The sequence below is a fragment of the Alnus glutinosa genome, chromosome 5, assembly GCF_958979055.1.
Source record: "Alnus glutinosa chromosome 5, dhAlnGlut1.1, whole genome shotgun sequence".
Taxonomy (NCBI): Eukaryota; Viridiplantae; Streptophyta; class Magnoliopsida; order Fagales; family Betulaceae; genus Alnus; species Alnus glutinosa.
Window position 1 is genome coordinate 25157360 of NC_084890.1, and position 71034 is coordinate 25228393.

Consider the following 71034-nt stretch of genomic DNA (forward strand, 5'->3'; position numbering starts at 1 on the left):
TTAAAATTTATCGAGTCGGCCCTGTAAGCTACGTTTTTTAGAGTTATGTTTTGTTTTTGTTTTTGTTTGAAAAAATATTTTGATGTGATATAAAGATGAAAATTGTTTTTGTGCCCAGTCTCCTCCTCCCCTCCATCTTTCTCTTCCCTTTAACTTGGCCTTGTTTGAAAACGCCAAGGACGGAACAGAGTAGTGGACATTACTGTTCACCTTTTTTAAAAAATAAAAATAAAAATAAAAATAAAAATTTATTTTTACATTTTCCAATAATAATTAACATTAAAACATTCTTACTTTTTTTACTTTCTATATCACATCAATAATTTTTTTTATTACTATTCAAAAAAAAAATTCACTACAATATAAAACTTTTTCACTTTTTTATAAAACATTTTTTTACTTTATATCACATCATCACTTTTTAATAATTTCAAAATTAACAACCCACTACTCTGTTCTATACGTACATTTGCCAAACAACACCCTTATTTTTGTCTCCAACTTGGAAGTCAGATCTACCGTACATCTACTTCCTCCTCAACAAACGCGCCACCCACCATCTTCATTGACCTTTTCTCCATCTGCCGCTGTCGTCCTTCACCGCAAGCGCAACCCACGTTTTTTGGTCCCCCATGACAATATCTTGGCTCCCCTGCTCTCTCTCTCTCTCTTCTGCATCTCCATAGTTGATACCCTACTTTTGTCTATGGAGACCTTTAGATTCAGTTGCAGATTTAGATACGCCTTCATTGGTAGTGCTTCCCTCCCTATTGTGGTTCTTGTTGCTGCAGTTGGTGTTATTTAAGGTAGATTCGCCTCTGTACTGCACTTTCAAACAGTTGATTTAGACTGCCCCTTTCTTGGCCCAGAATCAAATGGATTTGGCTCATTCCCAATACATCTTAGGACTGTTTTGCATTGTACAGAGGGCACTGGGTCTTTGTTGGGTTGTCTCACCCATCTTTTTTGCTTTTTCTCCCCCCTTTCCTTATTTTTGCTTAGGAAAAAACAAACAAACAAACAAACATGTTATCACTGTTGAATAGGCTTTGAAAAGCATACCAATAATGGAGGAGGCTCTTGGTATGGAAACAAAAAAAGAGCTAAAAAAAATAAAGGTCATATCCGTTATATTATCCTCTTTGATCTCGGTTGTGGGGCTTCAATTCCAGGTAATGGTAGCCACTCAGCTTAGAATCATTGTCCGATAAAGGAAGAAGAAACTTAAATCTATCTATTTTGCTTTTATGAAGTGAGACTGAGAATAAAAATATTGAAACATATGGATATAAGCAATTCGAAATCAAGGACACCCAGCATGCCAGCTAAAACTCATCATCTTTTAATAAAGCTAACTGGCTAAGAAATTGCATAACAGAATAATCTGTAAAATGTTCCATGAAAAAGGGGGAAATCTCACCGGTCATGAAGATAAAAAAGCTGCCAATCTTTTATCTGAAAACATGAAGATAACAAAGAATGGAATAATCTCAATCTCAACAGTAAGCAACAGATGACAACCTTGGACCCTGTTACTAGAGACATATGATATTGTCCAAAATCACATGCACTGCCTATTAAACTGTCTGCGTACACAGTACCTAATAAGAAACTCCACACTAGTGATTCAAATTAACATAAACATAATATACATTACAGACAATCAACGCTATGACTCCCAGTGCTCTACTTATGTCAACAAACATGCCAAGTTCCATAAAAGTTATCTTAAACAGGAGTAAACCAACATAAATATCGTGGAATACACACAAATGTACATCAAACAAATGATCCTGATCTCGAAACTTGTTGTGATAAAGCATCTTCAAACTGATCATCATCACTCTTCTCAGATCTCAAGCTTGGTGGGATATAGGATCTAAAAATTTGGTCCATGTTAGGAATTTCCTTCAACTCATGGCTAGCAACTTCCAGAGCCGTGTCATGGAAAAAGCGGTAGAATTTCTTACTGCAGACATATCCAAAGAGCAAGGACAGTATGGGGAGCGGAATTAGGAGTGGTGCATAGAAGAATTTCTTTGCCCCAAAGTAACCAAACATAGTAACTTGGTATAAAATTAGAGCCGCTAGGATGCGTGTATGCATGTGAGGCCACATCCTTCCATAGCTTTCATAGGCCGGAACATAAACTTTGAGTGCCTATTGTACGAAACAAGAAAGAAACATGATTACAATCAATCCTAGACGGTAATTATCCTATAGGAAATATAAATCTTATATGGAACATAAACTTCGAGTGCCTGTTGGATAAAAAACATCATAAAGAAACTATATCGACATGAGAAAACTAGAAAAACAAATATTCGAGCCAGATAAAGCTCAGATTTCTCAACACAAATTTTAGAGTTTATGCATGTAATATATTTGCACATTTAATAAGAATGAACCATGAGGATTTTTTTTTTTTTTTTTTTTTTTGTCCGACATGCTGTCACCCTGGCAAGGTAAAAGACATATCAGAGTAATGAAAAAAGCCTATATATTCCTCAATTTTCTTCCAAGATAGGAAAGAGCCTGGTCAAATAAGAATCAGTAATTCAACAAAAATCAATAAACATTACCTGATTTCTAAGAATTAGCCATCCAAGGCCAAAGTAAACCACGCCAAACGGGATAATAAGAGGAGCTATAACAGAGTAGCAAAGGACAATTGTGACAACCAGCATATCACCAGGAAACCTAGTTCCATATCCAAGATCTCCAGGACACCAAGCTTCTTTCAACTCAGCCTCAGTCTTACACAGATACTTCCTCTTTAAATGGTATATGATTAAAGGAACTATTCTAGACAGTTCAAGACCATAGCCAACAAAGAACCTGGGAATCATAGAATTGTTGTATTGAATGAGAAGTGTAAGATTGTAAAGCTTAATGCACAAATTATTATGATAATTAGTAAGGTATAGATATGAAATGCAAAATCATTATCTTACTTTAAAGCCACATAGGTCAGGAAGAACGTTGCATTTCCTGGCAGACCAGTCGCTAGTAAGTCAATTGTAGAGTTAGGATTCTTCTCAATGGTCTTCAATGTAGTGAACAAGGTTCCGCCCACTGTCACTCCAATGAAAACATTTAACACAGTGAAATAGAAATATTTACCAGAAGCAGCTCTTACTGCATGGCTTAAAGAGGGAATTCCCTCAGCCTTAGAGAGAAAGAAAAGTAACTTGGGCAACAGAGCCAAAAAGACGATGAGTGCAATCTGAGGTAGGTAAGCTTCCAGCACTGTCTTGAGTGCTTTCACATTCACAACTGGCTTTATAAATGGGATAAGTTTCTTCAAATTGTCCAGTGTTGTGAGAGCAGAAATAAACCCAATTGGAATCATGTAGAAAAGTATGGCCAAGGCCACAATAACATACACGACATATTGCCGTACTTGCCTCTGAAAAAACTTGATTTTAAGATTAGTCCATATCACTTGACGTGGTTCAGGAGCATCTACAACTGTCCATTTGTCAACCATTTGGGCATGTAGACTCTGAGCTGCAGAAGCTGCAGTCACCCTGTTCGTGAAAAAGACCAGAGCAGCATCAAGCTGCTTCTCTCTGAGAGTGACTTTTTGTTCCTCTTCTAGTTTTGGGATTAGTTCATTAATCTTTCCATTGTAGTACTCAATGGAATCTACTTTTTCACCACAAAGACCAAGGAAGCCAATTTTGTTAGTGGGTCTTGCTCCTTCTGGTTTGCCAGTTGCCTTTGACTGTGCATATATTGCTTCAGCACGTGCAAGCTTCTTCTTGTACCCTTCTAACTCTTTCCAAATTTTGTTCACCTAAGAGAACCAATCAATGTAAATAATCATAAAGCCTATGGGACTTTTCTAATGCATCTAGAATGCTCATTTCTAACTTTGGACCTGCGACTATGAAAATCCACGTATTATATAAAGGCAATAATTTATATGAAATGATCGATTTGATACCGGAGCATACCACGAGGATCTTTAAGAAATTTTTTGTACGCTAAGGATCAATTTGATACAAGTCCAAATCTTAGGAATCAATTCAATAATTTAGCCTTCTATAAATATTATAGTATTACAAAAAGTGGAGAAATTGTTATAGAGTGAATAGAAAACAGGAGTATATCACAGTGCAATGGAAATAAAGAACCCTACAAGTGCTGTGCAGTCTTGAAAAGTCAAGTAAAAGCAAGAAAAGAAAACAATACATAGCAAATCAATGCCTTACCTCTTTGTTGTCTGTTACCACCATTGACCTGTAAAACTTCTCAGGATAGATAGTTTTAAAATATGAATCGACGTGTTCTTTTTTTGTTTGACCTTTAAGGACTGGAGGTACGTCTCTGACGAGAATGGCAAATTGTTCAGGCTTCAATTCAGGAGTCATAAGAGCGTCTGCTCTCAATCCAGAGACATGCTTATATGCTTTCCATAAGAGATAATATGTAACAAATGAAACCCAGTAAACGGCTAGCAGATTTCCCCACAACCGAGGACTCTTCTCCTGTACATGCAAACAAACACAGAAACTGCATTCAGAAGAAATATGGGGCACATATAATTCATTAACAAACAAAATCACATATTTAGAAAAGACATTAATCAGAGATAGCATAACACGCAAATCACATATTTAGCATCACTAGCTCCGCAAGATGTACCTCTAGTTATAGAAAAAGTATTGAGATTTTATTAGGATAAGACAAATTCCTAAATTCAATTTCACAAATTTAATAAATATCAAATAGCCACCTCCATCATTTGATAACCCATTGCTCTGAGTGAATAAAAAAAAAAGAGAATTAAACATTCAGTTCATGAAAAGTTGAGTAGCATACTGGGATATTTCCCATAGATAACTTGTCAAGCTCGCTAAAGGTTCCATTGCTTGTGGTGGCCGAAGTACTCTTCCCACTAGTAGCAGAAACTGGTAGAAGAACTGGCAGCAGCACTATGCCGGATAAGACCAAGATTCCCAAAACTGCAGATTAATTGGCAAAAAGATAGTATAAGAAATTGTTTTCTTTTAACCCTCACTTTTTTTTTTTAAAAAAAAAAAAAAAAGATCTAACTTTTCACTAAAAATGTTAAATCAAAGTTCATACCAACCAACCCAATATCATTATTAGGCAGCTAAGATTTACCTTAAGAACACAATAATTCTACAAAAAAAATTCACACAAATTCCCCCAAAAAAAGAGGAAATCCCAGTACACACTAGTCATAGAAGTTAACCAAAATAAATACAAGAAGAAAGCGACAGAGAACCAGAGACAAACCGGTGCCCAGGAACACAAAGTACACGGCAGTGTCGAACCCGGACATGGAGATCACGTCCTGTTCCGAGGCGGACATAGCCTCATGGATCCACGCGAACGGGTTACGGGTCCTGGAGCCGCCTTCCACGGGATCCAAACCCTTCAAGATCCGGTTCGGGTAGTACACCACGGCGTTCCCTGGCTTCTTCGACAACCACGCGAAAAGCAGCATCAGAACCACGAATATCAGAAAGGACGTCCCTAGGGACGTCAAGAAGGAATTGAAATCCATCTGGGTCTCACTCTAAAACTCAAACGATCGAACTCTCTCCCCGTCTCTCTTCTTCTTCTATCTTGATCTCTCTCAGTCTCAGAGTACGCGTATGAAGCAGGTTTATTACGACTACTGGAAACTTCCCATTTAAAAAGGAAAATGAAAAGTAACCGTTGGTAAGGGGATATAAAGAGGGTGGCGGAAGAGGAAAACGTCTAGCAAGATATTGATTGGATGGTGTGGTGACGTTACGATTGTGAAGAAGGCAGTGCCATTTGTTTGAAGGAAATAAGGAGCACAAAAAAGAGAGAAAATATCTGGGGTTGATTAGCTGGCTGTGGGGTTGCCTAACGTGGCTTTGCATTTTCATTCTTTCAATGCAGAGAGAGAGAGAGAGAGAGAGAGAGAGTGAAACTGTAGAAGCGGATTTGATCGAAGAAAGATGGACAATACAGGCGGGACAGGGAGAGAGTTGTGCTTTGGGCAGTGTTAAAAGGACCAAATTGGCCTCCATCCATATCTGAATGAGAATAATGCTGCTATTACCAGAATACCCACCACCAATTCATAATATTAGCCCTTTCTTGGCCCAAGGTGGTTCCTTTCTATGAGTGGAGTGCCACTTTAAACAACATTTATTTTTTTTAAAGTAGCACTTTGAATGAGGAAAAATAATTGGTCTCGACCATGGTTTGGCCACCCCTCTGCCCTTTCTGTTGGCGGTCAACCACTTTCCAATAGTTAGTTATGGCCATCCCTAGAACTATTTCATAATTTAGGGTGGTTTGGTGACCTTTAACGATCAATTTTGAGGTGATCGAACTATCATCAAAGGCTTTTGAAGTAGGGTTAGCTCTTCAATTTAACAAATTAGGCAGTCACCTAAGGTCTTAGGACAATAAGGCCCTTGAATAGTAATAATATAGTTAAGACCCCAATTATGATAAAAAGAAAATTTAATTAATTCTCTCTAATTAAGGCCTCAATTATGGTAAAAGAATTGTTACCAATTGAAACATGGAAAAATAAAAATTTAATGCCCAAGATAATAATACTTTGAGGAAAAATAAAAATAAGAAAGGAAAGTCACATTCATGGCACGCTTAAAATATGAAAATAACCCACCACACGGTCCACACCATTTCGCACCTTAATGCAACTATTGTAATCATGCATATAAACGCTAGTATTTATTTCCACAAAATCTGCCTACTTTTATAAAAAAAAAAAAAAACTGTCTACTATAGAATCTCTATTTTGAAATTGATGGGGTTTGAGTTGGTAACAATAATCTGCGCGGGGGGGGGGGGTATTTGCACCAAATGGTATGAATATTATGGTAGGCAATTTTTTACATTAATACGACACAAAATTATAGGATTTGAGTTAAAGTTAAACGAGTTGACCCGTTTATGACACGTTTATAAACAGATCAAATGGGTCAACCCATTTATGACCCTTATAAACATGTCGTAATTGGGTTTCGTGCCTCAACTTGTTTAGCTAACTGTGTCGGATTTGGGTTTGCCTAAACGAATTGGCAGGTCAACCAAGTTGACCTGAACCCATCACACGGTAACTCGTTTTGCCAACCCTAAATTAAATACCTACTTTCGATTTAAAAGAAGTCATCAATTCATTTGGACTAGAAAAATGAATTTTCAAGTTAATTTAAAAATTACAATAGATGTGAAGTCAATTTTTAAATGTCTATTTTATGTAGAATTGGGTATATAATTCAAGTAACATATATTGTTTGGCTTCTTTTTTTTTTTTTTTTCGTTTTTTAGGAATGGCTATTTCTTAAATGATAAATAGTTATTCCTCCCAAAAATGAGAAAATGAGAGGAATAATACATTGATTACGGCCTAGAAGCGGGCGGTTATTAGGCGCCCACTTATCACGTATAATCGCTTATTGGTAACTGCCTATCCGCTTTTAAAAACGGTTAAAAATAACTGCTAAGCGGTTAGCGGTTTTTGGGTAAAGCGGCTAACCACCTTTATATATATATATATATATATATATAAATTTTTTTAATATTTTTTTATATATAAAACAATGTCATTTTACTTCTAGAGTTGAAATCACCTACAACACTTATGTATTCGACTTCTCACTAGCTAAAGGGAAAGAAAAAAACATTGTAATGCTCCTAGTCTAAAGGGAGCCAAAAAGCACCCAAAATAGGCCTAAAGACCCCATCTTTTATAAAGCGGTTACTAGTATGGTTAGTGGATGCGGTTATCCATTTTTAATGACGGCTTAGGTGGATGTGGTTAGCAGTTTTTGTCAATAAAACCAATAACTGCGAACCGCAATCACCTTTTCAACCCTGACATTGATTCATCTTCCCATTAATACCCTCTACTTGTTTTTACATAGAATGACCCACAATAGAGAAAACGTCCCTCCCGTCAACTCTTCCAGACCTCCGGCTTTCAAAACCTCTCTCTAGTCAAGTAATCATGCTTATACAAAACTCTTCTCACTTTAATTTGTCGTCTTAAGTCTCAAATTCTATTGAGTCGGCCCTACTTGGAGGTGGTTCAACTACTCCCTTCTGCCCGATTTTGTGAGTGGTTAATGGTTCGTTTGGGAATTGAATTTTTAGGAATTAGAATTGAATTCTAATTCATTGCACGAATTTCGAAGTTTGACTTTGTAAGATAAAATTTGAAAAAGTTGAATAAACCATCCCCAAGTCATTCGCTGGAGGGGAGGGGGAGGGAGAGGAAGGTTTAGACTTTAGCTACCTTTATTGGGCAATTGTTGGGGTAGGCGACCACCTTTAAAAATCACTCCATTGCTTGAAGTGGTGCTACCCCCCATCAATTGCTTCTAGAAGTAGTTGAACCACCCCATAACTTTGAAGTTGGCTAACATTTCCAGAACTAGCCTTGTGGGAGTGGTTTTGCCACCCCTTTGACGAGGCCAAACAATCACTCAAGGCAATGGGGTTGTTCTCCCACTCCCAGAAGTTGCTTCTGGGGGAGGCCGAACCACCTCCCAAAAGAGCCTTGGGGGTGATCGATCATGCTTATAATGGGCTAGAGGGGTTGGCAATGTATAAAATTTCATGTAAAGATGGTTATAGTTTAACATTACTCTAATTGAATATTTATATATTAAAAAAAAGGTTGAGAACAATTGTTTTACATGTGATTTAGTTGGAGCTTAATTTGTGAACTTATAGTTAAAAAAGTTGTACATTACGCATCTTAGGTCTAAATATATTTGTTTTTTTTTTTACAAGTTTAATGCCAAATAATAATATTATGGTTTTTACATGGGCTATATTTAGATTGTATATAATATTCAAATTTTAATTATTTGGAATTGAAAAACACGAAAAAGTAGGTAAGATAACTTTTTGAATCACATGGTGACAAATTAACGTATGATTGTTTAAATATAATCAACCCATAAAATAATGATTACAATGATTATGATGAGTTGCTTAAATTTGACACATACTTTCAATCATTTAATTTGATAAATGAAAAAAAAGTGTCACATGGTATGTTTAACATAAGGACAGACCATAGGGGTTTTGCCGTTTGAGTTGTCAACGTTTTTGTGGGAGCAATTAGAGAGTTCACACTGGAATTCCATTTTGTTTCGATGAAAATTGTTTTTATTTTATTTTATTTTTTTTTGAAAAATACTTTCGGTGTTTGGTCCGTATAAAAAATTAGTGATGTTGGACAATGGCCAGTGACTTTCAACAGTAGCAAAAAATGGCCGGTGACTTTCGGCAAAGGATTCTGTCGAACTCCGGCAAGCTCCAGAGACCATGTGGCAAATTCTAGGGGCAGCGAATAATGAACTTCGAGAGAGTGTACAAGAATGAAAAGCTCAAATTCTTTAATTTGTTTACAGTTTTAAAAAGGGATAATTGCACCGTTGGTCCCTGTGGTATACCATAATTATTTTTCACTCCCTATGGTTTAAAAAGTTCATGGGAGGTCCTCGTGATATGCAATAATTACAAATTGATCCCTGGCGTCAAATTCTGTTAAAATTTTTAACAAATTCCGTCAAATGCCACGTCAGCGCCACGTGTCGCCAATAAGATGGCGACACGTGTCTATCGTAATAAAAAAATATAAATTTATTAAAAAATATATAAAAATACTTATTTTTTTATAAAAAAAATTCAAAAAAAAAAAAAAGCTGAAGGGGTTGCCCAGCCGCCCCCAGCCACTGGGGGTGGCCGCGCGCCACCCCCAGTGGCTGCAGGGGGTGGCGCGCGGCCACCCCCAAGGCCCAGGGGGTGGCCTTCGGGCCACCCCTAGATCTACTAAGGGTGGCCCGATGGCCACCCTCGGCCACTGGGGTGGCCGCGCGCCACCCCAGGTGGCCTCTGGGGGTGGCGCACGGCCACCCCCATGGGCTGGGGGTGGCCAGGCCACCCCCTTTCCCCATTTTTTTTTTTTAAAAAAATAAGTATTTTTTATTTATTTTTTAATAAATTTATATTATTTTATTAAAATTAGACATGTCAGCGCCACGTGTCACCAATAAGATGACGACACATGGCGCTGACGTGGCATTTGACGGAATCTGTTAAAAATTTTAACAGAATTTGACGCCAGGGATCGATTTGTAATTATTGCATATCACGAGGACCTCCCATGAACTTTTTAAACCATAGGGAGTGAAAAATAATTATGGTATACCACAGGGACCAACGGTGCAATTATCCCTTTTAAAAAAGGGAAACCATTTCATGAAAAAATTAAAGAAGCTTTTCTTGATCAACCAAAAATGTGTTCTGTTTGACCAGAATTTTTGGTAATACCAAATATTGAAAAATAGGGAAAACATTTTTCAAAAAATATTTTACGTCAAAACAAACAAAGCCTAAAAGAGAAATGTTAAATGTGCTTCCAAGGAATTATTCTCTGGCAGTGAAAATGACCTTTGATAAATCATATACAGATTAAAAAAAATATTTGACTTCGAAACAAACAGAACCTAAAAGAGAAAAGCTATATGTACCTTAAAGAGATTATTCTCTTAAAATAAGAACCACTATTAATATATTATATAAAAATTAATCCGTTTAAAATGTACTAATAATTTTTACTATCATTTAGGGTGGGTTTGAGATTGCAATTTTATAGATAATAAGTGCAATTTTAAACCAAATCTCAGAACATAAATCATTTGGAAACTGCGGTTTTAAAAATTGTAATTTGAAAACGTAAAAAATTTACTTTTTCAAATTGTAGATAAGATGATACTTTTTTTAAAACGTAAAATTTTAAAGGTTAATTTACGATTTTAAAAGCTAAAATGAGATTTTGCCAAACTCTTAACTAATTTACGATTTCACAAATTTAAACGGACCTAATTTAAAAAAAGGAAAAAAAAAAAGTGGTTGAAAGAAAATACATGAAAGTTTCTTTAGGTCGTAGATACCTTTCAAACCAAAAAAAAAAAAACAAGACATTGACAAATATACCCTTGTTAAACAAAGTATTCTTTGTTATTTAATTTGTCTTTCTATTTTTTATTTTTTTAAGGCTGTTATTTGTCCAAGTCCCAAAACTGAAAGGTTACTTTTGTCACTCGGAAGGAAAAAGAAAGGGTGTGACTGTGAAACTGGCCAGCTCAGTCTACTTATTAATGTCCATTCCGCTCCCATCCCAATCATGATTCTACGTAAATCGTACACAATTCCTACTTGCGACTATAAAACGACACGCTGTACAATCAATGACGTGGCTCAGACTATCAGCGAGTATCACCCTTCACCTACTTCAGCGACGTGGGGTTTTGTTCCTCCCTTTGAGGAAACGCGGCTCCAAAAGATTCTCAGTGTTGTTGTTCCTTTGGACAGGGACACGTGTCGGTCACCTGCGCTGCCGACACCGAATAGCGTTTTTACCGTTAAGCGCTCGAGGATCGCTACGGGCTGACACCGATGGTGTGACCCACAAGATTCGTTTCAGTGTTCCTTTGGATAGGACACGTGTCGGTCACCCGCGCTGCCGACACGGAATAGCGTTTTTAAGTTTTAACCGTCAATCGCCGGAGATCGCTCCGCTTTGACCCCACCGGTGTGACCCACAAGATTTGTTCGGTACGTTGTCGTTTCCCAAGCCGGTAAGCCCAGGGTTTCTTTCTGAGTGCTCCTCCTTTATCTTTTGTTTTCTCTTTTTCTCCTTTTTATGTATATATTAATATTATATTATCTGGAACGAGTGGTTGTTTTTGCAACACGCCTGGGACGCGATATGAAATACGTGTGGCGTGGGCCATCGCACGTGCTCGTATGGTTGGAGTTAGAATGGCCGTTGGTGAAAAGGAAAGGACAGAACGAGGGACCCATGTCAATGAAATTTGAATCTTTAACTTTTAGAATTTAATTATTTAATTATTTCTATTATAGCACGTAAAGTGTCTTTTTTTTAAAAAAAAGTTTAAAATTTTAAAAATTAATTGGCATTTTAAAAGTCAAACTTTAATTTTATCAAACGCTTACCTTTATTTTTTATTTTTCTAAATCACATATTTTAAAATGCCAACTTAAACGTACACGTAGGCTACAATGGCCAATGTCTCCACCTATATAAGCCCAAGATTATTCTTCAACTTAATTAAGCCAACTCAAAAATTTATATACGTGTATTGCTTTTACAATCAGGAGCAACTTGTGATGGAGCGAATACTAAGGCCTTGACTCTTTGCGTCTCCCAACCACTTTACTGAATTTTCACCAACTCTCATTATAGCTTCATTCCTTATCAATGTTATCCTTTTGTTTTACATGGGTTATATATCATCTATATATCTTTTTCTCGTCTTTTTACTTTTCAAAATTAGAAATGATATTTAGTCATCCCTTGACATAATTATTGACTGTTTTTGCCATTTTTTATTAAAAAAATAAAAATAAAAAATGCAAACATTATCAATAGTTTCTTTTTTTTCTTTTTTTTTTCTTTTTTTTTTTTTAACAAAACCGGAACTACCATGCATTAATTTGAAGAGGTCCGAAGGCAAATATAGTGAATAGAAGCACATCGACACCCTACACACTAAGTCAGAAAAATCTGACTTGGGTGCTACCTACAAATAAATAAATATTACAATGACAGTTGTTTGAGCCACTCTTTAACAATAAAGCACCCCTAACAAAGAAAATATAGCTGATCTAGCTAACAAGTCATAAAAAGTTCAGTAAAATTTGCAAATTTAACAGACAGACTTTCAAAAACTACTCTTAAAAAATAGAGAAAAAAAGAACTATAGAAAGCACCCAACACAAGCCGACATCGAAAGAGAAACTGCGCGTGTCTTGCAAGAACCGGTGGAAAAACATAGATATGGCCTCAAAAGTAGATGTAGAAAAAGAAAGCTTAGCCAAACTTTAGCCGGCGACACGGATGGAGAGGCCACTTCCTTACGAAACGTTTTGTGTTAGCCTTTCTGCATGAAGAAACTAAAAACAAGAAAAAACACAAAGCTCCAAAGCTCTAGAATGACTAGGAGACCCAAAACTCCATAGCCCTAAAAAGTTTAGGAGAACAAAAGCTCCATAGCCCTAGAAGGACTAGGAGAACAGAAGCTCCACTAGATCTAAACCAAGGGAAAAACAAAAACCTCCATAACCTTAGAAGGACTAGGAGGGAAGTACCCATGCCTCCCTCGTCCTCAAGCACCTCTCTTCTTTCTTCTTTCTTCTTTTTCTCTCTAACATTGTCAATAGTTGTGTCGTGTTAGTGGTCAAATATCATTTCTCTTTGAAGGGACTCACATGGACCCCACAACTCCAATAATAATTTTCAAAAGTAAAAAAAAAAAATGGAGGAAATGAATAATTTCTCCTTTTTTTTTTTGTTAAAAAAAAAACATTTTCCTTAATCTATCTTTTTATTTCCATAAAAAAATAGCAACATAACAAAATTGTTTTTGATATTTTAGGTGGAACTCCTAGTAGCCGGAGTAGCCAGAACCATCATTTAGTCAAAAACCCATTATCAAATCTAAATTTAACAGAAACTTGAGCCTAAAAGAAAATTTTCTATCTATTGACTAAAGATTTACCATCTCTAGTGCTGGCCGCAAATTCACCCACTTCTCAAAACACCAGCAAGTCATAATCTTAAAAATGGTTAAAATATAAATTAAATAATTAAATTAATTATTTTCTATTAACTTAAGTTTTTAAGACAAATGATAATTTAATATAGAATCAAATTTAAAAAAAGACTAACGTCTGCTCTCTTATTATTATTATTATTATTATTATTATTATTATTATTATTATTATTATTATTATTATTATTATTATTCAAATGGTTGAATTCACCACCTCTTCCAACTCGAGCTCCAACTCACAATCTAACAACCAATCCACTCCTGTCTTTTCTGTCCCCAACATGAATCATTCTCCTTCCATCAAACTTAACAAAGAAAACTACACATCCTTGTAGTTTTAGATACTTGCTTACCTTCAGCAGCAAGATGCATACGGTTTTGTTTCTGGCACAATTCTTCCTCTAGTCCAACGAAAATCGCAATCCTACTCCTATTACTAGAGACCTTGCAACGATTATTAACCTTGCTTTCTTCACATGGTATCAAAACAAAGGTATTAAGTTCGAATTTTGTATCTGTCATTCACCCTCCATTCCAATTAAATATTTCATGTTTTGAGTTCACTAATTAAGTGGGAGTTTGAGCCCACACGTAAAGGGGAGTATTAGAATATAAATTAAATGATTAAAATAACTATTTTCTATTACTTTAAGCTGTTGGGACAAATAGTGATTTAATAAAAATCACCTACTGCTTCATACTTTGGATCTCCTTATTAACGAAATGCAGTAATTTTTGTCAACATAAAGTTTAGACTTCAATCTCCTCACCTAGTTGACTGACACTCAAATGGATACTGTCACACCAAGGAAGGTAACTTCTATTCTTGACACAAAATCATGTTGACAATTGTACTTTGTGCTCCCTTAACAACAACTCAAAATTTTCTTTGCCTAGACTTAACTTTCATGTTAGTCTACTACATGTACTGAAATACGCATTTTTTAGTAATGGAGAGAGATGATGAGTTTGACTCTCTAGGGTTCCACCCTTCTGAGTAAACATAGAGTTGTCGGGATTGTCTCCTTTTGGCTATCGATGTAGGAGTTTGATCAATCATGTTTTATCCCATCATCACCATCCTTTATTCCGAAGCAAGGGTGAGCATGGTAGAGGATAGTGGGGAAAGGTACGGGAACTTCTCGTTAACAAAGGGTGAGCAAAAGGGCATGTCGATTAGTAACGATGAAACAGAGGAACTGAGGGCCAAGGGATCAAAGTGTTTGGTGGGAAGGCTAGAGATAGTGAGGAAAATCAATAAGAAGGCCTTTAAAACCCTACTTTATTTGGCGAACTATGGGTAGGGTTTTCTTCAAAGAGCTCCAAGAGAACCTCTGGTTATTCGAGTTCATTAAGGATAGTGACAAAAGACGAGTTTTGGAGGGATGGTTGTGGTCTTACGATCGAACGCTTCTGATTCTGAACGAGTTCGATGGCAAGACACCTCCATCTCAAATGGAATTTACCCATACCCCAATATGGGTTCAGGTGCATGACATGCCGTTGGGGTGTATGAACTGTGGGGTGGGTCTAAAGATCTCGGAGCTTCGATGGGCACATTCGAGGACGTAGCTGTGACCGAGGACAATGTCGGCTGGGGACGGTGTGTGAGAATAAGGGTGGCTATTAATCTGTACCAACCTTTGGATTGTGGTCGCGCCCTATTCTTAACTGGAAAATCTTGTTGGGTCTCCTTCAAATATGAGAAGTTGCCTGTTTTCTGTTTCAAGTGCAGAAGGATTCTCCATGATCATATGGGATGCCAGGTCAAAGTACCCAAAAAACAGAGTCACACGGAAGGAGCGTCGGCATGGGGATCTTGGATCAGAGCGAAAGATTACTCTAGAGCACCAAACTTCTTTGATGGTCAACATGCAGGTAGATCGCTTACCTTTGGTTTCTCAAGCCATGCGACGGCGGACGACAACCAAAAAGGGAAGGAGACCATGAATAAGGAAAGTCCCTGCCCCATAGGAAATTTGCCCAAAAATGTGCCGTCAAATCTGGAGATCTCGGATGCTAGCTCAATTCCCCCTCAAAATGTCAAAACAAGCAAGACCCATTTTCGGCAAGAGGATGGGTATGGCAATTGCAAAACAGGAAAGAAAGAAACAAACATGGCATGGGAAACCTAGAAGAGACAGACCGTTACACACAAGATTTCGGTGCCTATAATAGAAGATAGCTTGCCAAAGGCTTGGGAGTTTAAAAATTATTTTGTGGGCTCATCACAAGAAGAGGGGGGGTTGGGGGGGGGGGGGGGGAGAGAAAAAGGACCGTCTCTAGGCCCAAACCAGGGGAGCTTATAATAGATCTTAACAAACGGGCTAGTGGAACTCAACCTGGCTCACAAGAAAAGATCGGGACCCATGCATAAACGCATTCTGAAGCTTTTCTAGAAAGGCCGAAGTCCCATAACTTTTTTTCTCAGTTTGAGTTTCAAAAACCAAAAGAGACTTTGTATGAAGGGCAATCGGGGGAGAGACAAGCTGTTATCACTTCAAAAGGTCTCAAAAATGAAAGAAGCGAGGGGGTGGACTCAGGTAGTGGAAGAAAACAGCAAGGGGGAATTTTCTGGGTAGAAAACACCAGACTCGGCTACACGGTTTCTACCAGAGAAGTGGGGCCTTAAAGAGCTAGACAAGGAAGACTTGGCTACACGTCAAACAAAGAAGGAAAAGAGGTATGCACCTAATACCCAAGAACTTTCTGGTTTAATGGCGGAGGCTATTGGAAAGCCCCGCCAACAACCATGAATATCCTTAGTTGGAACTATCGAGGGCTTGGGAACCCTCGATCAGTTCATGATCATCACCAGATAGTGAAGGAAAAGAAGCCCAACCTTTTGTTTCTTATGGAAACAAAAGTGAAGAAGGAAAAAATGCAGTTGTTAAGAACCAAGCTCGGATTTGAAGGTTTGTTGGCAGTGGACCCTGTTGGGAGAAGTGGAGGTTTAGCCATCCTGTGGAAGGATGATAGGGAGTTGGGAATTCAAAATTACTCTTTGAGACATATCAGTGCTACTTTAACCTTGGCCGGGTCAAATTTCTATTGGAAACTCACTGGTTTCTACGGTCATCCCAATAAAGTCTATCGTGAGGCATCTTGGTAGCTAATGTCCTGCCTAAGCCAGTTCAACCGCATGAGTGGATCTGTTTGGGTGACTTTAATGAGATAGTGGCAAATTTTGAGAAGTATGGAGGAGCCATTCGAAATGAACCTCATATGGAGAGCTTCAGATCAACTATTGTTCGCTGTAACTTGGGAGACCTAGGATACATGGGATCAAAGTTCACATGGAGTAATCAGCAAAGACTTGGAGAATTTATCAAGGAAAGATTAGACCGAGCCTTAGCAACATCTGGTTGGTGTGGTCATTTTCCAGAAGTGGCAGTCGAAGTCCTTGCAACAAGGAGTTCTAATCACAAACCTTTGTGGGTTCAATTTCTTTCATCCCCTGACAAAGGCTTTGTACCTCGACAATTCAAATTTGAAGCAAGCTGGAACTTAGATGAGGAGTATGTTGGAGTGATTAAAACTGAATGGGAAAAGGAGGTGGAAGATGACAACTCTTTGACAACAAAAAAATCAAAGTTTGAAAGATGTAAAAAAGCACTAACAGATTGGAGCTCGGCTAAGTATGGCGGGGTAGGCAAAACTCTCAAGTTTTTAACAAAACGTTTAGAGAGATTGCAGAAGAATGAATTTGCAGAAAGCTGGGACACTATCAAACACTTACAAGGTCAGATCAATCATTTGCTGGAAATGGAAGACAGTCGTTGGAGGCAAAGGGCTAAGAGGAATTGGTACATGCATGGAGATCGCAACACTCAATATTTTCATGCATGGGCCAGCTAACGATGGAGGACCAATCACATTGGAAAAATCAAGGATTCAAAAGACAACAACTGGACAAAACCTGAGGATATTGGAGGGCCTTTCACCCGATATTTGCATCATCTATTTACCTCAAAAGGACCAGTGGGGGTGGCTGCATGCACTACTACGGCAAATACAAGGGTAACTCCATAAATGAACCAGTTGTTGCTAAAAGTCTATACCCTAGAAGAAGTCAACCATGCTCTATCTCAAATGCATCATCTGAAGGCCCCGGGTCCAAATGGTTATGGTGTGTGTTTTTATCACAAACATTGGAACACAATTGGAGCAGAGGTTCAACAAGCTGTCCTGAATTTCCTTAATAATGGTATTTTTGACCCCTCGATCAATTATACTTATGTAGCTTTGATTCCCAAAACATCATCTTCCTCTAGTGTTTGTGATTATCGTCCTATTAGCCTTTGCAATGTCTTATATAAAATCATTGCAAAGATACTTGCCAATAGGCTTAAACAGGTGTTGCCCTCGATCATATCTCAGCACCAAAGTGCCTTCCTACCATGTAGACTGATAATTGACAATATCCTAGTTGCTTACGAAGCATTCCACATTATGGACTCTAGGTTGCAGGGGAAGAAAGGTTTTATGGCCATAAAACTTGACATGAGTAAGGTATACAACAAAGTTGAGTGGTTATTTCTTGAAGAAATCATGTGCAAATTGGGCTTTGTAGAGCAATGGATTGAATTGCTCATCATTTGTGTTAGATCACCAACCTACTCAATCCTTATTAATGGGAACCCTCTTGGGTTGCAGGAGAAGAAAGGTTTTATGGCCATAAAACTCGACATGAGCAAGGCATACGACAAAGTTGAGTGGTTATTTCTTGAAGAAATCATGCGCAAACTGGGCTTCGCAAAGCAATGAATTGAATTGCTCATCATTTGTGTCAGATCGCCGACCTACACAGTCCTTATTAATGGGAACTCTCTAGGTCTTATTTCTCCAACTAGAGGACTAAGGCAAGTGGATTCTTTGTCCCCTTACTTATTCCTTCTGTGTGCGGAGGGCTTGAGTTCCCTTTTGTTGCAGGCAGTATTACAAGGGTGCCTATTTTCGCGAGAGATTTCTAGCTGAGCCACTTGTTTTTTGCCGACAACAACCTTCTCTTTTGTCGTGCTAACATTGTAGAATGGGGAAAGATACAACAATTGCAGCATATCTATGAACTAGCTACGGGGCAGAAGTTGAACACTGCAAAAACCTCCATTTTTTTTTTTAGTCGAAATACTAGGAGGGAATTTAGAGATCATATCAGCTCCATAGTAGGGATTTCAGCTATGGCTAGTCATGAGAAATACTTGGGACTTCCAGCTTTAGTGGGGATGTTCCAAAAACTAAACCTTTGCGGGCATATAGGGGTGAGTTTGCCAAAAATTGGATGGTTGGAAGGAAAAATTCCTTTCCCAAGCAGACAAGGAAATTCTCATAAAAGCTGTCATCCAAGCCATCTCCACGTATGGTATGAGTGTCTTCCGTTTGCCGAAGACATTGTTCAACAATCTAAATTCTTTGATGAACAAATTCTGGTGGGGTTCACATCAAAATGCTAAAAAGAATTTAATGGATGAGTTGGGCAAAGATGGGATGACTAAAGCATAGTGGAGGGATGGGGTTCCGGGATTTGGAAGTTTTTAATTTTGCACTTCTTGCCAAACAAGGATGGCGGATCATCCAATTTCCCGATTCTTTGGTGGCAAAGATAATCCAAATGGAACTTTTTTGTGTGCTCAAGTGGGAAGGTGGCCTTCATATGCATGGAGGAGCATTTGTAAAGCCCGGAAGGTATTAGAGGAGGGTCTTGTTTGGAGAGTGGGGAACGGAGAGCAGATTCATATATATATATGAGCAGATTCAATCTCCGGTTAGAGTTTTGGCCTCTAATGCAAGAGTCTCGGCCCTCATTGACTCCAACATAGGTTGGTGGAATTTCCAGCTTATTCGATCTATCTTCAACCCGGTTGAAGCCGAAAACATATGCAGTATGGTGCTTAGCCCACACAGACAACCGGACAAAATGGTATGGATGGGCTCTACTAATGGCTTATTCTTGGTCAAAAGTGCCTATCGCATGGAGAAGACAAGAAGGGAACAACAGGCTGGCGAGTGCACAACTGCCCTGGACCTACGTGACACTTGGAAGGCTTTATGGCACATACCGGTTCCAGCAGTGGTAACAAACTTCACTTGGAAGGTTTGTCACAACCTGCTCCCTACCAAAGATAATCTTTACAAAAAGAATATCGTCCAAGACCCCTTATATATGTTCTTTATGTCAAGGTGTCTCCGAGTCCATTGATCACATATTGTGGAGCTGTCCCTCTTCGATGGCTGTTTGGCAGGAGGGCAGTAGACGGGTCCAGAAACTGGCTATCATGGTGAGTGATGCAGCAGTTGATGGAAAAGCTAGATGAAGAGGAATTTATACTGGCGATCACAGTGGCTCCGCTGCTTTGGTTACGACGGAACACTCATGTTTTTGGGGGAGACTTCACTGCCCCTTCTCATTTGGTCAGTCGGTAGACAACTTCAAGCTAGCCAACCAGTTCAGTGAAAGAATGACAGGGGGACTGGTGCCACAAGGCCAAAGGTGCACGAAGCCTCCTACTGGGATAATGAAACTAAACTGGGATGCAGCTTTGGATAGGAAAAATAACAAGATGGGAGTGGAAGCGATCGTGCAGGACAGTTCAGGAGAAGTCCTAGCAGCTTTATCCACGGTATAGTCCCTTTTATTAATGATTCTGATGTTGCAGAGGCTGTGGCTGCATGGAAGGCTATGACATTTTGCTGTGAAATGGGATTTCAGCTTATGATTTTTGAAGGAGACTCTTTGAATATGGTCAATGCGCTGCGACAGGAAGCTCCTTACTGGAATATGTTTGGCCAGTTAATTAAAGATACTAAGATAAGGATACATAGTTTGCAGACATATGAAGTAAGACACTCGGCGGGATGCTAACAAAGCAGCCCACCGACTAGCCAAGTTAGCTATGTTGCAATTTTTAGATCAAGTTTGGTTGAAAGAATGTCCTTCCTTCATCTATAATCCACAAAATATATAGTTTTAAAGGGATTTGGTGGGCAGTGAAACATGATTACGATATTCCGCAAGTGCCCACATCGGGAAAGTATTCCTAAAAAGTGCATAGTGCAACATGCAATTCTTCAGAACGGCTCCGACGAGTTCCTGCCACAAATAAGCAGTAAAAAAAATTGATTATGTATTAAATATTTTTCACATTTTTTAATGTTTGATGCATTTAAAAATTAAATATTCGTCAATAGAAACTATTTAAAAAGACAATGGAAAATAAAAGGTTTAAGGCGAAAAATACACCCCGCCCCTCTTTTTAATTTTTTTATGACCACGGCTTTTTCCCAAAAACATCTAAAATGCAAGCCGTTTATATATGTGGGTGTATGTGTGCACGATGGTGTTGCTATCTTTTAAGTAAATTAGCAAAACACGAAATCTTTGTTTATAAGCATTAATACATGATAATTTTTTTTATTATTATTTTCTTCATAAAAAATTAATCTATTCAGTCAATAAATTGATTTTTAGTTTTTCTCTGTTTTAGTGAAATAAAATTACTAATTATATGGGTTATATGAAAATATTATGATTTTTAGTGCGAATCAAACAACAGAATATTTTTAAGGATCACTTTCTAAGCATTAACCAAATACCCAGAAAATTGGTAGCTTTTGCAGAGAGCATTTTTCTATTAGAAAACACTTTACGTCGAAACAAACACAGCCTAAGGATACTGCAGTTTGTATTACTAAAAGTCTAAAAGAGCGTTTTCCATCATATACTTTTCCTCTTCCAATTTGTATTTTTAAAAGAAATACAGAATGGTACGGTACCTGTTGAGGGAAATCACCATTCTCCATTTGAGAATTGATCAACAGCTTTGCCGCACGATGAAGAGGAGTAGGGTCTCTCTCTGCCTATTATGACATAAAATTTAAATTTTAAATATTTTTGAAAAACATAAATGGAAAATTAGAATGATTTGGGAATGAGTTAACTACAAAGTGCTTAAATTATGGAGTCACCTGCTGAGCATGAATTAGCCCCATCAAAGCCATCGCAGTTTGCACCAAATTTGTTCCTTCTAGAGGGATATATTCCTGTGAACCACGGACAAAAAAATATATTTATATTTTTGTTTTTGGAGAGGATAAAAGATTCAAATATGAGGATCCGTTTAAGTTTGCGATTTCAAAAAGTGCGATTTAAAATAACGATTTTAAAATGTGCGATTTGAAAAAGCAGATTTTCAACGTTTTCAAATCGCAATTTTTAAAAAAGCAGTTCCCAAATGATCTATGCTCTGCGATTTGGTTTAAAATCGCACTTATTGTCTATAAAATCGCAATCCCAAACGCACCCTGAGTCAAACATTACAACATTGCAAATTTTCCTACAAGAAAAAATACAAGAGGCTTCTTTCAGCATTCAAGACCTCTTTGTAATTGCACCAACTAAATTTAGGGAAAACAAGTGCATAAGAAAGATTATTAGGACATGAAATTTAGGGGAAAATTTACTTACCTCTAAAGTATCGCGGGTTTTGCAATCATAATCTCGAATGATCAAAATTCTCATGTTTCAGCATTTTTTAATTTCAGCCATTTCGTTAGGATTTAAGGTTAAATCACATGGTAAATAGGTGAAATGTCTCTTGTACTCTTGTAAACTTCATAAAATTACAAAGTTACCCTTAATTAAAAAAATTAGAAAGAAAAAACAAACCTAAATATGAAAATTTGAGATTATGATTGTAAAACCATACTTCGGGAGGATAAGTGAAGTTTGTTAAAGTATTGATTAAGTGATTAAATTTTCTCCTACCTATTAGCTTAAACTTTTAGGATAATTGGTGATTTAATATAGTATCAGAGCCAAAGGCCTTGAGTTCAAACCTTGACTCTATCATTTACCCCTCATTTTTCTATGGACAGAAATTTTCTACAAACTAGTTGGTAGAAACTCATGCAAACCAACATTTAAAAGCGACATGTGTCCTTTAAGCTATTAAAAACACATGTGAGAAGCACATGCAATTAAAAAAAACTTGTACTTCTTACATGCAATGGACACATGTAACTATTATAAGTTGATTCATTCATCAAAAAAATTTAAGTTGATTTGTAGGAAATTTATGTACTTTTTCAATTATTTCACATGTTGAGCCTCACATATTAAAAAGGTAATTTGAGCTCACACGTGAGAGAGAGTATTAAAGTATTAATTAAGTAATTAAATTTACCTCTTTCTATCAGCTTAAACTTTTGGGGTAAGTGGTAATTTAACAAAGTTTTCCCTAAAATTTATTTAAGAAAAATAAATTTACCTTGTTTGGGCATGAAAGATAGCTCTCCCCCCAACCGCCATCTTCATTTTGTGTTTTGAGTAGAAATTGTACGCCTTTGCGCATAGCAAGAGAGTTATGATAAGTCTTGCCAGCAGCTTCTACCCCTTCGAGTGCAAACCAAGTTCCATATATGAAGCAAATTCCCCAATTTCCATACCTGCAAATTAGTGCTTTTTTCATGCTTCCTTGTGAAAAAATAGGGAAATGATTCAAACGAATTGAATCTAATAATTAGCCCAACAAATAAACATACCATGAACCATTAGGCATTTGTGTATCTTCAAGGTACTGTACAGCATTTGAGATGAAAATTTCGGTCTCTTTTTTCCTGTGCCCTGGATATAATTTCTTGAACAAAACTATTGCCTGTATTGCTGATGAAGTGCACTCAACATACCTAAATCACCAACTTTTCAGTCCTTAAGAAACTTACAACATAAAGAATTGTTAGAAAGAAAAGGTGCAAAGTCTTACTCATGCTTCCATCAAGAAGCATCTCAGAGAATATATTGCTGGCTAAGGAATTAATAAGAAATTATCATAAGAAATGTCAGCTAACCTAGATGCACTCTCAAAGTTTACCTTATGAGGGCATATGATTTGGTAAATTGGGATTTTTTGACTCATCTTCTATCTTGCTTTGGTTTTCCTGCTAAATTCATCAACTGGACTAGAGAATGTATCACCTCTTCTAGATTTTTCATTGCATTAAATGAATCCTTAGCAGGGTATTGCGAAGGGAGGAAGGGGTTGCGTCAAGGAGATTCTTTGTCTCCATATTTGTTTGTTCTTGCTATGGAGGTTTTTTCAAAGCAGATGGAAGAATATGTTGTTAAGAGAGCAGATTTCAAATTTCATTATAGATGTTCAAAGATGAGACTAACCCACTTGTACTTTGCAGATGATTTGTTAATCTTCTAGGAAGCAAGCTTAATATCTGTTAATGTCATTAAACAAGTGCTAAGTGAATTTGAAGATTTGACGAGGCTTAAAGCCAACCCAGATAAAAGTGTTAAATCACCACTTATTTAAAAAACTTAGCCTGATAGGAAGAGGTAAATTTAATCATTTAATTAATACTTTAACACTCTCCCTCACGTGTGGGCTCAAACTCTCTTTTAATAGGTGAGGCACAACACGTGAAATATTTTAATTAAAATGGGGGTGAATTGACGAAGACAGAGTTCGAACTCAGGATCTTTACTCTGATACTATGTTAAATCATCACTTATCTCAAAAGCTTAAGCTTATAAGAAGAGGTAGATTTAATCATTTAATCAATACTTTAACAAAAAAAACACCTTATTTTGTGCTAGGGCTTCGGACATGGTAAAGACTTAGATGCTGACTAGTTTGTAGATGAAGCAAGGTCGCTTTCCAGTCCGATATCTAGGAGTTCCCTTGATTTCCACTAGACTCGGTGCTGCTAATTGTTCAGTTTTGTAGGAAAAAATCATGGGGAGAATTAATTCCTGGATTTCTAAGAAACTCTCTTTTGCGGGTAGGCTACAGTTGCTGAATTCCATCCTTTACAATATCCAAGTGTATTGGACTGGGATATTTATCTTACCTAAGAAGATAATTAAAGCAATTGAACAAAAGTTTAACAGGTTTCTTTGGAATGAGAAGGATTAAGGGGCAGCTAAAGCTAAGTTGGCTTCGAATTCCTTGTGCTTTCCGAAGAGAGAAGGGGGTTTGGGGTTAAAGAAGATAGAAGAATGGAATCATGCTTCAATTATGCGGCACATTTGGAATATTTTTACTAAGGCAGGATCTATATGGGTTGCTTGGATAAAGGAGTATATTTTAAGAGGGAAGAGCTTTTGGAAGATTGGAATCCCCCCAAAATAGCACTTGGAGTTGGAGGGAAATTTTAAAATTGAGGGATAGTGCTAGAAACTTTATAAAGTTTAAAGTAGGGATGAGAATGATATTCTCATGTGATTAGACTGGTGGCATCCTGCAGGTATTCTCTTTGAGAAGTATGGATTTCGTGAGATTGTTTGACTACAGGAGACAGATTGGTTAAATGGGGATATAAAGGAGAACCTATCTGTGTTTTCTGTAGAAATGGTATTGAAAGCAAAGAAAATTTGTTTTTCAAATGTAGTTTCTGTGCAAGAATTTGGTGGGAAGGTATGAATAGATGTAATGTTCTTGATCCTCCAGATGATTGGGATGAGCTGGTAAAGCTAGGAAAGTAGAAATGAAAAAAGAAATCTCAACATGCTAACATATGTAGACTGGTGCTGAGTGCTACAGTGTACAATATATGGAGGAACCGAAATGAATTCAAGTGTGGCAATCACCCTAAAACAGAGGAGCAAGCGTTGCAGAAAATTTGTTGGGAAGTTCAAACTCAAATGCTGAGGGAAGGCAGATTTAAGAACACGGAGAATGTTGTAATCTGCAGAAATTGGAGTACAAATGAAGAGGTTCGGGTTTGAATGGTGTAGATGTTGAAGAGCTTCATTGTTTTTCTGCAGAATAGTAGGAAAATTATGCAGTAGGTTGTGAAGGTTTCTTTTGGCCGATTGGTTGCTATAGCTTGTGGCGATATAGCTGGTCCTGCTGCTGTATGTTGAAGCACTGGTAGTTTTAAGTAATGTCGGTGACGTGGTTTCTGTAGTTTGTTGAATCTCTGTAGCTGTTTCGCATAGAGCGCTGTTGCTGTATGTTTTATTACTGGTAAATGGTTGTATAGGGGGTTTTGGGGATATTAGTTTAGTTTGGCTTTGCTACTATGTGTAGTCTCTTTGTATGGTTTAGCTGTTTTGCTGAATTTGTTGTAATTGTTTGGTTGTTATGTATATTCAAAAAAAAAAAAGAAGAAGAAGAAGAAGAAGAAAAGAAAAAAGTCTTACTCATGCTCAGTGACAATGTCCTCAACAAATTCTGCAGGATTAACCAGCTGAAAAAAGAAAAAAAAGAAAAAAAAAAAAGAGAAGAACAAAGTAACAAAGAAAGAGAACACATTTGGTCAATCATTGCTAAAGATGCTGTCAAAAGAATAATATTGTAAAATATTTACACTAGGACTCTATGTGATGAAAGCATCTATCAAAGCTAAAATGGAAATTAAAGCAGGAGGGAAAAGGAAATATGGATACTTTCAGAGTCCTCGAGATGCAGTGAAAAAGAAAAAGAAAAAGAAAGAAGCTTTTAGAGCTCGTGGAATGATTATGTGTTGGTTTGAATGATTATTGCTCTTATCCTTCACAAATTTTGAATGCTCATAGTGAGATTTTGCAGAGTAAGCATTGCATTATCAGACTGTGTGGTGTAGATGGCTTCCACTGGCTCTAACAATATATTGAAGCATTTACCTCTAACCACGATGCCCCACCTGCTGGCTCCCAGCCTGTCACGCCACCGTTTTTACTCTGCAATAATTCATGAGATGGAGCCTCTAACAATAATATACTTCAAGAAGAAAGCAAACAAAAGTCTATCACCTTCCCAAATGGAATTAACGATCATGTAGATAGAAAATATTTAATCATGTGGATGGCCGTCGCACCGTCGTGCATGGGTTTTGGTTCTTTTGCATCATGGGGTGTAGATCTACTGTGTTTGGGTTCCTACCAGTGCAGGTGCTTCACCAGAGGCCTCGCCGTCGAATTCCGGCGTTCCCCGACATTAGCGCTGCTGCAGGTAGCCATCACGCGCCGTCCCGGCGCGCGTGACTGAGGGAGTTTTTTTGAAGATTGGGAGTAAGATCTACGATGTTGGAAACCTCTTCACCGCACACGCGCCTCTCCGGAACCCCTTCTGGCTGGTTCCGCGCCGTCCGACGGGTTTTCCGGCAGATTCAGAGTCTTGCCGGAGCGATGGCATCACGCACCGCCGCACGTGGTTCAATGCGCCTGTGCGCGTGGCGGCACGAGCCACCGCCTATAGTTTTTTTTTTTCCTTGTAACTGTTGCTTTTCTTTTGTATTTCGGGTTTGTTTTATATTTTGGGTTTGTTTTTCAGTTGTATTTTGGGTTTGTTTTGTATTTAGGTTGTTTTTCTACTGTTTTTTGGTTTTGTGGGAGGGCTATTCGGTTTCCTCGTGGGTTTTGAGGGTTTGTTCGGTTAGGGTGCTTTTGGGCAGCTTTGGCTGTTCCTTGTGGGCAAATTTGGGTGTTCCTTGTGGGTTATAGGGTTAGGTAGGTTGTGGCTGCTTCTTGTGGGTTTAAGGATTGGTCTTTGTGTTTAGAGTTTCATTGTATTACGGGGGGTTACTTTGTTTCTTGAGTTTTATTGTATTATGGGGGATTCTATTGTATCTTGGGTGTTTGATGGGGGGTTACTATATTGTATCTTGGGTTTTATTGTATTATGAGGGTTACTTTGTATCTTGGGTGTTTGATGGGAGGTTTCTATTGTTTCTTAGGTGTTTGTTGGGGGCTTTTTTGGTATTTTGAGTTTCATGTGGGTTTTGGGTGATGTGGGTATGTAGTTTCTTGTGGGTTTTCTTGAGTTTTTCTTATGAGCTAGCTGAGTTGCTCTTGTGTATACTTCATGTATACTTAGGGGCGCCTTACGCTTTTTTAATGAAATTTTCGTACTTATCAAAAATATATATATATATATATATATATTAAATCATGTGTGTGTGCAAACTCCTTAATTAGGGAGGCCTAAATTAGAGGTGTCAATTCGGGTTCGCGTGTCGGGTTCAGGTCATGGCAAAATATAAATATAAGACTAGATAGGCCAACCTTACCCCGTCCCATTTAATTAAACGAGTAAAACCCCTCAACCTTAACCTTCTAATTTTGCATTGGGTTTGTGGGTTATGTCAACAATTATCTGTCATTATGTCACTTGTCAAAATAACCTCAAATACTCAGTCGCAATGCAGTCAAATTCTTACTTGCAGAGAAAGTATGACATTGACCGAATCGTAGAACCGGTCAGGATCCATTTTCTCACCAACAATTTCTGATGGAAGCATAGATAGCAACAAACAACACTGAAATAAAAGAGAGTTCAATAAGCAATGCCTTTAAATGTGGATGAGGTTCAAGTCTTAAACAAATTCTAGTAGAACATAATTAGTTACCTTTAAACCTTCTGCAGTGCAATCACAAACTTGCCAACCTTGATCTTGTTCAGAGAAAGTCCATGCCCCTTTAGAAATGTGACGAAACATGCTTTTGAAGTCGCCAGAAGGATTATCCTTGACCTTACCAAATTTAAGGTGGATTAACAATCAAGGTAAATTGGAAATAAAAAGGACCTATGTTAAATCACTATTTATCCTAAAAGCTTAAGCGGATAATAATATGTAAATTTATTCATTTAATCAATACTTTAGCACTCCCCCTCACGTGTGAGTTCAAACTCCCTTTTAATTGGTGAGGCCCAACACGTAAAATATTTAATTAAAATGGGAGGTGAATAACAAAGATATGGTTCGAATTCAAGACCTCTGTTCTGATACCATGTTAAATCACCAGTTATCCCAAAAGTTTAAGCAGATAGGAAGAGGTAAATTTAATCATTTAATCAATACTTTAATAATCAAGTAAAAGCAAACTTGATGGTTAAAGTGAAGATCAGACGTTTAGGCATATAGATACATATGTATGTATTTAAATGATTATGTGAAAAACCTGGGATTTCTTTAAGAAGTCGTGTCCTTTCATTAGTGTTTGTCCAATTTCATCACTGAGATCAATAGCAAGCAAAGCTTGGATGGAAAAACTAGCATCCCAAACCTGGCCAGCAGTATTCTGCATATGTACAAACAGGAAGCAAGAAACTTTGGAACGCAACTCATTATTTAGTAAACTATTATATAATTGTTATACAATTGGGATGATGAGACAATGAAAATCAATCATTAGGGCTTTTTTTTTTCTTTTTTTTTTTTCTTTTTTTGTTTAAAAATAAAAAAATAAAAAAAAAATAAAAACTGTAATTTCACAAGATTCTATGATAGTTGTGAATAATATACACTAACCATCTTCATTCCATCTTCTGCAATCCATAAGAAATCATGTATCCTAGCAAGATGCTTCTTAAAGTAATCCCCATGTGGATCTTCAACCCAACAAGCGAGCATACATAATGGCTGTTCCAATGAAGTGCTATAAGAGTCTCAAAGTTATATATAACTGGATCAAATATCCTTCATAACTCCATCTTCCTTTTATATAAAAATAGTGTTTGTTACCTTTGCCCCCCCTGAAATGGCAAGATACCGACAATTCTCATCTTCGTAATGAATGTGTTGCATCGCTACTTGAAGAGCCTTATTTCTCAACTTGTTAAAAGGCCAACAAGTAAAAACAGGCTCAATGAGTATGTAAAGACTATCCCAAACTAAATCTTTCATCCAACTATGAGAATAATAGCGATCCTCCTACATACATAAACAATTTCACAATCATTTTCTTGTAGATAATTAAGTTTTTAAAGATAATGAATATGTTCTATAATGGTATGCAAAGCTTTCCTAACGAGCAAGAAAAATCAAGATGTTACAATCCTAAGTGCCCCACATCAATTATGTACAATCTTAACAACGTGTATATAAGCTCTTGAGCACTTTCTCCTTACAAGCCGGTTTTCAAGGGTGAGTTCTACTAAAGGATCGTAACAGAAGATGAACTCACCTTCGCACATAAGTGGCGTGCTCTCCACCAATTAATATTGTCGTAAGGTTGAATGTAGAGCTCTTCTCTCAATTGTAAAATGAGAGGTGTTATAGGGCCAACAAACCTCTTCCCGTACAAGTATGACATAGGAAAATAAGGTATCCGAAGAAGGCAGCACAATTTTGCTGCATATATGGGATATGAAATAAGAAATTAAGTGAATGCTAACAATCGGAAAGGCTATTTTAGTATGAGCCAATTTCCAATACCAAAATGGGGAAAGTAAAAGCTTGCCAGTTCTTGGTGCATTTTGATATTAGTAATGTTTGATTAAATGGGGTAATTTTTTATATTTAATTATTATCAATTTAACCAACACTAATGCAAAAAATCTCTCTCTCTCTCTCTCTCTCTCTCTCTCTCTCTATTTTTTAGAGAGAGAAGCTCTCCACCCTTTTTTCAAAATCTTCTGCTTCCCCCCTCTTTCTCCTCCTTCTGTGGCTGTTCCAGGGGAGGAGGGAAGAGCTTTGTCTCTTCCCCTCTTCCCTCCTCCCTTCCTCTTCTCTTCTTTTCTCACGTCTTCTTCTTTTTCCCTCTGCCTCTCTCGGTTCTTAGGGTTTATCTATTTCTTGGGTGTAGTTCTCGATGGTTGGGTCTTCTCCAGCTCGTTCCGGTCTCTTTTGTCGACGCAGTTTCCGTGGTTGGCCGCTGCGCTGTCGTGCGTGGGTTTTGGTTCTTTTGCATCATAGGTTGTAGATCTACTGTGTTTGGGTCCTCCTACCAGTTCACGTGCTTCATCGGTGGTTTCACTGTCATGGTCCGGCTTTCCCTGTCGTTGGCGTTGCTACAGGTGGACGCCACGCGCCATCCCGGCACATGTGGCCGAGGGAGTTTTTTGAAGTTTTTTGGGGACCTCTTTGCCGCGCATGCGCCCCTCCGGAGGCTTTTCCAGCAGATTCCGTGATGTCCGACAATTTTTCCAGCTGGTTTAGTGCCGCACTAGCGACAGTAGCGCCACCTGCCAGCGCACGTGATGTCACGCTCCACCGACTGTAGTTTTTTTCTTTTTTCTTGGCTGTACCTGTGGCTTTTCTTTTGTATTTGGGGTTTGATTTGTATTTTGGGTTTGCTTTTCAGATGTAATTCGGGCTTTTTTGTATTTTTGGGTTTGTTTTTCTGTTGGGATTGGGTGCTTTTGGGCAGATTTGGGTGAATATTGGGGGGCTTTTTTGGTTTTTTGGGCTTTGGGTTTCTTGCTGTTTTGGGTGTTGTGGGCATGCAGGTTTTAGGGTTGGTCCTTATGGGTTTGTTTGGGTTTTTCTTTTTATGGGTCAGCTTTGGTTGTTCCTGTGTATACTTTTGGTATACTTAGGGGTGTCTTATGCTTATATATAAAGTTTTCTTACTTATCAAAAAAAAAAAGAAAAAAAATAAAATTAACCAACACTAGTAGTAACAAATGTGTCAAAGAAAGGTAGGCACCCAATTTCATGTAAATGTTTGAAAGTTTTAATTTATCTTTAACCAACTTCTTCAGCTTGTTAGCCTATTAATGAAATAGATATGATGCTAGGAACTAAGAAATCCGGAAAGAAAAGGAAACGGTGCAAACCAGGATCAATTGGAAGAAATGGATGAAATATCCAAAACTCTGGGGGAATCGGATTGCATCCATACCATTCGTAGACACCAAGTATCTGCAGCAAAATGAATTGCCATTATGAGCCAATACTACTAATTAACTGCTTGACTCAGGAAAACATTAAAAAAAAAAAAAAAAAAAAGAGTTTTAGATACAAGAAATGCTACATGTTCTTCCAAACGCTTAATGTGGCAGTGGAAATCATGATTAGATTTTAGACAGATGAATGTGTATATGATATATCACTATTGATTTCTAGTGCCACATTAAAAAGTAAGAACTCTGAAATACATGTAGCATTTCTCGAACAGAAATTGTATTGTACCGAAAGCCAAATCTTTCCCCAAGATGGTATAAGGGTTACACCACCATGGTCGAGAATCCACTTCCGCGCCCTTGCACAAGCATCACCATCAACTTCTTCTCCAAGAATACGCATACAAACGTAGTGGAAAGTTGTGCAATACATATTGCTGTGACTCTCTATGTGTAGTCCCCACCCACCATCTTCGTTCTGTAACTTAGAAAATCAATTAGCAAGCCTTTAATTAAATAATTCATCTTAAAAATCATATAAGAATATAATGTATGTACCTGATGATTGTATATATATCGAAGGACTTCTTTACGATGTTCTGCAGTGAATGTAGTAGTAAGATGCCCTGTAATGTATAGACACATGATCTGCATTTTTTGTTTTTTTACCAAAAGATTGACAGCAGTTAGAAATTGCATCAACTAGATAAACGCCATGTCAATTGCAGTCTAAAATATTTACGACTTATCCAATTGAATGTTTTGGTTGGAATAAATGAACCTAGTTTTGTTTTTTTGGCGAAGAGGAAGGGTTTGTTTGGATTTGCAATTTTAAAATAGTGATTTTAAAATGTGCGATTTGAAAATATGATTTTTAAAAATGCACCTTAGTGTTTGGCAAAATCACAGTATGACCTTCAAAATTATAGTTTAGTCTTTAAAATTGTGTATTTTCAAAAAAAGTAGAGAGAGAGAGAGAGAGAGAGTTCTCCAATGTCCAATTAAGAGATGTTGATCAATGCTGAATAACAGAGATGAAGAGAACTCACAAAGGGAGGAAGGGCAAATAATACGCCAGAAATTTCAGCAGGCCAATGGCCGTCGCTGGCCTGCAAAGCTGAAAAGAAGTGGGCTGCCCTCCTCAACGTGGTTGTGGCAGTTTCATATGTAATTTCCTCACCCTCCTTAACCTTCACTTGGGGAATTGTTTGTTTGAAATTTTTCTCTCTTAAAATCTGCATTAAATCATAGAAAATGAATCAAAAAGGACATATTTTGAGGAACAAATTTAGAATAGTGACTTTTGTTTCATTTATTCCTAATTATAGAAACATGGTGGTCAAGAATCAACCAAAATACTCTTTCTTTCCTTGAACAATCTGGCAAGGAATCGATTAGGAGTTGTAACTACTAACTAGCACAAAAATCATAAGTTCAATTGAGTTACAAGTTTCAAAAAGAGCTTCTAGCTAGTATAATGTCTCTTGGCACAGCATTTTCTACAAGCAATTATTGAAGGATGTGTAAGACAATAGAGGTGTAGACAATGAATGTCATAAAATTATTGAAGGAATTATAAGCGCTTTTTTTTTTTTTTTTAAACACTTTACCCCCTGGGGGCATTTTGGAGACTTCATCCCCTAAAAACCCATGTGTGTGAGTGTGTCACACGTAAAAGGGGTCCAACTTTGGAAGGGGTAAAGTGTATTTTCCCCATCATTTAATTTGAAAAGAATGGTTGAGATTTTAAGAATTCGACAAGATAAAGTGCCCTAAGAACTCTAGAAGATCCTAATCCAACTTGATATCAATATACTTGATGAGAACAAATGAAGATGAAGGGAAAAAGAATTGCTAACGTTAAATATTACATCCACAGCAGGAGAGAGACGTCATTATTGTGTTGGTTTATTGAACAGTAGTGTTTGATTTATTGATGACTTGGAATATAAACATTTGAGGTTTGAATTCATCCAGTATTAAATATAATAAAAGTTGACGAGAATAGGGAAAAGATTCAAACACTTAAACAAAAGGTCAAATAAAAAATAAAAACAAAGAAAAAAAATCTAAAAATAAAAAAAAATTGCCAAATAAGGGTGGTCGAAACCACCCCCATTCGGTAAAGGGGGTGGCCCGAGCCACCACCATTCGGCCGGAAACCACCCCCAAAGGTTTTGGGGGTGGCTAAGCCACCTCCATTTGGCCTGTCTGTGGGTGGCTGACCACCCCTAATTGGCCAAAAAGGGTGGCTCGACCCCCCACCCCACACTTCTTTCTTTTTTCTTTTTTTCCTCAGGGGACCTTTTTTTAAGTTTAGGTCTAAAAAAGTCACATGCGACATATGTGACTAGCTTTCTTTCCAAAGAAACAAAAAAAAATTGATAGAGAGTCGTGGGGGGAGGTTGCCACTTTTAAACATTGGAGTCAAGATCAAAAAGTAGGTCTAACTTCCCGGGCGAGGGAGAGGTAAAGTGTATTTTCCTCTTAAATTATTAATATTTTGTAACCCTATGATGTGAACCAATTAGTACAAAACACAGGAAAAGATAATTGGTTGTTTCGAATGAGCTTGGAACTCCCAAATACATAGAACTGTATTATACTTAATAATATTCAACATACTTTATTCATCAACAAACGTCTTTAAGTAATACAACTGGTAGGAAGCATTGAAAAGTAATTAGATATCTAGCAAGGATAGAATTCTATCACTTGAATAGATCACTATCCTTCTACTACTACGTCTCTCAACCGAGAGTAATATTAACCTACAGTACTACTTCTCTCAAAAGAAACCAATATGAATCAACTTCTATTAGCAAACTCATCCTCTAGACAGAGGACTCTTATTCCCTACGTCTATCATAATCTAAAGCTATCTAGATAAGTTTCTCAACCATCGGGAACACATCATTCCTCCCCGCTAACTTTTTCCTTGTCCTCAAGGGAAAGAGAAGGAAACCTACTCCGAATGGACTCCTAATTCTCCCAAGTTGCTTCAGATGGGGACAGCCCATGCCAATGTACCAGCAACCCGATATTCTTCTTCCTTGTCCGCGTCTCTGGCACAGCTTGAGGTGTAGGTGAGATCTATGCATTCTCATCCATCTCTGGCAGTTGAGCTAACATTACACTCTCCCCTCCTACCTTCTTCTTAAGCAGACTGACATGAAAAACTAGGTGAATCCAAGATTCTTTAGGCAACTCGAGTTCATAAGCAATCAGACTAATCTTCTTAACAATTTTAAAAGGACCACAAAAGCGGGCTAAAAGCTTAGCATTCTTGCGCAGGTATACCAAAATCTGTCGATACAGCCACCCAATCCCCTTCCTCAAACTCTTCCTCTCAGTGTCGAGTGTCATACGTTCGTTTCATCATCCTTGAGTCAACTTGATGTTTTCCTTCAATTCCATCAGCACTTCATCCCTTGCCCTGGGCTGGTTGTCCACTGCATCAACCTTAGCTCTTCCAGGAATATACGTGAGCATTGAAGGGGTTTCGCGTCCATATACCACAGCAAAATGAGTGGTTTTTATGCTAGAGTGTCGGCTGGTGTTGTAGCTGTATTCTGCCCATGCCAATCATTTTCCCCATTCCTTAGGTTGAGCACTAGTGAAACACCTCAAATACATCTCCAAGGTGCAGTTTACTATTTCAGTTTGCCCATCTGTTTGAGGATGGTAGGCATAACTGAAATTGAAGCTTGTTCCATGGAGTTGGAAAAGTTCGGTCCAAAATTGGCTAGTGAAGGTTGGGTCTCTATCACACACAATAGATTTTGGCATGCCGTGGAGCTTGAAAATGTTCTCAAAGAAAATGTTAGCCACACTTACCACGGTGTAGGGGTGACTAATCGCCACGAAGTGCGTTGCGCGCATACTTGGATAATCGGTCCACTACAACGAAGATGGAAGTCTTTCCCTTTGAGCTTGGCAACCCATCAATAAAATCTATCGAAATATCCTCCCAAACTTTTTCCGGAATGGGTAGTGGTTGTAGTAGCCCCTTAGGGGTTAGGTTGTCCACTTTATGGCGCTAACATACTTCACACTCCTTGATGAAGTCTTTGATTCGTTGCTGCATACTTCTCCAATAAAAATTTTCCCGGATTCATTGAAAGGTCTTATGATACCCTTCATGAAAACCTCCATGTGTTTGTTCTATAATGGCCGGAATAAGGGTGGAATTCTCGGGGAGGAATATTCGGTCCTTGTAGAACAAGACCCCTTCTTTAAACTGCCAAGGTCCCAAAGCTTCACCCTCCTTAACCTTTTGGACCAGTTCCTGTAGGTCCCTGTTGTGCTCCACCTCAGCTTTAATTACCTCCAACCAATTAGGAATAGGGTTGGACAAAGCCATGAGTGTTACCCCTGCAGGACACCTCAAATCAGCTTCGGCTGCCTTCTCTTTCAGGATTTTTTCGTCTCTCCTTCACAAGGCATCTGCCACTATATTTTCTCAGCCCTTCTTATATTCGATGGAAAAATCGAATCCCATGAGTTTGTATAGCCATTTTTGTTGAGCCGTGGTTGAGATTTTCTAAGACCAAAGGTGCTTCAAACTGTGTTGGTCAGATCTTACCACAAAATGCCGCCCTAGGAGATACGGGCGCCATTTTTGTACAGACATGACTAGTGCCAACATTTCCTTCTCATATGTGGATAAGAGAAGTTTATTTCCCTGCGATGCTTTGCTCAAGAAAGCTATCGGCCGCCCTTGATGTAGAGCAGCACCAACACCCACCCCGCAGGCATCACATTCTACCACAAACTCCTTGGTAAAATCAGGTAAGGCTAGAACTAGAGCTTGAACCATGGCCTGTTTCAGATTTTTGAAAGCTGCACATTCGAATGAGCAGGGCCGTGATCTTCCCATAATTTTGGATGAAACGCCTACAATACCCCGTGAGCCCCAAGAATCCACGCAGGGCCTTGGGAGTTTCTGGTTTGGGCCATTGTTACATCACTTCCACTTTCTTGGGTCAACTCCTACCCCTACAGTAGATATGGTGTGGCCCAAGTATTGGACTTCTTGTTTTCCAAAGATGCACTTACTCTTTTCAACATAGAGTTGCTGTCGCTCCAAGATTTCAAGAACTGAACCTACATGTTTCATGTGTTGTGCCCAATCTTGGCTATATACCAAGATATCATTAAAAAAAAAAAAACTAGCACGTGCTTGCAAAGGAAATCATGGAATACCTCGTTCATAAGGGATTGGATTGTTGAAGGAGCATTTGTCAATCCAAATGGTATGACGAGAAATTCGTAATGCCTGAGGTGAGTGCGAAATGTCGTCTTCTCAATATCCTTTTTTGTGACAAGCACTTGGTGATACCTAGATCGTAGATCCAACTTGGTAAAAAACCTTGCTCCATGCAATTCGTCTAGTAACTCATCTATCACAGGTATGGGAACTTATCCTTAACAATGATCTTATTAAGTTCGCGATAGTCAACGCACATCCTCCATGTGCCATCGCTTTTCTTGACTAAGAGAATGGGAGACGAATATGGACTATTGGAGGGACGTATGATTCCTCTCCCAAGCATATATTTCACTTGCTCTTCAATCTCTTTCTTCTAGTAAAAGGGGCATCGATAAGGTTTAACACTTACTGGACTAGTGCCAAACTGCAAGAGGATATTGTGCTTGTGGTTTCGTTGAGGGGTCAGCTCCCTGGGGTCCACGAAAATGGACATGTGCTACGCCAGTAACTCCTCCAACTCTTCTTCCTTTATCCCCTTCGTGTTCCTTTTTCCTTCCATTTGGGAAATAATAATAATAAAATATTCATCCAAGGTTTGGCCTTTGGGGTGGTCACTGGTCGAACCACCCCCATCGGCAATGAAGGTGGTTTGTATTAAATCACTACTTATTCCAAAAGTATAAGCTTATAGGAAGAGGTAAATTTAATCATTTAATCAATACTTTAACACTCTCCCTCACGTGTTGGCTCAAATTCCCTTTTAATAGATGAGGCCCAACACATTGAATATTTAATTGAAAACGGGAGGGTAAATAACTGAGATAAAGTTTGAATTTAGGACCTTTGGCTCTGATACCATGTTGAACCACTACTTATTCCAAAAGTTAAAATTTATAGGAAGAGATAAATTTAATCATTTAATTAATACTTTAACAGTTTAGCCACCCCCGACCGGCCATAAGGGAGGCCAAAACCACCCAGGCAAACTAGGTATGGGGATCTCTTCGGCCCGATAAGAAATACATGCTTACATTCCATACATTTTCTCTCCTCTGAAAGCTCAACTCATTGCTGACTTAAGCATCAGAATTATCTCCCACCGGCTCACACCAGCAAGCTCTTTTGCTTACACCCTTTCGTATTGCAGGTTATTTCACCATCTCAATGTTCGCCAACCGGAAACTTCTTCAACAGGAAGCTAGGACGAGTTCAAGTCCCGTCCCTTGCAGTATTTGTCTTTAATCCAGCAGAGCAGTAAATCTGTGCCCAGGATTTACTGCTGTGCCATATGTGTTGAATTTAGTACACAAATTTTGTATCCTAGGATTTATTGCTGTGCCATACGTAATAAAAGGAGCTGTTTTGATTGTGTTTAGTTTTCCACGATTCTACGCCTAAGCAGATAATTGAAAAGAGTGAGAAGAGGATGGCAGTACCTGCATCCGCCATAGGAGATCGCTGCAGGGCTTGATCTTACGGCGGTTCTTGTAATAATTTAGACGGGCCTCTTCAACCTCGGCTCGCTCTTCAGGTGTACCGGCATTTGCGTCAAACTCCCATGTTTGTCTCCCCACGAAGTCGTTTGTGCTGAAGGCAAAAGAGTCATTTCCACGCTCTCCAACCTTCAGCCTCCACATTCTTCTTCGTACACACTACAAGGCTTCTTTAATTGATAGGGATGAAGTTAGGATTTGATTTGGATCGGTAGTAGTTGACTTCAATTTGGATTTAATTAGTTAATTAATCAGGATTATATTATTTAAGATTAGGATTAGAGTTTATTCTAATATTTTAATTATTATCGCTTTAGGTGTTACCTAATCTAATTGTATTCTATTTAAAGAGTGTCTTGTGATTATTAATAAAGGAATAATTGCATCGTTAGCCTCTGTGATATGCCATAATTATTTTTTACTTCCTATGGTTTAAAAAGTGCATGGGAGGTCCCTGTGATATGCAATAATTACAAATCGATCCCTACAGTCAAATTCCGTTAAAAATTTTAACAGATTCTGTCAAATGCCACGTCAGCGCCATGTGTCGCCATCTTATTGGCAACATACGGCGCTGACATGTCCATCTTAATAAAATAATATAAATTTATTAAAAAATAAATAAAAATACTTATTTTTTTGAAAAAAAAAATCAAATTCAAATTCAAAAAATAAAAACAAAAACAAAAAAAAGGCAAAAGGTGGCAAGGGGGATGGGGGTGGCCGCGTGCCACCCCTTGCTGCCAGTTCACTTTCTTTCTTTTTTCTTCTTTTTTTTTTGTTTTTTTTTTTAAAAAAAAAAATTATTTATTTATTAATAAATTTATATTTTTTATGAAGATGGACACGTGTCGCCATCTTATTAGGGACACGTGGCGCTGACGTATAGGGTTAACAGATTCTGTCAAAATGGTGGACGGAAAATCGACCCAGGGAGTAAAACGTAATTATTGCATATCACAGGGACCTCCCATGCACTTTTTAAACCATAGAGAGTGAAAAATAATTATGGCATACCACAGGGACTAACTGTGCAATTATCCCATTAATAAAAGCAATAGAGAAAATATTTTACAAATTGTGGTATATATTCTCCCGTTCTGAGTGAAATTTTGTTGTCTTTTCTACTTGAAAATAGGGAATAGGATCATCTAATGAAACGGATATTATTCATTTAAATGAAATGTTAGAATTTGAAGTTTGTGCTTCAAAAAGTGTATATAAAGTCAATGTTGGCACGTCTTTTAAAATTTAAAATAATGTGAAATCATGTACACCATTAGATACATTAACTTTAAATCCTGACCATAAAATGAATAACATTCATTTCATTTGAAATTGAGAGAATCCGATTCCTGAAAAGTAGCTATTGTGGTATGGCATACTCGAATGGAGCTATCATTTTTTTGCTCAAATAATCCTTTAGAGCACTCACAATGGACTTTTCATATTTAATTTTTCTCTACATTTTTAACAAAAACTACAAAAATGGCCAAAAAACATACTCTTTAGCAAATGTTAAACTTAACATTTGTTAGATTTTCTCTTTAAATATAAAGAGCAAAAAATACAACGTTATAATTTCTTTTAATAATATTTTTTGCAAACCGTGCGAATGTTCTCCATTTTTTTCTAATAAATAAAAACTGCTTTATATGACTATATTATTATGAATGATTAAAAAATAGTATTTATTTAAAGTAGAGAAACATTTATAGCTAGTTTGTTGTTTGATGGTTTAAAAAAGGAATAATGATTGTTGTACACAATCACTCCCCAAAAACCCTTAAAGTAGATTTTGAGAGTTAAATTTAAAAAAATTATGAAGAGATCATTGTGAATGCTCTTAACCAAGTGGCTCTATATCTTACGACACTGCTAAGGCAAATCGCAAACGAATCGCCTATCCTAATTATATGCTTTATTTTTGCATAACTAAGATTAATGAGATTTTTTGGTATTATTTTATTGTACATCTTTTTGGTAAATTTATCATTGAACTTGTGAAAATTAGATGTGATCTCATAGATTTAACGATAAATTTGTACATTTTTTATACAAAAATAAAAGAATAAAATCAAATATTTCTCCAACTGTGAAAATCAAAATGCAATAGTTAGATGAGCGACTACTAAATTTTTTTATACAAAATCAAGCAGACGTAGAAGCAATGTGAAACAGCTTCGGGAACATCAGGCGTGCATAATTTTTTTTTTTTTTTTTTTCTCTCTATTTTTGGGTTGTTCTTGATACAGTCATTATGTATAATATTTTATTAAGCCTTGAACTTCAAAATTATATGAAGCAAGTATATTATAATATTGAGCTAATATAATAATAAAGAGAGATGATTGTTGTATAACTTTTATACTTCTTCTTATGCTTCTATTGATGAGATGTGTTTGATGTTATTCTCTTACAAGCAATGCTAGAATTCATATACTGTCTCTTTTGTGTCACTCCAAAACTTAAAATCACCATTGAATTTATTATAGATCATTATTAAATTTTGATCTAATAGTGATTTTAAAAGTTACATCAATTTTAGAGGGACACAATAAAGACATGGATGGGTATGACATCTAGAATTTCTCATTCTCTTACGGATCTCTTTTAAAAAATCATCATTGAATCTGTGGAACCCACTTATGATTCCATATGTAAATTGGCATCTCTTATAAAAAAAAAAATAGAGAAATGATGTGTAAGAAAATGAAACTAAACATATCTCGAATGACCACAATTTTGTTTGATTAAGATCAAATAATACAAGGAAGCATTACAAAAAACATGTCCTTTTACTTGGACTATGAGATGTGTTCGAGTCAACCCAAACTTGACCATTTCATCCTCTCCCATCATGTCCATTAACAGATAAATGTTTAGTTTCATGCTCTTGCTTGTTTCTGTACAAAAGATGTGTAAATCTAATATTAAGTTTATGGAACCACATATGAGTTCCATAAATTTAGTGGTAGATTTGCAAAAAAAAAATGTGTAAGAGAATGAGTATAAAAGGTGCCGTAAAATTGAAATTGTTTTTATACTTTTGGACAAGTCGATGCAACCTTTTTTGAATTATTTATTTCATTAATTATATTCTTAATGTTTTTAATTAATTTTTATTCAGAACCGAAATCCCGTCTCCCCTACTAGATATAGGGGTGGCTTGAAGGGGTAACTAGCTAAAAGCAAGTGCCTGAGCCCCAAAATACAAGATCTCCCAAAAAAAAAAAAAAAGGCATTAAAAGTCCCTAACAAAGAAAATTCCTCAAAAAAAAAAAAAGCATTAAAAGGTTGTTTGAGAGAAATAAAGACCTCGCAAAAATAGCATTTTTTTAATTAATAATAAATAAATAAAAATTAATTACCTTAAATGTCTTTTGCTACTTTTCTCTTAAGAAAGAGGCACAACAACGACAATGTAATTTAGGGGGAAAAAGGTAATGGAAGTAAATGAAGGCCAATAAAAGTATCCATAGACGGTCAAACATATGGCACTAAAATAAAGGGTTAAATACGATTGACTCATACGTGGTTTAACGACTTTATTTTTTATCACATGTGATTTATTTCGTATCATAAATAGTACTTTGTTTATGGCTAAAAATGAAGATAGTACATCCGTTCAACTTCCGTCCAAAAATTAACACAAGTCCACATCAACACCTCTAACAAACGGTCACATGAATATATTTTAAAAGCTATGGACTGATTTTTGAATAAGCAAATTAAAAGTCATAGACTCGTTGGCCATAATTTGATTCTCCTAATGAATATCTTTTAAAAGCATGAATAGTCATGTTGCATCCCTCTAGGTTCTTTATTCATTTTATAGCAAATTGGTCTTTGTTTATATATATATATATATATATATATAAAATGGATCGAGTCAGACGGGTCGTGTCAACCTAGCATGACCCGTTAGCTAATAGGGTCAATTGTGTCATGTCGGGTTACCCAGCTCATAAACGTGTAGTGTTTAGGTTTAGAGTGCCAACCTGTTTAGCTAATTGTGTCGGTTTCGGGTTGACCCTAACAAATTGACGAGTCAACTAGGTTGACTTGAACCCAACACGCCAATCTGTTTTGCCACCCCTAATGAGTATGTGGATAACTTGTGGGAGAGAGAACTGAAGATGTAGAAGCACGATCAAACACCTTAGGCTGCTTAGCGATAGGAGTTTTCTCTTTAGGTTTTAGCTTATGTGTCATCATTTTTAAGTTATGCCTAACTATCATCGCGTTTAGTGTGGTGTGTATGGATTAGGATCTTCTCAAATTATTTGTCTAAATTTGAGAGAATTCAGGAAGGTGATTGTGAGAGACTTCTTATGGGACCCACCTGACTAAATAAAAATAAAACTGTTAACGTAGCGGAAGATTAAGGTAACTAATCAAATAGTAGCGTCTTTGATTGTGCAAGGAGAAGCGTCTTCCTCTTCTACCCAAAAAGATTAAAACAAGCCGGCAGGCTAAAAAAAAAGATAAAACTCCATAGAATATTTGAGAGAAAAGTCTCTAATTTGATAATAATTAAATTGATTCAGTTTTATATAATAAACAAGCCTATTTATAGAAGATAAATACTTGTAGAAAAAGTAAACCTAATTCTAGTAGTAATAGTAAACTTATTCCTAGTAGCAATAGTAAACATAGTCCTAATAGTAATAGTAAATCTAATCCCAGTAAGAAAAAAATAATAATAAAGCAAATCTAGTCTTAGTACGTAAATGAAATAAAGTCTTAATTATAAATAAGAAAATAAAATAAAATCTTGACTTGACGGTCAAGTTTTTCATTTTATACTTCCATTGTCTAAGAACATGTAAATTTATAATCAAACTGTGTTGCTCCAATATTATTTTTGACATACTTTTCTATTTTCATTTTCACCGAAAATATTAGTAATTAAATTTCGTTCTACATCAATTGTCCAAACATTTATTCTGTCAGGTGGGTCCCATAAGTAGTCTCTCATATACATGCCCAAATTCTTTCAAATTCAAGTAAATAATTTAAGATAATCTTAATCCGACTTGCATATAATGTGAGTTAACTAATTGAATTGTTTGAACACGTATTTAATTTTTATTCGACATGACGTAATTTGATGGCCATGCACCCCTCATCATCGTTAAAAAGTTAACTAAAAGGGTACGAAGTGAGTCATTTGATAACATTGTAAGTCATAGGGAGTGGTTTGATAAATTTTAAGGATTAAATACATTTTTGTCCCATGTGGTTTAAAAACTTTACTTTTTGCCCACTGTGATTCATTTCATATTGTAGATAGTACTTTGTTTATGGCTAAAGAATAAATATGGTACTTCTGTTCAACTTTCATCTAAAAATTGACGAAAGTCTCACGTCAACACCTTAAAAAGTTGTCACGTGTCCTATGCTCCATTAAAAATAAAATAAAAACAATTAAACAATTAAACAATTAAAAACATTAAGAAATTTGTTTGAAAAGAAATAAAATAAAATAGAGGGGTGGCTCGAGCCACCATTTTGGACAAAATGGGGTGTCTGAAACCACCCCCAAGAGCCTTGAGGGTGTCTCGGCCACCCTCGTTTGGCTTGGGGGTAGGTTTGGCCGCCCCAGATCGGCCGGTCTTGGGGCGAGCGAACAACCCCCATAGGCGGCAATGAGGGTTGTTCGGCCAGACGGTCACCTCAAGAGCCAAACCCTAAGACAAATTTTTTTCTTTCTTTCTTTTTTTGGGGTGACGAACTGGTTTGGGGTAGCCAAACCACCCCCAGGCCAAATGAGGATGGCCGAGCTACCCCCACTTTGCTCTTTCAGCCACCCCCAAGGGAAATATGGGTGGTTCGGCCCCCTCCAGATCGGCCATGGGGGTTACTCGAGCTACCCTTCTTTATTTATTTATTTTTTTTAATTTATAAAGTTTTAAAGTTTTGTTTAAAAAAAAACATTTATTATTTTTAATTAGACATAGGTACACATGCCAATTTTTTTAAGGCCAGTAATGTGGACTTCCGTGAATTTTTGGACAGAAATTGAATGGATATACCATCTCCGTCTTTAACCATAAACAAGGTACCATCTACGATACAAAAAGAATCATAGGAAGCAAAAAATAAAATATTTAAACCACAAGGAATCAGATGTATTTAACCCAAATTTTAAACATTAAAGAGCGATTTGATGAAAGATGAAACCTCATTATCACTGAACATTTTGTTCCCTTATTACTCAAATGTTAAAGAATGATTTATTATTCATAAAGTTCAATATTTCTTACTGATCGGCTCAGCATTACATGTAGTTTTAATTACACTTACTGAATTCCAACTCATCCCTCAACTTTTCCCAACTTTCGGACAGTAACAGAGTTAGAGTAAAAAATCAGGCGTTAGAAGACTTGAGAACTTAAAAGAGAATTGGAAGGTCGACGATTTTCCGCCGATTTTCCGCCGATGCTTGCTGATTTTTTTATTTTTTTATTTTTTTCTGTATTTTCTTTTGTATTTATGTAATTGTTGGTAGTTTTGGATTTTGTCTTGTGTATTTACTTGGTTTGATCCAGTTGACAGTTGTTGAGACTTTTGCTCCGGACATTGTATTAGTGTCTCCCTCTTCTTCAGTTCATGTTTTGGATATTGACAGTGTATTTCCTGCTTCAACTTATTATATTCTGTGGAGACTGTCCATACAATAGGTTTTTTCTGTCCGAACAAGAACTCCAGAGAGTGGCCTTTTGACAAGCTCGTCCAGATAGGCAACACCGCAACAGGGTCCGTTCGGGCAGGAGTTCCAAGAAGCAAACTTTTTGGTGCATGTCCGGACATTGTTTCTTATCCCCCTTTTCTGTGTAAGTAGTATGGAAAGTCGAGATCATTTTTTTTCTTTTTTCAGTGTGGTTTCTTATCTACCTTCCTCTTGGTAGGATGTGATTGGGCTGGGATGTAGAAGTTGGAAGTTGGAAGTCGAAGTCCATGGTTGATGTGCTGAGCAGATTAGTCTTGAGTTCTACTGTCTATAATATGTGGCGTGCTAGAAAGGAGTTTAAGAATAAAAGTCAACCAAAAACAAAGAAACAGGTTTTAAAGGTGATTATTTGGGAGGTCCATTCCAGAATTTTAGGAAAGGGGGATTCAAAAGGTCTAGGGAGAACTTCAATCTTTGTCAAAACTGGAATCTCAATGTTAATGTACTGATGTAATTTTCAGTTTCTGTTTTGGAGTTTTGTGTTTCTGTACAGGGTTTTCTTGTGTCCCTATCTCTAGTCTAAGTTGTATTTAATTTGGTTTAGTTTGAATGAAATTGATTTATTTATTTATTAAAAAAAAAAAAATCACATGTTGGGCCTCACTTGTTGGTGAGTTAACAGAACGTGCTCAAACAATCTTAAGCCAAAGTTTTAGAGAAAATGTTAGAGAAATTGAGACAAAAAAAAAAAAAAAAAAAAACAAAACAAAAGGAAACACATTGAATTAACATGAGTGCACACATAAAGCACAAAAGGCTAAAACTTGATTGAACAAGCTAGATACAAACCGCTAAAGGGTTGATTCATATAGGCAGTACAAATACAAAAAGATAATACAACAGCACAAAGATCTTTGTGTCTCTGTAACAACACACAGATAACTTTATGTTGCAAACCAAACATAACTTCCAGCAAACATGTTTAACATCGGATCTTGTCCACCAATCCCTTCAACTATTCAAGCCCCAGTGGCAGTACAGATTGGAGTTCCAGAAGCACGATAAATGGTGCAGCCCTTTGGAGCATAGCAGCAATTGCAAGGCGGATTGAGTTGCTTACTGCCCGAAGATGGGCAGGTCATATACCCTGCATAGTCCATGCATACATTAGGGCATACTATTGCCCTCACAGTTGCTGGATTCACGCTTAGTAGAATTGCACCTGAGAAAATAAGTTTGTAAGTTCACGTGACGCTTATGATCATGTCGGCCACTAAATGATAAAATTTGATTATGACTGACATGAGAGAGCCGCGCGTGTAACATTTTGTTAGAATTTTTTGCATGCAAAAGTTTGCACTTAGTGGAATGAGATACATCTTGTCATTGTTATGTCATCTATGGACACTAGATTATCAAACAAAAAAAATCAACAGAGAAAAAAGTACAAGCTAAACTAACAAAAGAGAAGATAAATCAAGATATCAGAAATTGAATAGGAGCAGAAGCTTACTACACAAAATGAGAAGATATATTGCACCAACTTTGTTGCTTGCAGCCATATTTCCTCTATCTATTTTGAGATGTTACCGTTGCATAATATTTATAGTACTCCTTGGAAGAAGAATTAAAAAATAAAAACTAAAAAAGTTGATATATTCAACTCTTAGCAGTTGCAACATCAAGTATATATGAAATATTCATCATATACATGATTTGCATGCACCAAAGTCAACTTTGCAAGAAGCATTTGAAAGGTAATTAATTATGGCTTCCTTCAACATTTTAGAAGCCAACAATGGCGGAATATAATCAAGTTCTTCATTTGCTCAAATGATAATAATCTCTGACTTAAAAACAGATGCTATTTTTCATTGAAATTGGAATATTGGAGTATTCTATTTGATATATATAATACTCGTTAGTTAATTAGTCTATTTATGTGATTAAGAATAATAATTTTCAAACACCTGATCACTTTTCTGTTCCTTTTGCTTCTCTAAGATTCTTGTTAATATGCTTTATTTGTCTTATTATATTTTCCTCATCCGTTTTTTATTTTGTATTTATTTTTCTATTCTATCTAGACTCTTCAAGATTGATTGATTGATTGAATGGTTTTATATATAACGCATTAACGAGTAATGCTACACATCATCCTCTTGTCCTCATTTTGTCACCCCAAAATTGATGTGGCTCTTAAAATTACCATTGGATTTATGATAGATTACAATTGGATTTTGATCCAATGGCGATTTTAAGAGCCACATCAATTTTGGGGTGACAAAAGGAGGACAAGGGGATGATGTGTAGCATTACTCCGGATTAACGCATACTTTTTCAAAAAGGTTTCTATTCTATCTTACGCTAGTTTAACAAAAGCTGAAAGGAAGAAAAGGGTGTAATACAGAAGGAGAAAAAAAAAGAAAGAAAGAAAGAAAGAAAGAGCCTTTTGGGTTGTTCTTCCTAACATTGTAATTGAAAATGGTGATTTTTTTTGGGTAGATTGTCTCTATTTCACTTGAAATTGATATATTTATAATTAATATTTTATTTTGTTGCATCTAATCTAGTACATGGTTCCAATCTAGTACATGGTTCCGTACTTCCATATCTTTTAAATATGGTGTTACGCGTCATTTAAAATTTTAAATAATGTGATAATATATATGAGTAATGCTATATATATATACTATATTTTAATTTAACTATCTTACAATGCTTATGTGGCAGTCCCAATAATTAACTCTTGATTTTTCTTTTATTAAGGACTGATCCAAGGATTGGTTGGGACTGCAACGTCAGTATTGTGGGATAAAAATATAGAGTAATGCTATTTAGTCCTCGATTGTTATATGACTGCAATACAATTGATATGACGTGATAGTGAAAATCACCCCTTAATATTTTTGGTTTTGTTTTTATAAGTGCTGATCCAATGGCTTAATTTTCAATGATATATTATCAAATTACATGACAGTCATATAACAGTCTATTAAATAGCATTACTCAAAAAATATAATTTCTAGCATTACTTTATAAATATACCATTAGATCAATATAAAATCTAATACAAGAAAGGAAAATAATTTTGCAACAAACAACCACTACAAAATCTGCCCCCTTAATGATACGGAGGTTTTGTTAGCTATACACTAATACGCATGTAACAAAGGCCCCGTTTGAAAACCCCCTTACTCTCCCCCCTCTCTTTGTTTTTTTTTTTTTAACGATTAAAAATTAAAATTGATGTGATATAAAGTTAAAATAATTTATATGGAAAAGTGAAGAAAAATTTGTATTGTAGTGAGTTTTTTATTTAAAAAGTAATAAGAAAGTGTTGATGTGATATAAAAAGTGAAAAAAGTTAAGAATATTTTGAAGTTGATGTTTTTTTGGGAGAAGTGAAAGAAAGGGGAGGTGAGGGGGAAGTGGTTTTCAAACGGGGCCAAAGTCTTAAAAGGCATGTGATTCATGTGAAGAAAGCCTTCCCAAGACAAGCAGCTAAAGTTAGGCTTATACAAGCCGTTACAATTAACCATAGTTAGTTCTAGCCGTTAACCGCAACTATCTAATGCGATTATTGAATTTTAATAATCACAACCGCTCTACTTATACCGTTATTATAACCCATAATCGGCAATTGAGAACCACTTTTTATATATGACCATTGGGGCCTATTCATGGTATTTTGGTCATGACAAGCCTAGCACCATCAGGATCCCAAACAACCCAAAACTCTGTTCCCATCCAATCTCTCGTGTCTCTTCTCGAATATGATGAAACCTATTTTGATATTTTCATTTTATGGAAAACCTACATAAAACGGCATCATTTTGATTTTTTTTTTTTTTAATTTTGATTTTTTATATTAACTAATATTATATAAGGGTAGTAAAAATAAAATTTTTCTAAAATGCATATATATAGGTTAGGGTACTCATATGTTACAGATTACCTATAATTAGATTTCGATAAAATATGCTAACCTCTACTCTATGAGAATTAATTGTCCATATATGTTTTATGGGTCACTTATATTTTTTTATATATTAAATATATGTAGATTAAAGTTTTAACACAAATTCAAAACAAAATTTGTATATTAAAGTTTAGTAAAATAGAATTCAGGTCAAACCAAGTCGATCCGTTTAGACACGATTAATGAATTGGTTAATTTTGGATCAACTCGCTTAATCCACAAGTAACCCGCATAAATCTATAAATAAATGGATCAATGAGATTCACATGAGAAATAATTTTTATTATTTTTAGATATTCCACTCAAAATGTTTTATTATAAATCAAGTTAAATGAGCTGGTGGGGATATAATCAAGGTAATTATATCTATTTTGAGCAATGCATTAATCTTTATTATTGTGAAGAAGAAATGAATTTGAAGTGGAGGAGATTACCTGTATTTAGATTGTGAAGAAATGAATGAGCCCAACTTCCTTTCATCATTCTTATAGTCCAGAATCCAGATATAACTAAGCTGCATGCTTCAACAACTAGGGTTTCTTGTTTTTACTTGCATAAATCTCCTATGGTGTTCTAAAATCTCTACAAAACAGTAACAATACAATCATCCTTATCATTATTCAGAAATAAATCATCATCTGAACTGCACAATAAATATTCATCGTTTTCTTCCACGAAAATTTTCACAGGAAGAACATATTTCCCCCCACGAAAATAATAACAAGAAAGATCACTCGAGTACTAAATTAACTGTAGATGGCACCTCCGGACCCAGAATTTTGAGAATTCGCTCTAGCTCGATTTTAGTTTTGGATATCTCCATAACACAGCATTCACCGTCGCCTAAATAAGGTGTTATTTCTAGAACAATTCTCATCTTCTCAAGCACAATAGCATTTTTTAGCAGAAGTACGGCAAGGTCAAATTCAATTGGAGAAGCATAAAAACCACGTAGCTCCACTTTCTTGAGACGCTGATGTTGACAATATTCTTTAAGAGGTATCTTTTTGTGCTCTCTGTAATCTGCTCCTTCTATTATCTTTAGGCGCTTTATCCGTTCTTCCTCACTGCAGGGAAGATGGAGCTAAAAACAAGAAAGAACAAAACAAAAATCGTTGATTTTTAAGCAAGGTATTAATTATTTTGAATGACATGTCACAATCAGAAGGATATTTCCAAGATAGTCAAAACATGAGTACATGTTGTCTCATATATATAACAATATGAGAGTTAATCACAAAAAAAAAAAAAAAAAAAAAAAGTCGTCCACAAATCATTACAATCAGAAGCATCAAGCTGCAAACCTAAAAAGCAAATAGTCAAATATATCATGTTTTGAATTCAAGACAAAAAATTGTACATTAAAACCAAGTGAGACTGATTTCCAAAGGCTAATAATCACTAATGGCATAGAGCATAAGCCTCTCACATAATATCTTTTCAACTCTTAGATAACAATAACATCACTAACAACTCTTTCTGTTCACTTGTCAAAATCTCTTGCCTAGAAGAAACTAGTGAATGTGAATATATAAAGTATAGAAACCATCCTATATATACTTTCACTCCAAATTCTTGTTAATATCATACAAAACAATAGGTGGATAACTACATTCTGAAAAAATTTACTCAAAGCAAGTAGTAAACCAGGTTCTTTTTTAACCTAAATTTTGTCAAACAATAGTTAAATTACTGGCAATCATTTCCACTCTCCAATCCCGAATCTTTCCAAAAAAATTGAATGCAAAATGCATTTGAAATTATAACATAAAAATATCTCGGTGACAAATCCTTCCTGGCGTCGTAGAAACAATAGGTGATATTTGCGTTTAAAAAGAAAATCTTTCAAACAATGGTGTAAAGAAAAGTGTAATAAATATCTTTTTGATAAGTATTTTTTTTTTTTTTGATAAGTTTAAATTTAAAAGGAATACTTCCATTAATCAGGTCACAAAACACCCAATATTTATCCAAGTCTAAAGACTGCTCCAACTAATATTTTGTTTGAAAACATAAAATGGAGCTTATGGCTTAAAAAGGGGTAAACAATCATACAAATCTTAGTTTAATAACGTATCAAAAGCAAAAAAATAAAAATAAAGAGATTGTACAAAGTTCCAGGGAACAAAAGGCCCGGTGCAGGTCAACAATAAAATAAAAATGTGCTTGATATAGAAGATAACTTACATCCATCTCAAGTTCAACCAATGATGGAGCCGCCTCCAAAAAAGCAGAGGTCAGGTCCAGCAAGATTTTTCTAAATCGTACACCTAATAGCTTCAATTGCTTGAGTCTAGTAAATGTGGTTAAGGGCTTAGGTATTAAATCAACCTGAAATACAATGGAAAGAAATGATTAACTAAAGACATGATGTTAAAAAATGATGACAAAAAGTTCAACTAAAATTTTTGCTGTGGCAATACCTGGACAAATGGAGTGGACACTAATAAAGTTTCAACTAGAGGAAAGTCTTTTGCAAGTGTGCTAAGGACATATGTTATTTGAGTTCTAGGATCAGGCTGCAAAGTTCTACGATCAGACTGCAAAGTTCTACGATTAGACTGCAAAGTCACACATAGTCTAACAGGTTCTGCACTGTTCTTTAACAAGACCTGCCCAAACATCTTTGCGTCATACTCAATTGATGCAATACCTATGGCATCATGAATTTCAACTCTTTCTAAAGGCTCGCAACGAAATATCCTCAAGTGCCTCAGCCTGAGAAACCGACATCCACTAGATAATTTTAAACGAAATGGACAACGGCATTCGCTTATACTAAACCATTCTAAAGATGGGCAACTAGACAAAATGTTATCCACATCCTCTTGATTTAAACTTGTCTTTTTCAATGTGAGGGATGAAAGGGAGTTCAAGCCATTGTAATTTTCTGGAATACTCAGGCTGCAAAAATTCAAAGACAAATGTTTTATCTTTGGCCGTTTCCCTGCTTGAGCAAATAGCCAATATGGAAATTTATAGAGCTCATGATACAAGTCTGACAAATGATCGTCTAACAGGTTGATGTCAAGCTTTTGAACTTGCATATCAATTGCAAATTGAATCCATCGATCAACGTCGCAACCATGATCACTACCCAACGGATACTCAACCTTGACGGAATCTACGTTTTTGCCGACATAGAGTTCTAGAATATGATTGGCCCATCTAACAAATCTTCCCTTTTGCTTCTGTTTCCACAGAGTAGGCTGCCTTTTGAAATGGTCCAAGTATAAAAAATGTCCAAGCATGTTTTTGGCATCTAGGTCAAGATTAGAAGAGGTCCTCCAAATGTATCTCCATCTTTTTGAAAGGATACTAGTAGTGGCAGCCTCCCTCAATGAGTTTAATGATATTATAGAAGAAAGAATATCCACCGGCAATCTACCAGTCAGATCAGCCTCTGGGGCATTGTCAATCTGTGTGCACACAAAATAACATAAACAAGATTCCAAAGTAAAGGTACGTCTTTGTTATTAATAAAGCCAAAAAAAAAAAAAAACAAAACAAAACAATTTAGAGTGTTTAATATAATGTGGATTGCATAGAAATATATCAAAAACTTAAACTTACACCAAGCAACGTCTTGGCCTGAGATTGTGGCCACTTAAGTTTGGATTTTTGGTTTGTTGGCAACCGGTCCTCCATTATCTTGTCAATCTGATAATGAAGAGCAATGAAGCTCTCGATTAGCTGACATTATTATTATAGAGAAAGGTCTCACCTTTCATGAAATTGTTCCATAAAATTTAGTAAAATTGCATAATTATAAAAAGCTATGGCGACTTGGAATTCGAATTTCCCATGTTTCAAGTTTTCAATATCTGTCTCTATAAGAAACAAACAGGTGCAGCATATAAAATAATAGATAGATACCTCTGGCACAGAAAATCCAAAACAAAACTTGGGGATGCAATTATTGGGGCCCTCAGGCCGTATTTCCTCCCGTTCCCGCTTCATGATCATCCACTGCTCTCTGGCTAAAAACTTTAGGGTTCAGTCAATGTTACTCCAAAGGGCAAAAAAGATAAGATTCAGTCCGTAACACTGAATGCAGAGCCAAAAGCAGCCAACTTTATCACTAAAATCTAATACTATGAATCAAGGACTCTAATGCAGAAGGATGAATCACCAAAAAATCATTAAAAAAAGAAAAGAAAAAGATGATGAATAACCAAATATGAAAGTTGGGAATTTGGCTTACTGCAAACAACAGACAAGAAGATAGAATACAGGTCATACCTGGAGCCGAAGGCCTTCCTAGAGCTATGGATTTCCTGTTGTGGTATCAAGCCCACAAAACTTTGAATCTTTCTGATTTCTTTGTTGATCTGGGCCTCACACCGTTGCAGAGAAAGAAAGAAAAGAAAAAAAGCTTCACCTTCGATGATCTGCCGAGAGACAGCAGAAGTATAGAGAGAGAGACGGCAAGTCGGCAAGGATAAATAGACATGTACTACCCCTCGTCTTGTGTGGTTTTTTTTTTTTTTTTCGATGAACGGTTTTTAAGATGTGTCCGTTTCTATACCAAACAGGACACAAATTAAAATATATTTAGGGGAATATATATATATATATATATAAAATCAGCCATCTTAAAATAGTTTATTGGATTTTCAAGTGTATTAATATAACTTATTAAATTATTAAAGTGTGTCAAAGAGGCAACTTTAATCCAAATATTCCTATAATACCGTTATTTTCTTAAAAATTAAAATAAAACATTAATAAAAAAAACTATATTTTTAAAAAATAAATAAAGAAATTTTAAAAAACTATTAATTTAAAACTAAAATTTTAAAAATTTTAATTAAAAAAAAAAAAAAAAGGAAGAAAATAGGTGCCAGAAGGAATGGCACAATATAATGTTTTAAAAATTAAAAAAGAAGAAGAAAATGGGTGGCCGGCAAAAAAGAAGAAAATGCTCCCCACCTTTGGTTTACTTGAAACATGGGTGACAAGTAGAAGACAACTCAATTATCATATATCCAGAGACTACCCAAATAAAACATTGTTTGATGTTACCGCATCAATGACATAAACAAGTATGGTGTCTTAATAAATGTTCGGGGTATTAGAGTGGCAGTGGCCCATCATATATCCAGAGACTACCCAAATAAAACATTGTTTGATGTTACCGCATCAATGACATAAACAAGTATGGTGTCTTAATAAATGTTCGGGGTATTAGAGTGGCAGTGGCCCAGTGCTGGCTTGGTGGTGGTCTAACAATGGTCTGGCTATTTAAAAATCAAAAAATGATTTACAAAATTTAAAAATGGAAATGATTTTTTGAAACTAAAGAAGCTTTTTTGGTTAAACCGAAAATATTTTCAGTTTAACTATTATTTTCGATCGCACTAAACACCGAAAAATATATATAAAATATATATATATATATATATATATATATATATATATATATATATATATATATATATATATATATATATATATATATAGAAAATATTTGATGCCAAAAAAAAAGAAAAAAAGAAAGAAAGAGGAACCTTATTGCATAATTCTCATTAAATTTTTATCATATGTACTGAAATGTCAAACGTTAGGTTTAAGGCAAAAAATTTGTATTACTTTTAAATATAGTCTTAATTTATTATCAACAATAATTGGTGCTTTACTTTTTATTTTTTTGACATGTCCACACAAAGAGGGGAAGGGGGATTTAAACTAGTGACCTCCGCTTCATGAGGGGTGGTCCTCAGCTAATTGAGCTACCCATTGAGGACTATTGATGCTATACTTAATCCTAATAAATGTTCGGGATATTAGACTGGCAGTAGTCCGATGTTGGCTTCGTAGTGGTCTGACTGTTTGAGAAAAACTCAAACTCGAAAAATGATTTACAAAATTTAAAAATAGAAATTATTTTCCAAAAATATTTTTGGTTTAACTATTATTTTCGATCGCACCAAACACCGAAAAATATATATAAAAAAAAAATAAATATATTTTTCAGAAAATATTTGATGCCAAAAAAAAAAAAAAAAAAGGAACCTTAGTGCATAATTCTCATTAAATTTTTATCGTATGCATTTTTACCATGTTTTGGCAAGGTGTTAGCATGATTTTTGGTTTTAATATAAAATTGAAAAGTAGAATTTTAAAGTCTCCTTAATGCTGGCCGACTTTATCGGGGTATTTTCATCAAAAATATCCAATTTTTCATTAATTGAAATCCAAGCTTATTTTGGAGTCTTACAACCCTAATTCTTGAGACTATTGCAAACAACCCTAACCCATTTAAACCCCCTTTAGTTGTGTGCCCCTAATAGACTCATTCTCTCAAAAGTTCTATATGATATAAGCCTGCCCGTACAAACTTTGGACTTCCAAATATTGCTTGGCCTATGCTTCCTGGGCCAATTATGATTGTGTTCCCTAAGTCCATTATATTATATCAAGACTAATGCTACATTCCACAAATATGTCACAAAGCCGAAGTAGCAAGTTTGTTTTTTAATAGCCCTTAAAACATCATCACGAGCCTGAAATTTAACAATCTGGGATCTATTGCTACTCCCCTTTGTCAAGAAAGAGTAAGTTAAAAATCTCAAAAGTTCTAAAGGAAGCAAAATGGTGGAAAGGAGCCTCCCTATGAGGCAACAGAGTATCTTGGAGGTGCATATTTTTGGTCACAAATTAAAACAATAAAGATTGCATACAAATAAAACCAACTACCAGAATTTGTGGAGTACATAGGAGATTACATTGCAATTGCAGGATCAGTGTAACGATGTTGTATATTTTTGGTTTATTTGTGTGATTTGGGTAATGAAAAATATGGATTATGAATGTAATTCAGTAAAAGAATGGAAATTGATGGTAAGGTATTTCAAAGAACCTGAACCTCCAAGAACACAAAGATTACAATTTCAGATGTATGATTTTCAATCCTCAACCTTAATCTCTAACACATTGTCTGTTTTTCTATTCAAGAAACACTTCCTCTCACACTAAAATAGTGTCTGACAGCGTTCGTGTGTCCAAAACATCAACGTCTTACAAATCGCTTTGCCGTCTTCATGAACCCAAAAAAGAAAACATAAAAGAAAGATGACACCATTCAATCTCCAAAGGAGGGTTGTTTGTTTTATAACACCCCTTCTATTTTTAGTTCAAGAAAATACAAGTATAGGACTATGCAAGTAAAATGATAGGAGAAACTGTACATGGCAATCTCAAAAGTCGATCAAAGGATGCATTGCCGTGAATGAGACCTAGCCTGCAACAACAAACAGGGAACAAAAAAAAAAAAAGGTTCATGTTAGACTTAGAAAGGACCATGATCCCTTATCCAAAATGAGACTACCGCTCTAGTAAATCATCATCAAACGCCCCCTAGGTGCTTAACAATCAAAGCAAGTAAGCCCCCATTAACATTAACATGCAACATATTACATCCACTAGCAATCAGATCTTCCCAACCCATAAATAAACATAATAGAAAATGGCCTGGGGTTGCCAGCTCATCCGACTCCCTATCAACAGCCACACACATTGTTTGATTCAGCCAACTTCTATCAACTTAGTAAAATTCATCTTGCTAATTTTAAATGTAGCCCATATTTACTTCAACTTAACTGGTTATGCATGCCAGGTGAGCTTTATAAGAACAAAAGACAAAAGTATGATATACATAAGATGACAGAAAACATTTTCAAGCAAAGAGGGAGAGATCACTACAGCTGAATTGATATATTTAAAATACTGCTAGAAGGTCTTACATAATATCCAAATTACCAGCTACTTGCAAACTGGAAAGACAACCTCTCATTCTACCATCCAAAGTGATTTGGATCAACAACACTCATAACTTTAGTAAAATAAACCACCCACAAGAATCTTAAAAATCAGAAACTCACCAACCAAATTTTAGATTCAAGGCTAGTACTTAATTCTTTTTGCATATTCTCAGCAGTAGATCAAAACCGTCATACCAAACATTGAATTGAAGAAGAAGAAAGAAAATTAATCAAGGTATTTTAACAAGAGAAACAAACACACCCAACAACCACAGTACATCTGATCAAAGTAAATTACTAATTATCTTGTTCTTGTCATGATCAACATCACACATTCTTTTAAAACAAAAATACAACAGGATAAAACAATTCAGATAACCATTTAAAAAATGACAATTATTGACAAACCAGTATCCAATATAAAATCTAAAACACCGAAATATCATCAAGCACATTAGTCAACAAAAGTAGGGCACATACTAGTTAGAACCTGTCGACTCATCCTCCTCCACCAAGATCTTAATCTCTGCATCCGAGTTCTCCTCCAGATTTGCCTCACCAATCTCTTCATACTGCACACTCGCAATTTGGCAATAGAAAACAATAGATTCTTTTTCTTCCACATTAAGTGAACTTGCAAAAAAAACCTTCCAAGGCTTCTGCGAATCCTTCAAATTTGACTCCAACACCTTAACTTCATCAAGGGATGTGACTCTAAAAGTTTCACAATCTGTCGAACTCAATGCCCCCGAAACTGGTTCCATAGGAAGAGCATAACTTCCAGCACCAATGTCGTCGCTGGCAGTGGCCAATCCACTTTCAGCACTAACGTCGTCGCTGGAAGTGTCCGAACTGGCCGTGGCAGTGTCTGAACTGGCTGTGGCAGTGTCCGAACTGGCCGTGGCAGCTTCCAGTGGAAGTTCGCCGACAGGTTCCACTGCAGGAACATCATTGCCGGCACCCTCAATCGGGCCTACTTCCTCAGCCGACAGAGACAGATCGTCGCCGGAAGCGACCGGTTCTGCCGGAACAGGTTCCGCTGCGGGCAAATCATTGCCCGCACCCTCAATACCAGCGACCCCTGCTTCCAGTGGAGGGTCGCCGCCATCCGCAGCCCTCCTCTTCCTCATCAACTTCCGCTTCCTCCTCAACGAATGGAGAATCCAAAGAATTTTTCTCATTCCTCTACCGAGATTGAACCCGAAATGACGCCGTCCACAACTGCGGAACATTTCTTTCGTCCTCCAAGAGCTCCTCTTTTCTTTTTTACCCTAAATATGAATATCATCCAATTTATACCTAATTGATGTCAAAATAAAATAATAATAGAAAATTATATCAGATTGCTACGGCATCATAAACGACGTCGATTGAATGCTGATTCAGGAAGAACTTATTTTTGGCGGTGAGTTAATTTGAAAATTGTTTTTTTTTTTCAAACAAATAATATATATATTTTTCTCTTAAATGAAATAATAGATCATTATATTATATTATAATAATATAACGATTTCGGCAAATTGATTCTCCCTATTCATTTTTAGGTCCTTGATTTGATCCAAATGATAACGTACGTTAAAGGGTGTGTTTGAAATCGCAATAAAAATAAATTATTTTTATATTGAAATTTGTTATTTTTATTTTTATATAAAAAATACTGTTATTTTCCAAAATGAAAAATAAATTATTTGTATATTTATTTTGCAGTACAAATATATCCAAACATGGTAACTCAATTTGGTAATTTGATTCTCATAATTCTTTTTTAGTCCATAATTTAATCTAAATTATAGCCTGCATGCACAACAATAATTTGGTGTTATACTTCTAGGGGCGTAACAAACTCAATAAACAAAGTTCAACACCTTTTTTACATTATATATATACACGATAGAAAAAAAAAAAAAAAAAAAAAAAAAAAAAGGTGTTGAAATTTGTTAATTGTGTTTGTTTCTCATAAATTATTTTCTTTAGGCTATAGTGTGTTATAATTATTAAAGAAGCGCTAGGTTTTTTCCCCAATTGAGACCTTTATGTACTTTCTATTTCAATACTAAAGTTTTTCTTAAAAGAAAAAAAAAAAAATCAGAATATAGTCATTTGGTGTTTTAATTCGAGTGGTGTAACAAACCCAAGAAAAGAACCGGATGAAACAATCGATCATTATATTATATTATAATAATATAATGATTTCAGCAAATTAATTCTCCCTATTCATTTTTATGACAAAGAATTTGCAACACTTATGAACTTTTAAGATCTAAGTTCTAACAAGTTTCATATTTCATGTTCAAGTTTCTAATAGGTTAGACCTTTGTTGGAAAGTATGTTAAAATATTACTTAAATAATTAAATTCACTATTTTCTATCAGTTTAAGCTTTTGAGTCAACTGGTGATTTAACATGATATCAGAGTAGAAATTTTGAGTTTTAACTTGAACTCTACAATTTATCTTTCATTTCAACTAAATACTTCACATGTTGGGCCTCACTCATTGGTGACTTAACATAATGTGCTCAAACAATCTTGAGCATGAGTTTTAGAGAAATTGAGACAACAAGAAGATTAAAAAGAAAAGAAAAAAAAAACACATTGAATTAACATGAATGCACAAAAGGCTAAAACTTTATCAAACAACATACAAACCACTAAAGGGTTGGTTCATATAGGAAATACAAATACAAAAAGATAATACGACAGTGCAATGATCTTTGTCTGTATGTAACAACACAGACAACTTTATGTTGCAAACCAAACATGACTTCCAGCAAACATGTTTAACATCGGATCATGTCCATCGACCCCTTCAACTATTCAAACCCCAGTGCCAGTACAGATTGGAGTTCTAGAAGCATAGTAAATGGTGCAACCCTTTGGAGGATAGCAGCAATTGCACGGCGGAGTGAGTTGCTTACTGCCCGAAAATGGGTAGATCATATACCCTACATAGTCCATGCATACATTAGGGCATACTATTGCCTTCACAGTTATTGGATTCACGCTCAGTAGAATTGCACCTGCTCATCAAAATCATCAACACAACACAACATTTGAGAAAGTAAGTTTGTAAGTTCATGTGATGCTTATGATCACGTTAGCCATTAAATAATTAAATTTGATTATGGCTAACGTGACAGTGTCGCGCAGATTACTACATTAGTTTGTAAAGAGTCGTAGTAAAAACTGGAGGACGTCAAACATTTTCTTAGAATTTTTTGCATGCAAAAGTTTGCATTTCGTGGGATGAGACACATCTTGTCATCCATATATGGACACTAGATTATCAAACAAAAAAATCAATAGAGATAATAGAACAAGCTAAACCAAAAAGAGAAGATAAATCGAGATCACAAAAATTGAATAGGAGTAAGAGCTTACTACACAAAATGAGAAGATGTATTGCACCAACTTTGTTGCCAGCAACCATATTTCCTCTATCTATTTTGAGGGGTTAACATTGCATAATATTTATAGTACTCCACGGAAGAAAAATTAAAAATAAAAACTAAAAAAGTTGGTATATCACACTCTTAACAGTTGCAAGATCAGGTATATATATGGAATATTCATCATATACATGGTTTGCATGCACCAAAATCAACTTTGCAAGAAGCATTTGAACACTAAGTAATTATGGCTTCCTTCAACATTTTAGAAGCCAACAATGGCAGAAATCAAGTTCCTCATTTGCTCATATATATGATAATAATTTTCAACTTAATAGTAGATTCTCTTTTTCATTGAGATTGAAATATTGGAGTATTCTATTTGACATTGTACTTGTTAGTTAATTAGTCTATTTATGTGATTAACAATAATATATAATTTCCAAACACTTGATCACTTTTCTGGTTCTTTTGCTTTTCTAAGAATAGTCTTGTTAATATGCTTTATTTGTCTTATTATCTTTTTCCTCATTCGTTTTTATTTTGTATTTATTTTTCTATTCTAGATTGATTGAATGATTTTATATATATAACGCCTTAACACATACTCTATCAAAAAAGGTTTCTTTTTCTAATGTCGTTAGCCGCGACGAGATGTCAACTTCGTGTTGACTTAATATTATTTGAAGTATATATATACTTACATTTGTTTATTTCTTGCATGTACACATCTCTTATTTGTATCATTAATATTGGATTACCATCATTGATCATTCCTAATATGCTTAGTAAAAAGTTTCTCACTTCAAACTGAATTTGTGAAAGAGTGAAGTTGAAATAAATAAAATTCAGTGACCAAATTTAGGCCTCCAAACATGCGTGTGTATGTCTATATATATATATAGTGTATTCATCATCGGAATAAATATGGTCAAAAAATCATCAATTTTAGTCAAAGGGAAAATATTTAGGGTATTACAATTTTATTATAAATCATTTAAAAACTGATGTAACAGCCCAAGTGGCACTGCCACATCAACTACAATCAAATTTAATTATTTAGTGGCTAACGTGGCAGCTCGTACACAGAAACGTCCTCCCTCGAAAGCCTCGGTGGGGTAGGCCACTGCTGCTCTTCTTCCCGTTCGACTTGCACTGTCTTTTGGCTGCTCCTCCTTCTTAGTCGAAGGTGACTCATTGCTCTCTATTTTGATCATTAACACCTTTTCTTGGACTGCCCGAGTTCTAGGGCTGAGCAAAACCCGCAGAAACCCGCCCCGCCCCGCAGAAACCGCCCCAACCCTCCCCGCAGAGCCCAAAACCCGCACCCATGGGGCGGGTTTTGGGGCTATTTTTGGCCCCCCCGCGCGGTGCGGGGCGGGTTGCGGGGGGGACCCTTGAATTTTCTCAGGTCCCCGTCCCGCCCCGCACCCGCCCCGCCTGGCTTGAAAAAAAAAAAAAAAAAAAAAAAGAAAGAAAGAAAGAAAAGGGGAAAAGAAAGACGAAGTGTAACTCTTCACCTTCGGTCTTTCTTTTCCCCTTTTCTTTCTTTCTTCTCACTTCTCAGTTCTCTTCACTTCAGTGTCTTCAACTCTTCACCTTTGGTCTTTAGTGAACGGCGCCCAGCTACAGAGCTGCCCACGCCACGACGCCCACGCGGCCACGCCCAGCTGCCCACGCCGCACCCCATGACGCCCACATCCAGCTGCCCACGCTCACCGGCCACCAACCACAAAGTCGCGAACTGCTGGATCTCTCAGTCTCGACCTTGACCCAACCCCGACCTCCGGCGATAGAGAGAGATCTGGCTGGATCTCTCTTTCTCTCACCCCGACCCATACCCAACCACATGCGACAGAGAGAGATCCGGCCGGTGTGCGTGGGTTTCCGGCCGGATCTCTCTTTCTCTCACCCCGACCACCTGCGACAGAGAGAGATCCGGCCAGTGTGTGTGGGTTTCCGGCCGGATTTCTCTTTCTCTCACCCCGACTCAATCCCGACCACCTGCGACATATCCGGCCGAAATCTCTCTTTCTCTCACCTCGACAGAGAGATCCGGCCGGTGTGCTCATTTTTCCGGTCGGATCTCGTTTTAGCTGGGGATTTTGTTGTGAATCTTCTGAAGAAAATGTTGTGCTTCATCCCCGCGGGGATCCCCGCATACCCGCGGATCCCCACCCCGAGCCCACCCGCCCCGCACGGTTGCTGGGAATTTTTCGTGGGGCGCGGGTTCCCTTTGGGGAACTCGCACGCCTGCGGGGCGGGGGCAAAAAAAGCCAATCCCCGCCCGCCCCATGCTCACCCCTACCGAGTTCTCCCTTGTTAGCTTACTACCACCAATAGCTCAACCTCTTCAAAGACTAGACCGCTTCTAAGGTCTCTATATGTGACAATTCTCGGGCACACTTAGTTGCTAAATGTGTCGCTTCCTACTTGTTGTTTGGAAGCATTCTCAAAAAAAATTTATTCCTTGCCTCTCTTAGGATTAAGAGCGGTAAAGACCCCCATTGTAATTCTCCTCTTTTCCCCTTTCCCCATATTTAAAAAATAAAAATACTTTGTAAGTGTCACATAAACAACTACGTCAGTTTGTAAAAGAGTTGTAGTACCCTTAGCAACACTCTAGTAAAGATATCGCCAACCTTGAAATTCAATAACGAGTGTTTCTAAGAGTATTACAACTTTTGTTTACAGATCACTATCAAATCAAAAGGAAGAATGGATCAATGGTACTGTAATTAGGGAGGCACTAAAAACTTATGCAATTAGATGGTTGCCAGATTCTTCCGAGACATTGGTTTCTGATGCTCTGCTTTCGTGGATGCCAAGTTTGGTAGTTTGTGGGGTGGGTGGTGTTCCCGCGAGCCTGTTGGTGCTCATGGGGTGGGGCTGTGGAAGAATATCAGGAAATGGTGGGGGAGTTTTTCTGGTCTCTCTAGATTGGAAGTGGGGGATGGGGCTAGGACAAAATTTTGGCATGATCTGTGGTGCGGGGATAGGGTGTTGAAGGAAGCTTTTCCTGATCTGTTTGGTATTGCTCGGATGAAGGATGCTTCTGTTGCGGATAATATGGAGTTTTTGGGCGGATCTATCCAATGGAATGTGAGCTTTGTTAGGGAGGCGCATGACTGGGAAGTGGGTGTATTTGCATCTTTCTTTCATGTGTTGCACTTAGCCACAGTGAGTACAGATCGTGCTGATAGGCTTAGGTGGGTCCCTTCTAAGAAAGGGGTGTTCAAGGTGAAGTCCTATTTCAGCTCCTTGGCCGGCGGTGATAGTAGTCATTTCCCTCGAAAGAGTGTGTCGAGGACTCAGGCGCCTCCGATGGCGACTTTCTTCGCGTGGTTGGCAGCCCTTGGAAAGACTCTTACAGCGGATAATCTCAGGAAGCGAAAGATCATCATTGTGGATAAATGCTATTTGTGCAAAAGAGATGGGGAAACTGTAGACCACCTTCTTCATTGTGATGTGGCTTCTACTTTGTGGAATCATGTCTTTTCTCGGTTTGGTCTGTCTTGGGTTATGCCTTGGAGAGTTGTAGATTTATTTGCATGTTGGTCGAAGGCAGGTAGGTCAAAGAGTGCTGCAATTTGGAAGATGGTGCCTATTTGCATTCTTTGGTGTGTTTGGAAGGAGAGAGATAATAGGTATTTTGAAGACTTGGAGAATTCCATGGAAGATATTGTTGCTTCGTTTTTTTCTTATGTTGTATCTTTGGACGGAGGCTTTTTTGTCACCCGTGTCTATTAGTTTCTCTGATTTTCTTGTTCGTTTTTCTTTGTCTTCCTAGGTGTTTCCTTGTGTATACTTCCAGTGTACTTGGAGGGGCACCTTATGCTTTTTATAAAATTTCATTTACTTATCAAAAAAATAAGACCAGTTTATTACTCATAAAAAAAAATAAAAATAAACAATTATATGACATTTGCATATTCACATTAATCATGAATGATCCTATGGTGTTGACGGCAAAAAAGAAAGAGAGAACATGAAAAGATTGTGAGAGAACAATGCTAGAGTGACTGGCTTCTCTATTTATGCATTTTATTAATGATGTAAAATTACAAGATTGCCATTCCTTACATATAAAACTCAACACTTCCCCTCAATATAGAGCATAGATGTCTATTATCCCTAGCTTATTACACACACACACACACACACATATAAAAAGATATCCTTACTCGGAATCTCTATGAATACATCTCCTAACCAATCAAAATGTTATCAAGTAAAAACTTGTGTTCACATAACCATATCTCGGATAAAGTGACAGTCCATCTAGGTATAATGTGTCCAAACTAAAAGCTTAAGCCAAAGGGAGGGTAGGCCCAACAAGTACATAAACCTATACCAAAGTCCACATGTGACCAATGTAAGACTTAACACCTCTTTCCAAGCCTTAAACACACAAACACGTGTGGAATATAGAAACCAAAAAACAAAGAAATGAACCATTCTCTGATACTATGAGGTTTTGCCAGATAAGATAAACAGAGTATGAAAAGATTGTGAAAGTACAACCTTAGGGTAGCTGGCTTCTATATAGGTGTGTACACACATACACCCAACGATGCAAAAATACAAGATTGCCCTTCCTTACTTTTTTTTTGATAAGTAATAAGTTGGTCTTATTAAAAGCGTAAGGCGCCCCTCAATACACCGGCAGTATACAAGAGAACGCACCTAGCTAGAAAGTGAAAAACGAACAAGAAATTCATCAAAGGTAAACGACAACGGTGACACAAAAGCCACCGTCCAAAGATACAATGTATGAAAAAAAGAAGCTAAAATTTCCTCCAAGGATCTCTCCAAGTCCTCAAAACACCTATCATTTCTTTCCTTCCAAACACACCAGAGAATGCATGTCGGCACCATCTTCCAAATAATAGCACTCCTCGGCCTACCAGCCGTCCACCAACACGCAAACAAGTCAAGGACTCTTAGAGGCATAACCCAAGACAGACCAAAACGAGACCAAAAGATTGCCCTTCCTTACTTATATTACTCTAATAGGTACATCATCGATTGGTCTTCTCTATATGCTCATCAAAATGCAATTTTGCACCTATAGACCACAAACATTTTATGCATGCATTTGACAATGTTCAGATATGGACTATACATTTATGTTTCAAACAGACTTCTGTGCTTTGCCACTATCTATTATATTCTTAATAGGTTAGGCATCAATATTATCCTTGAAAACTCTCATATTCAAGCATGTCAATAGGGCCACGTTCTATTCCTTAAACTCATATGGAATTGATCCTGGAAGATAACTCATCAACCCATAAATTTTGACACCATATTTGGATGCATGCTAATGATCAATGCAGAAGCCTTACCAATGCAACAAAGAATGGAACTACTACATTTGAAGACTTGATAGCAGTAGCTTGCATCCAAGTTTTTCTAACAGCCATGCGTTCAGCAAAGTGATTAGTAGCAGATAGCACTCCAACAAAGACCTGAATCTTGCTCTTGGGTGTAGGATGGGTTTTCCACTTGTCTGAAAATTCCAATACTCATTGAGGTGAGAAACTCGGATGAGAAGTAGGGAGAGACATAGCATAAACTGAATGAACATCCACGTCTCCTTTAATTGCTAGTCCTGTTGCATCTTCAAGAGTAAACTCCTGAAGATACAGCAAAGCATTTCTGGGTTCAATACAGGGTTTATTGAAACAAAAAAGACTATGTGGAAATGCCAGAAATTTGAACAATAAACAGTATTATTATAACAAATATAGCTGTAGGAGCATGCTCCCACAAAATCTACAGATCAACAACTAACAAAGACTAGGAATGCCCAGTGGAAATGTAAATTTATAAAAACAAAAGGGAAAGTCATAAATCAAGTTCAAGAAGTAAAATAGAAGCCATGAAGCACAACACCACAAACTAAACTGCAAGTTCTCCTCACTTTGACCAGGACCTTCTTTAGATCTCCTGGGCAAGCATTCTCCATTCATGTAGGAGAGGTAGCAAACAGATGCCATCAGTAGTAAACTTCAAAAAAATTTCCACATTACTTACTGTCCTATATGGAAATGAAGTCAGATGCTGACCCCCAACATTGATATGGTACACATCAACGCCAGCACGTAGGGTCAGGATAAACAGTCTGCCCTCCACAAAAGGAAATGGCCAGGTCACCTCTGGCTTTCGCTCACGCCCTATAAATCGCTTAAACCATGAGGTTGTCTTGGACTCTTTTGAGTCTACAATATCATTCCGCATCCATTTTTTGCATCTTCCATGTCCATCAACTGCCAAATACATAGATAAGAAACAGCTTCCAGCTCAAATGGTATTATAAAGTTGAGAGAATTAGAAGGAAAGAAAAAAAAAAATATAAGTCAAACCACATCACAATCAACCAGACCATAGGTAAATAACTAAAAGTTTATTTTCTATGGAGCATAAAAAAATTTCCTGTCCTTCCCATAAAATTCACGTCATTAGTGCATAGCATGGTCAGGACAGTTCAGAAACAGTCAGCAAGTACTACAAACAAACTAAAATTTGAAAGATTCAAGGTGACACAGTGCATTAACAGGGGCTCACAGAGGTTAAGCCTGGAATACCAAAATTTCAATCAATACACCAAGCTACTGAAGTTGAGTGGAAAATGGCAACTAAGGCTATAGAAAACATAATTGTTCAGACAGTGTATTTATGGTGCTTCACAGTAAATTTAAACAAAGATTATTGAATCACACTCAAAGCATGTTAACAGAGTTATTTGGCTATTTAAACTGCCACCAAACAAACTCAACATTGTGAAATTCAAAGAAAGTAGGTCATTTATAGTAACAAACCTAATGTTAAGCCCAAGGAAGAAACAGGATCAGTAAGACCATTCAAATGATGCTGCCCCGATCGAGCTCTTATACCACGTTAGAGACCACTAATACCAACTAGTGTATAAACCCCTATAAGGCTTGACACATAAACCATATTAGTCCAAATTGGTACACTCACCAATACACTAAGACGCACCACTATATAGGTTGATGTCAAGAATCTCATCAGCACAGAACAATGACAAAGCAGACGTCGGCCTGGTATGTAATTACCTGAATTTGGCAGCTCATATGTCACTCAAAGAAAGAAAAAGTTGTAATTAATATGCTAAGTTATCAAGGCTCATGCTTTTATTCCACCTGAACCAAGTTCATAAGTCTGAAGTCAACTTCGTTGTAGAAAAAGAGATAAGAAATAATGGTGAATTGAAAATTTGACGCTTAACAGACAGGTTATCCCTAAAAAGGTCAACATAACCTTTTTTTTTTTTTTTTGATAAGTAAGAAGATTTTATTAAAAAGCATGAGGCGCCCCTAAGTACACTGAGAATATACACAGGATCTACCAAAGCCAGCCCACAAAACAGAACTTATCAAAAGAAATAGAAAAAAAAAAAAAAAAAAAAAGGTCAATAAGCTCCAACTCGAATGGCACTTCTTTCTTCCATAAGAACAAGGAGGAGGATGTGTCATTTATCAATTGAAAAAAAAAAAAATCAAGAAGAGAGGTAGATTAAGTCTAGGTCTAAATAAGTTTTGCAAAAGCTGAGTTCATAATCCCTTCATTGGGCATCTTGGTGTGTTCTTGCACTGTTTCAGGACAGCAAGCTTGCCTTATATCCTCTTATTCGCAGTTCTATCATTTTGTTTAAATTTATTCTGGAAATAAATGCCAGAGAAGTTGTTTTGCTGAGATCAACTAGTTTTCTGTTAAAGGCACCACCAGCAGCCCTTTGGGCAGCATAATATGTTCATGCTATAATTTTTTGGGTCCGCCTCCAACTCACCTCCTCCATGAGAGTAGATCTCTCTAACTCGATCACAACCTCAGCCTTCTTTATTTTCTCCTCAACACCTAAGGCCCTTTCTTTTTCAATGACATCAAAAACACGTAACTCTTCTAGAAGGATCCTCTTCTTCCTATCTACATTGCCAAACACCTCCTCGTTCAATTTCTTCAAATCAAGTTTCAAAGCCTTAAGCTTTCAAGAGGGGGATATGCGCTTATGTAACATTTGTAATTAGTATTGATAGACTTGATATGTGTGACACCCAACCTTAGTTAGCTAACCTAAATAAATGGATCAACTGAGATTCACATGAGAAATTAAAACTTTCAGGATGCTCGCATAAAAATAAATTATAAAAAATTGCCATGTGACATTTAGTGCATATTTTTGCTTGAAAGTTCATAGTTTTCATAAAAGTTTTTATTTTATTTTATGATTTTGGTTTTAAAATATAATTTTAAAGTCTCATAATTCTGGAGACTTTAGAGGGTTTTTTTTTTTTTTTTTTGGTTTATTCTGCCCAGATATTACTAAGCTGCATGCTTCAACAACTAGGGTTTCTGGTTTTTACTTGCATAAATCTCCAATGGTGTTCTAAAATATCTACAAAACAGTAACAATACAATCATCCTTATCATTATTCAGAAACAAATCATGTAAACTGCACAATAAATATTCATCGTTTTCTTCCATGAAAATTTTCAAAGGAAGGGAAAATTTCCCTCCACGAAAATAATAACAAAAAAGATCACACAAGTACTAAATTAACTTTAGATGGAACCTCCGGACCCAGAATTTTGAGATTTGCTCTCGCTCGATTTTAGTTGTGGATATGTACATAACCCAGCATTCACCATCACCAAAATAAGGTGTTATTTCTCCAACAATTCTCATCTTTCAAGAAGAAGACACTGCCAACAAAAAGAAAAAAGAAAAAAAGAGGCACTTCTTGACATTTTTACCTTGTCATTTATAACAAATGTCAGGTTGATCTTTTCTATTGTGACGTATTGTTGGAAATTGTCAGTTAACAAAAGAATCATTCCTGGTGTTTTACAATGTGCCAAGAATGTTCAACTTTCTTGGCATTTCATTTTATTTGCCAGGAAAATTGAAAAAAAAAAAAAAAAATTCTAGCATTACGGCAGTGGCGTTATGAGGTCAGGAGCCAAATCCTTCCTGATGTCTTAGAAACAATAGGTGATATTTGCGTTTAAAAAGCGAATCTTTCAAACAATGGTGTAAAGAAAAGTTTAATAAATATCTCTGGCTTGTTACCTTTAGAAGCAATACTTCCATCAATCAGGTTACAAAACACCCAATATTTATCCAAGTCTAGAGACTCCTCCAACTTATATTTTGTTTGAAAACATAAAATGGAGCTATGGCTTAAAACAAGGGTAAACAATCATACAAATCTTAGTTTAATAAAGTATCAAAAGCAAAAAAATAAAAATAAATAAACACATAAAGAGATTGTACAAAGTTCCAAGGAACAAAAAGCCCTGTGCAGCTTAACAATCAAACAAAAATGTGCTAGATATAGAAGATAACTTACATCCATCTCAAGTTCAACCAATGATGGAGCCGCCTCCAAAAAAGTAGAGGTCAGGTCCAGCAGGATTTTCCTAAATCTTACACCTAATAGCTTCAATTGCTTGAGTCTAGCTAGTAAATGTGGTTAAGTGCTTAGATATTAAATCAACCTGAAAGACAATGGAAAGAAATGATTAACTAGAGACATGATGTTAAAAAATGATGACAAAAAGTTCAACTAAAATTTTTGCTGTGGCAATACCTGGACATATGGAGTGCACAATAATAAAGTCTCAAGTAGAGGAAAGTCTTTTGCAAGTGTGCCAAGGACATATGTCATTTGAGTTCTAGGATCAGACTTCAAAGTTCTACGATTCAAAGTCATACATAGTCAAACAGATTGTGAACTGTTCTTTAACAAGACCTACCCAAACATCTTTACGTCGTACTCAATTGATGCAATACTTATGCCATCATGAATTTCAACTTTTTCTAAAGGCTTGCAACGAAATATCCTCAAGTGTCTCAGCCTGAGAAACCGACATCCACTAGATAATTTCAAACGAAATGGACAAGGGCATTCGCTTATACTAAACCATTCTAAAGATGGGCAACTAGTCAAAATGTTATCCACATTCTCTTGATTTAAACTTGTCTTTTTCAATGAGAGGGATGGAAGAGAGTTCAAGCCATTGAAATTTGCTAGAATACTCAGACTGCAAAAATTCAAAGACAAATGTTTTATCTTTGACTGTTTCTTGCTTGAGCAAATAGCCAATATGGAAATTTATAGAGCTCATGATACAAGTCTGGCAAATGATCGTCTACCAGGTTGATGTCAAGCTTTTGGACTTGCATATCAATTGCAAATTGAATCCATTGATCAACGTTGCAACCATGATCACTACCCAACGGATACTCAACCCTAAAAGAATCTACCTTTTTGCCGACATAGAGTTCTAGTATATGATTTGCCCATCTAACAAATCTTCCCTTTTGCTTCTGTTTCCACTGAGTATGCTGCCTTTTGAAATGGTTCAAGTCTAAAAAATGTCCAAGCATGTTTTTGGCATCTAACTAAAGGTTAGAAGAGGTCCTCCAAGGGTATCTCCATCTTTTTGAAAGGATGCTAGTAGTGGCAGCTTCCCTCAATGAGATTATTGATATTATAGAAGAAAGAATATCCACCGGCAATCTACTAGTCATATCGGCCACCAGGGCAGTGTCAATCTATGTGCACCCAAAATAACATTAACAAAATTAACTCCTGTGCATACCAAGATTCCAAAGTAAAAGTAAGCCTTTGTTGGTAATAGAGATAAAACAATTTAGGGTGTTTATTTAATATAATATGAATACATAGAAATATATCTAGAACTTAAACTTACACCAAGCAATGTCTAGGGCTGAGATTGTGGCCACTTAAGTCTGGAAATTTGGTTTGTTGGCAACCGTTCCTCCATTATCTTGTCAATCTGATAATAAAGAGCAATGAATCTCTCGATTAGTTGGCATTGCTATAATATGAATCAATTAGGTTCTAAGAAGACAATAATAAAAATCATAACGAGACAAACAACAACAAAGATAATAACAGTATAATAACGTTCCAAGGGTCTTATGGTGACTTGGGTAGATCAATGAATATCCTGACTATAAGTAGATGAAGGTTTGTAAAGAAAGAAGACATTCTTTGGTTACAAGAGAGAACAAAACCAGTGTCAGAAACGTATGATTTTAAAAATAAAATAATATTAAATATATGCCTACTTTTTTTTTTTTACTAGTTGGGATGGCACGCGCAATGCACGTGCTTGGTTCCCTGTGTTATGTATTACTATAATTGTTAAGATTATAATTTTAATATCATACATATATTATATTATAGAATAGATTTAATATCTAGATTATTGAACAAGTATATATGGAATTTTCTTGACAAATAAAGTAAAAAACTATAAAATTAAGTAAATACGA

At 36.5% G+C, this 71034-nt stretch overlaps 5 protein-coding genes, 1 long non-coding RNA gene and 1 pseudogene across 10 annotated transcripts; all 7 read right to left on the reverse strand.

The window, feature by feature from the left end:
* Window positions 1-1426: 1426 nt before the first annotated feature.
* Window positions 1427-5866, reverse strand: LOC133867789 (CSC1-like protein ERD4). The gene is made up of 6 exons (XM_062304547.1): window positions 5269-5866; window positions 4828-4970; window positions 4218-4493; window positions 2955-3799; window positions 2583-2838; window positions 1427-2160 (listed from the first exon to the last, which is right to left on the reverse strand). Exons 1-6 carry the CDS (start codon window positions 5537-5539, stop codon window positions 1780-1782), a joined length of 2172 nt encoding a protein of 723 aa, XP_062160531.1. The 5' UTR covers window positions 5540-5866; the 3' UTR covers window positions 1427-1779.
* A 14566-nt stretch (window positions 5867-20432) lies between these two features.
* Window positions 20433-38104, reverse strand: LOC133868088 (beta-amyrin synthase 2-like). Of its 3 annotated transcripts, XM_062304911.1 has the most exons (18): window positions 37838-38103; window positions 32239-32424; window positions 31748-31837; window positions 31479-31667; window positions 31124-31208; window positions 29530-29696; window positions 29088-29276; window positions 28875-28985; window positions 28525-28644; window positions 27972-28094; window positions 27783-27881; window positions 26248-26304; window positions 25786-25832; window positions 23175-23318; window positions 22901-23078; window positions 21600-21674; window positions 21408-21491; window positions 20435-20724 (listed from the first exon to the last, which is right to left on the reverse strand). In XM_062304911.1, exons 1-18 carry the CDS (start codon window positions 38036-38038, stop codon window positions 20602-20604), a joined length of 2268 nt encoding a protein of 755 aa, XP_062160895.1. In that variant the 5' UTR covers window positions 38039-38103; the 3' UTR covers window positions 20435-20601. The 3 variants fall into 3 exon arrangements, with proteins under 3 accessions (XP_062160897.1, XP_062160896.1, XP_062160895.1); XM_062304912.1 differs by lacking the exon at window positions 27783-27881 and having other exon boundaries at window positions 20434-20724; window positions 37838-38104; XM_062304913.1 differs by lacking the exons at window positions 26248-26304; window positions 27783-27881 and having other exon boundaries at window positions 20433-20724; window positions 37838-38104.
* A 7234-nt stretch (window positions 38105-45338) lies between these two features.
* On the reverse strand, window positions 45339-46178 carry LOC133869705 (uncharacterized). Its single transcript, XR_009900503.1, has 2 exons — window positions 46084-46178; window positions 45339-45792 (listed from the first exon to the last, which is right to left on the reverse strand). It is a non-coding gene; the product is annotated as an uncharacterized LOC133869705 (long non-coding RNA).
* A 2990-nt stretch (window positions 46179-49168) lies between these two features.
* Window positions 49169-53021, reverse strand: LOC133868768 (F-box/LRR-repeat protein 13-like). 3 transcript variants are annotated; one of them, XM_062305767.1, is made up of 6 exons: window positions 52795-53021; window positions 52429-52528; window positions 52126-52212; window positions 50976-51971; window positions 50740-50883; window positions 49169-49636 (listed from the first exon to the last, which is right to left on the reverse strand). In XM_062305767.1, the coding sequence occupies exons 2-6, from the start codon at window positions 52516-52518 to the stop codon at window positions 49283-49285; spliced, it is 1671 nt and encodes a 556-aa protein (XP_062161751.1). In that variant the 5' UTR covers window positions 52519-52528; window positions 52795-53021; the 3' UTR covers window positions 49169-49282. The 3 variants fall into 3 exon arrangements, with proteins under 3 accessions (XP_062161751.1, XP_062161750.1, XP_062161752.1); XM_062305766.1 differs by having other exon boundaries at window positions 52429-52532; XM_062305768.1 differs by having other exon boundaries at window positions 49563-49619; window positions 52429-52532.
* A 2452-nt stretch (window positions 53022-55473) lies between these two features.
* LOC133869540 (uncharacterized) lies at window positions 55474-57682 on the reverse strand. Its single transcript, XM_062306568.1, has 2 exons — window positions 56796-57682; window positions 55474-55795 (listed from the first exon to the last, which is right to left on the reverse strand). Coding segments are annotated over exons 1-2 (753 nt in total). The 5' UTR covers window positions 57548-57682; the 3' UTR covers window positions 55474-55794.
* Window positions 57683-64742: 7060 nt separating this feature from the next.
* Window positions 64743-65969, reverse strand: LOC133867633 (hydroxyproline O-galactosyltransferase GALT2-like). Its single transcript, XM_062304384.1, has 2 exons — window positions 65742-65969; window positions 64743-65341 (listed from the first exon to the last, which is right to left on the reverse strand). The coding sequence occupies exons 1-2, from the start codon at window positions 65943-65945 to the stop codon at window positions 65231-65233; spliced, it is 315 nt and encodes a 104-aa protein (XP_062160368.1). The 5' UTR covers window positions 65946-65969; the 3' UTR covers window positions 64743-65230.
* A 767-nt stretch (window positions 65970-66736) lies between these two features.
* LOC133869158 (putative F-box/LRR-repeat protein At4g15060) overlaps window positions 66737-71034 on the reverse strand; it is a 4464-nt pseudogene continuing 166 nt past the window's right edge.

Bases quoted from the DNA above. Each gene is read 5' to 3' on its own strand.
- LOC133867789 (XM_062304547.1), bottom strand. From the start codon at position 5,539: ATGGATTTCAATTCCTTCTTGACGTCCCTAGGGACGTCCTTTCTGATA. The intron at 2,839-2,954 runs GTAAGATAATGA...TATGATTCCCAG, and splicing joins CTGACCTATGTGGCTTTAAA to GTTCTTTGTTGGCTATGGTC. The intron at 2,161-2,582 runs GTAATGTTTATT...TTCGTACAATAG, and splicing joins GGCTAATTCTTAGAAATCAG to GCACTCAAAGTTTATGTTCC.
- LOC133868088 (XM_062304911.1), bottom strand. From the start codon at position 38,038: ATGTGGAGGCTGAAGGTTGGAGAGCGTGGAAATGACTCTTTTGCCTTC. The intron at 31,668-31,747 runs GTACATACATTA...TCTAAGTTACAG, and splicing joins GATATATATACAATCATCAG to AACGAAGATGGTGGGTGGGG. The intron at 29,277-29,529 runs GTGAGTTCATCT...TTATGTATGTAG, and splicing joins CACGCCACTTATGTGCGAAG to GAGGATCGCTATTATTCTCA.
- LOC133868768 (XM_062305767.1), bottom strand. From the start codon at position 52,518: ATGATCATGAAGCGGGAACGGGAGGAAATACGGCCTGAGGGCCCCAAT. The intron at 50,884-50,975 runs GTATTGCCACAG...ATTGTATTTCAG, and splicing joins TGTCCACTCCATTTGTCCAG to GTTGATTTAATACCTAAGCC. The intron at 49,637-50,739 runs GTAAGTTATCTT...TCTTGTTTTTAG, and splicing joins TGGTTGAACTTGAGATGGAT to CTCCATCTTCCCTGCAGTGA.
- LOC133869540 (XM_062306568.1), bottom strand. From the start codon at position 57,547: ATGTTCCGCAGTTGTGGACGGCGTCATTTCGGGTTCAATCTCGGTAGA.
- LOC133867633 (XM_062304384.1), bottom strand. From the start codon at position 65,945: ATGCGGAATGATATTGTAGACTCAAAAGAGTCCAAGACAACCTCATGG. The intron at 65,342-65,741 runs GTAAGTAATGTG...CTGTATCTTCAG, and splicing joins CTTCATTTCCATATAGGACA to GAGTTTACTCTTGAAGATGC.